General features: G+C 26.0%; 1 protein-coding gene across 3 annotated transcripts; it reads left to right on the top strand.

Annotated features, from left to right (window-relative positions):
* The first annotated feature begins 22,594 nt into the window (after positions 1–22,594).
* LOC145834085 (uncharacterized) lies at positions 22,595–52,598 on the top strand. 3 transcript variants are annotated; one of them, XM_082941421.1, is made up of 14 exons: positions 22,595–22,859; positions 23,329–23,382; positions 25,181–25,262; positions 30,182–30,292; positions 36,348–36,629; positions 38,931–39,056; positions 39,451–39,564; positions 41,320–41,544; positions 49,333–49,523; positions 50,163–50,312; positions 50,623–50,817; positions 50,946–51,047; positions 51,174–51,273; positions 51,580–52,598. In XM_082941421.1, the coding sequence occupies exons 1-14, from the start codon at positions 22,611–22,613 to the stop codon at positions 51,663–51,665; spliced, it is 2,067 nt and encodes a 688-aa protein (XP_082797547.1). In that variant the 5' UTR covers positions 22,595–22,610; the 3' UTR covers positions 51,666–52,598. The 3 variants fall into 3 exon arrangements, with proteins under 3 accessions (XP_082797547.1, XP_082797549.1, XP_082797550.1); XM_082941423.1 differs by having other exon boundaries at positions 50,626–50,817; XM_082941424.1 differs by lacking the exon at positions 41,320–41,544.
* The last annotated feature ends 3,619 nt before the right edge of the window (positions 52,599–56,217 follow it).

The following is a 56,217-nucleotide window of genomic DNA, read 5'->3' on the forward strand; positions in this document are numbered from 1 at the left end:
ATGTGGCTTGAAACAAGCCGAAGTAAACATAAAATTAAGAAACAACTATTACTGTAAATCTTTTATCGTTTGTTCATTAAACGACGAAAAAAAGCACTAAAAAAGTTTGATATATGGACCTGTTGTGCGTAAAATATTTTGGTTATCAAGTCACACTCCACGAATACAGTTAAATGTCTTTATTGTGCTTTTTTTTTGGTGATAAAGTGTAATCTTAACCATCAATGCATGATCTTAATTTCAGAAGAACTCAACTGACAGCGCAAAGTGCGAATTTTAGAAATTTAAAACCAAATTTGTCAAATGCAAACATACTTGATGCAACAAACTGATTAATGTATAAAGTAATTTATATTGCGTGATATTTTACTTAAAAACGGGCAAACATTTTATTAATTATTATTTAATGTAAAATTTAGTTGGCACAGCAACAAAAACATTCTGGAGCCAAGAATTTCTGGTAATACTGGGTGCTAGAATGCTAGAAATAAAACTCTGAATACTGAACAAACGTTTGTTTGCTTCAACTTAAAATGTGGAGATCAATTAAATTTTTTTTTGGGGTCTTATAGTATAATTTTGTCAATCTGAATTCAACCGGCAAACTACGATACTAAAAACCTTGAATATTTTCTAAAACAAAGATAATTTTTTTTTAAAATCCTGCTTTTAATTAGCCAACAAACAAAATCAAAGTTTACATTTAAACATTAGGAAAAGTAGCAATAAAACAGAATCAAAGTTAACAGTTAACTAGTTAAAAAAGTTATTTTGTAAGCTTTAATATTTTGTTTTGAATTAAAACCAAGTAATTATGCGACACGCACGACTTTTTACTTTGTAGCAGTAGTCTAAGTTATACTATCTATTATATTTAAAGGCAGTCTAGTTTAGCTTTAATGCAGCAATATATGTTATATAAAAGTATATATAAAGTTTCAAGTGTTTTTACGATAAAACTGGTGGGAAATTAAAGATCAAAAGCGTCTGAAAATTTTTGTTAACTTTTACTGTGCTTAAAGTAAAAATTTATTTTTTTAGACTCCTTTGATTTAGAAACATTTTATTTATAAAATTTTTATTAAAAAAAAAAAAGCTTAACTTAAATTTGCAGCCAAAAGACTTATACACTTTGGTCTGCTACATTAATTTGCCTGCTATATAGCTTCGCATTTAAAAAACACTCGAGTTTAGCATTTAATTATCTTTTAAAATAAACTTAACGAACCTGTAAAATTGAAAAAAAAATCTTTTCTCGTACTACATATGTTGATCTTTTTTTTTTTTTTGAAATTTTTTATGAAATTGTATGATTTTATTTTATTGATAAACTAAAGTAAAATTTTAGTTAACCAGAATCGCCTAAACTTTGCAGCTGACATATAAACATAAAACTTAGTATTGATTCTGCATTAAGTTCTAAAATTTCAAACACTAAAGAAAATTTTTAAAATATTGTTTTAGAAACACTTTAAACTTAACATAAATAAGTTCTATTATAAACAAAACTCAACATTTATAAACATAAAAGTTTTTGAGATAGAAATTAAGCACTGCATTTCAAGAATTCTCTTTATGTCTGGATCAAAAACAAAAAAATGGTTAGTTTTCGGTTGTCTACCATAAAATGTGTAATTTAATTTACACATATAAGTACTCTATAAGTTTTTAAGCATTCAAAACTTCTTTCATTTGATTACTAAGCTTATCAGTTGACTCTTTATGCACTTAAGTCAAATTCTCAATCAATCTTTTCAACATAGCACTAGTAACTCTCTCACCCATATTCATTTATTAATTCTATTTTACTTATATAACACCTCATTTAAATAGAAGCTTACCAGCTAAGTCCTGTAACTTTTTGGATAAAAAATTGCTTATAAATTTATTGATACACAAATTTTTAAAACAATGTTTTGTTTAATTTATAGATAAAATTAATGAGATCCTCAGTTATAACAAATATATAATAGTATTATAATGTTAATAGAATTTAGTAATTTTTTCCAGGTTGAGATCTTTAATTTTTACTCTTGAGCTAAGGTAAAAGTATACAAAAAAAAGTTAGTTGTAGCAACAGTATTTTTTAAACCTAGGCATCTATCTGTTCAATATAGTGTTCACTTGATTTTTTTTCTTTTTGTATGGTATCTTATATGGTATTACACAAGAGTGTTATAAAATATTGAGAGATAAGTGGTTTGTAGCCAATAATAATGACCATATGTTAATAACCATTACTAAGTTAATTGATATTATTTCAAACTGTAAAACAAATAAGTATGCAATAATTAAAATTGCTGTTTTTATTTGTGATAGTTTTTGAGAAGTTTTTATATAAATTTATACATTCTCTACAAATAGATTTCCTTGGTCTTGAATTTGATGTAGAAAATTATTAAGTTTGTTAAATAAATTTCTATGGACATAACTAGTCAAGCTATTTATACCACAAAGTCATTCTAAACATTGTCATAAGGTACAAGCAAAAAAAAAACTTTGCTTTTATTTTGTTTATTAAATGTTGGTGCATGACAGTATAAACTATGAAATTAAAAAAATAAAAATTAAAATTTTTCAAATTTAAAGTTATTGTCAATTTTCTTTTTTATAAAAATGTTGTAAAGTTTATTTTCTATTTTAAACCTACAATTTATACTTACATTAACACAGGGTTACCACACTCAAGATAACTAGTTTGAAATTTTTGAAAAGCTAAGTATAACTCATTCCATGTCTGTATAGCATGCATTACAAAAAAGAATTAGGCCAACTTATGCTAATTTGTCTCAGGATTATTCAGCCTAGTTTTAATACATTCTAAAAATGCCAGACTAGTTTTGATTATTTAAATTTGTTTTACTCCTATTTTTTTCAAAAATCCTTATGTTATTACTCTTCTTTTTTTAGGTATTTAAACTTAATTAATAGTGTTAGAAAAGAAGTTTATAATTTTTTTTGTTCAATTTTCTTATAAACTCAAGTTAAAGTTAGTTTAATATTTTACTACATAACATTAACTCATATCCACTAACTTGCAAAGAAACCTATTCTGCATTTTTCAAGTTGTGATGAAGAAATAAAAGTTTTTTGCTGGCCTTGGAACAATTGATTTTGCTTTTGTTCATACAAGTTACCAGCTTCAGAAAAAATCCTTTCAGAATATATAGAAGATGGAGGTACCAAAAAATACTTTCTTAAAAACCTGGCAAGATGGCTAAAAATAGGCTAGAGGAATTGACCACTTTGTCCAGTCTCACAACTATGCTTTTTATATTCTAATTTCAGCAGTTTTTAAACCTCCTGTTTGAGATTAGGAGGGAAAAAGTAAATTCAATACTACAGAGATCCACAGCTGTTGTGACTAATAACAAGTTGTTATCATGAAGGTTTAAGTGTAAGCTGTTATTAGTAGTATTCTTCTTTTCAAAAAACCTCTCCTATATTTTCTTCCAAGGTTGCTAAGGTTGTAGAACCACTTTGACCTGGTGGACTATTTGCTTTAAGATTAAAAGATTTCAGTGCTTTCACATGCAGAAATACACTTGACAGTAAAATCAAATATAACTGTTTTAATTACAAATCCCACAAAACCTTTTTTTTTAAGTATGGGTAAGATTTTTTTTGATAAATATAGCGTGAATATTTATATTTGCTATAAGCTATGATTTTAGAATATAGTGGACCATAATGTTTTCTTGCACTTATGTTGTCATACTTCTAGACTTCACAATTTACGATTAAAACGTATAAGTTTTAGAACAGCTAGGGGTCTAGAAAAACTTCATATATAACTGTCTGTTTGTAACAAATTTAAGGAAGACATCTTAATTATTTTTAAATCCCATCTATGTTCTATTAGTATAAATTTTGTTATAAAAAGTAAAGCAGATATAAAAACTATTTCCGTTATATCCAAACTATTTGAAGGTAATTTCATTAACTTTTGAACTACCACTTATATTGATCAAAGTTTTTAATAGCATAACAATAGTTAAAAAAAAGTTTTTCTCTAAATGTGTTAAAGGCGGGAGCCAATCATTTCTAGCATGATTACTTCTAACCCGATCACTTCCAATTTCATTATTTCTAACCCGATCACATCTAACCCAATCACATCTAACCCAATCACATCTAATCCAATCACTTCTAACCCAATCTATTCTAACCTGATCATTTCCAACCTGATTATTTCTAACCCATCATTTCTAACCCAATCAGTAAAACAAATTGTAGTTTTTTAGGTATATTTTAATCAGTAATTTTTTCAAAACAAACTAATCTTAAAAAAAATGTTTTTATATTTTCACTAAATAAACAATAATTTTGTTGAACAATATAATAGTCATTATTATATTGTCTCAACAAAACTTAGTGTCAAAACTTAATTCCGACTAACGGCGTTTCACTGCTCTCAAATAAATTTAAGAACAGATCTACGGAGTCTCAAAAATGCTCTAAGAATAGCTTAATATAAATTTTATTTTAAGTTACTATAGTTTTAATTTATTTACCTTATTTTGAATTTTCTTTTTATCAATATGCTTAAATTGAACTTTTATTTTGATAATATAAGAATTTCTAAATCAAACTCATTATAAAATGAAGGGAAATTATAGACATTTTCTTGATATAAATATTTAATTACACATCAGTTTTTAATTATTTTATTTTACAAAATTTATTAGCTTAGTGATTCAGCAAAAATAAATAATCATTTTTTGAGTTTGCGTTTATTGGGTTGGTGCTATGCTTTAAGAACAAAAAAATTGTAGTGTGTTGAAATTTCTAAGTAAAGGAAAGTGTCTTAAATTTTCCTTTTTTTTAGTATGATTGTTGTTTTTACTAAACTGTTTAACAATTTTTTAAATTCTGTTTCCTAGGATTTTTAAGGTAAGCTGTCATAACTATGTTTAGACTAAATCTACTTTTCATTTATATAACTGGAATGTTTTTAACTTTAAATGTAAAAGGTTTTTAAAAGATAAACCTTTACAAATGTAATATTCAGATTCAAAGATCTTCTTATTACATCTATAAAGCTATGCTGTAAGTCTAGCGCAAACGTTGTATAGTTGTTTACTAATCTATTACTACTTTTAAGTCTATTAGTTTCTAATAAAAGCAAGGAAAAAAAAATTATATTTAAATTAAGTATAATTACAAGCAAAAGTTTGGAAAAACTTTTTTTTATAAAGTAAATTTAATTAAAAAAAAAAGAAATATATTAATTAAAGTACTTATTTAAGTCATAATTTAAAGTTTTGGATATTATACAAACTTAAGTGATTTTTTTAAAGGAGATTAACTAGACAAGATTGGATAACCTTGGACTTACTATATTATTAAACAAGTCTGTTTAAGTGTTTATAACTAAAAGTTATAGTTTTCTACTAAATAAAACATAAGTATTCAAGTTTACTTAATGTTTGTTTAATTTCCACCATCTAAATAAGTCTATGCAAGTTGTAGAGCATTTTGTGCAAGTTTTTAAGCATAAATTAGAAACTGATAGTAATAGATTAGTCAACAACTATACAACGCTTTGGCTAGACTTACAGCATAGCTTTGTAAATATTTAAGCTTACTTCCGTTAAAAATATGTTCTAGTTAAGTTAGGTAATGACAAGAATATAAAGCTTAGTTTAAGAATTCAAAAAAGCAGAAGTATAAAAAATAAAACAATCTAGTAATTCTTATTAATTCTTAAGGTTTGATTTAAGCAAATTGACATGAAGAAAAAAGTTAAGATAAGGAAATAAATTGAAATTATAGTAACTTGAAATAAAAATGTTATTGAAAGGTTTTATGAATTAAATACATTTTTAATATATTATATTATTAATTTAATATATTCCAAAATGAGTGAATTGTGTTTAAAAATTTAGTTACAACCAGTACCAAAACCAAATTATACAAAAACTTAAAGCAGAGGTACAACAAAACGCAACTAAAGTTGCTTGATGAACTCAAAAAGTCTCGTTAAAAGATACACAATTTAAATTTAAGGATTAAGTTTCTTTACAGTTGTTTAAAAAATAAAGTCTGTCCAAAAGTTCTTTTTCATCGTATAGTAAACGCAAAGCTGAAATGCAGCATAATAATAGAGAAAACATTTATCAAGGATGAAATTTGTAGATATTCTTCTACTGTAAGTTCAATTTCAACTAATTAAAGAAATAGTTTTTAGTTTTTCATATGCTTTAGATCAAATTAGTGTTCTAGTACTGTTAGATTTTTAAGGTATTTAAAAAAATTAGATAAATTCAAGTTTGACAAAATCAATAATAAACATGACAGAAATTTAAAGTTTTTAATAAAACGTAGATTTGGCAGTTTAAATGCCAAAACGCACATTCATAATCTTTCTGATTACATACCCAACGATGATGAAAACTTTGTCTTAAAGCATGGTTTAAAGTTTTGCGTTGCTCCCAATAAATTTAAACGAAAACTTATTTTTCTGAACTTGAAATTCTTACGGGACAGTTACAGCACAATAAGCCACTAAATAAAATTAAACTAGAACAATGTTTATCCAAACTAAATGATCTTTCTCAAACGTATTCTACACTTGAAGTTAATCATTCTTATAAACTAATGCGTAATAAGTTTAATAAAGCTTTGAAACGATTAAAAGATAATCCAAATATAGTACTTTGTATAGCAGATAAAGAAAACATCATTATAATTTTAAATAAGGCTGATTATATTGAAAAAAATGATGGTAATTTTAAATGATAGTTCAAAAATTTTAAAACTTGCACAAATCGATAAATTTGACCACACAAATAAAATTGAAAACAGCATTCAGAGAAAACTGAGAAGTTGGTTTGTAAAAGGTCTAACATCAAAAGAAGTGTATGAATCAACCAGACCTATTGGCTCACAGCGCCCTAAGTTGTATGGACTCCCAAAAACATACAAAAAAGAAATTCCACTTAGACCCATCTTATCTATAACTAAATCACCACAATAAAATTTATCTACCTTTTTAATTTCCGTTTTAGAACCAGTATTACAAAAATTCACAATTCACGCAGTACCTGATTCTTTTAGTTTTGTTGATAAACTTAAAAGCTTAAATCTTTCTAAACCAAACAACTTTATGGTTTGGTTAAAATTAAAAGTTTGTTTACAAAAATTCCACTTGATGAAGTAAAAAATATTTATTTAGGTCAGTTGTACAATTCTGACTTACTTCCGCCTCCTTTCCCAAGATCTGTTTGCAATGATATGCTATGTATAGCCACAAAAAATGTACAATTTAGTTTTAATAGTCTCAGGCTTTGTCAAATTGAGGGTGTAGCGATGGGAAGCCCTTTAACCCCTATTCTTGCTAACATTTTTGTCGGTTAATATGAAAATAGTCTTCTTTCATTAGATAACAGTAAGCCACTTGTGTATTATAAGTATGTTGATGATGTTTTTGCTATTTTTCCTCAAAAAACAATGTCAATAACTTTTTTACTTTGCTAAATAAGATGCACAAATGCATAGTTTTTACCGTTAAAGAAGAAGTTTTTGGTAAAATTCACTTCTTAGACATTAACATTACTAGAAACAGCAACAAAGCCTTTTCTACTTCTGTGTACAGAAAAGAAAATTTTAGTCCACACTACATTTCCTGGAATTCGTTTTGTCCCACCAAACAAATATTGAAGATAATACTATGCATAACCAACAGAGCTATAAAAATTTGTACGGCCGACTGTTTGGATCTAAAATTTGACAACAATTACAAAATTTTTCTCTCACTAGGTTACCCCGAAACAGTCATCAAGCAGACAATTAAGGCAACTCAGTCCAAAATGAACCACTTACCCTCTTTTCGGCCCACATCCTTGTCCAGTCTACCTCCGCCTTCGTTATATGGGTGAAAACTCAATAAGACTGACTAAGCAAGCTTCATTAGCTATTGACACCGTTTCGCTACGTGTTGTGTACAACACTAACCGCCCGCTTAACAGAATTGTGAAAGATGCCACACCTACCATGATTTGAGTAATGTAGTATACATTTTTAAATGTCATTGCGGAAATGACTACGTAGGTCAAAAATCTCAACGTTTCCACGTCAGGCGAGAGCAGCATGTCACAAAAAAGATAAAAAGGTTTATTTTTAATGACGACGTGAAGCCTAAAGGTGAAAAGTTATCTTTTCATCAGCACCTCAACAACCCTGTTTGTGCCTAGAACTATCTCGATAATAGGTTCGAAATTCTATCCGAGTTAGAAACACCTACCATCTCTCAGTTCTAAAATCTTTGTTTATTAGAACTCGCGAGCCAAAAAATTGCAAACAAAGAGATTTTTACAATTTAAAACTTTATAAATAGCGTGTTTTTAGTAGTGTTATTGTTGTCGTTTTTGTTGTATTTTGTAATGTGGTTTTTATTTAATTTAGTTTCAGGTAAACATTTCTGCTATTTTTAATGTTTTTGTTTTAGCAATTTTGTCTTATAATTTACTTCAAATTAGCTTAGTACAACTCAATTCTACTTTAAACTTTTTCTAAACAGAATTTTATACTTTATGACGTAACTAATTTTAGCTAGATTTTTTTAAATTCATTGTATATAACTAAAATTACACTAAAATATTAATAGTTTTTAGCAATATTATTCTGAGGATGCGCTAAACGAAATTAATTAATAAACTTTTTTTGAAAATGAGTAATTTTTGAGTAAAATGAGTTATGTTTAAATTTTTGACTTAAAACCAGTACCAAAATCAAGCTATTCAAAAATTAAATATATATAACTTTTAAGTTATTGTAACGACAAAGTAAGCTAAACTTTAATATAAGAACAATTTCGTTAAGACTAGTTTGTTTTTGAAGTAATTACTGATTTAAATATATCTAAAAAACAATTTTTTTACTGATTGGGTTGGAAATGATCGGGTTAGAAAGGATAGTTAACCGTTACAGACTTATTGATTGTTTTTAATGTCGGAAACTTTTTAGAATAACGGCCCTTAAATAAAATTTGTTTTTGTCAAGTTACACGTAGCATAACTTTACTTTAAAAATCGTAAGCCAAAATACGACAAACTTTTTTTCCTTGTCGAATGTTGAGTTTTTCAAATGTTACCATAAAATACTGTTCTAGAGTTGTTCACCTAAATCAGAAAAAAAAAAGCAAATCAAGTTGGAACTATAGTTGAATTGAAAGTACAAAAGTCCTAGCATTAGTTCGAAATTATATGTATAAACGATGAGTGTATGGTAAGAATACTGTAATGTTAGTTTTAAGCATGTAAATTTTTATATGGATCATTTAGGTCATATGATTTTATTGTAAGTATATTAAACTTGAAGTTTTGACTTTAGTTAAGTTACTTTTAATTTCTACAAAAGTTTAGATTAACATTAGTTTGAATTATAGGCTAATGATTTCACTATTTTTTCAGCTTTTTAGTATTACCACTAGTTTTCAAAATAAAGTAAATTAAACTATTTGTGTAATACTTATTTGTAATATAAGCACTTTGTGATAGTCATGTTATAAAAAACAAAGTTTTATTTAACACTAATCTATTAGTTTATGATTTGTGCTTGTTTAAACTAAAAATAAATTAGCATTAGGTTTTTTGTTATGGACGATGCAAATTTTTTGGTATTTGTAGCAGAATTAAATTTGTAAAAGGAAAATATACATATTATCATTATGTACTATTTGATAAGTCAAAGATAAAAATAAATTTAATTCAGTCTTGTAAAAAAACACTATGCCTGGTTTGGCGTAAAACTGCCTTTGCAGTTCATAAGTATCCGAAAGCTATGTTTCCCCAGTACAGTAATGAAACAGGTTGTATTATATTAATGTTGTATATATTTTATTCTTTTTTAAGATTGAATATAATTACATTAATTAAGTTTTCATAAAGCAAATATATTTTATTTAGAATAGTGTAATTGTTTGTATATAAAGTTAATTTTTTAAGTTTTATTTAATCTTTTCATATTTTTACAAAAAGATAAAAAAGATCAGTCAGAAACCATGCTCATTTGAAAAATCTGATTGAATTACTTAGTTCATACGATTTACAAAATTGATTGTAAAGAACATTAGAGTACCCTATAAGGTTTGTACTTTGATCCCAAGCAAAAGTACGACCTTTAAATTTTGAGACAAATTTTGCACTTTCCACTCCAAATAATATCTAACATATAATTGTTTTTAATAAGAACATGATTTAACAATTTTTTTTATAGTATATAGATAAAAAAAAATTATACAAATAAAGAAACCTTATAGTAAAACTTTACTTGCTTACTTAGTTCAGGTTTATTTGAAATATTGAGATTGCTTCTAATTTAACCAAATCATATGAATTTGTACAATTCTTAATGACCTTAAATTTCAATAAATTATAGTTATTTGCATAATTGACATTATTGATCAAATTTTCTGCTATCAAAGATCTTTTTGTTCCATTTAATAGCTTTTGCCTTTTTATTAGTCTTTTCTTTTACAAGTTTAAAATCACATTTAGGTATATGTTCATTCACTCTCGTATTTAAATGTCTAGATTTTGCCCTATATAACTTAATTAGCAAAAGCACTTGAATTTGTAAATAATACAAGTTTTATCAAAGTAGGATATTGGGTCTTTTAGTTCCAATCTAAAAACTGGTTTAGATACAAATATTACTTTAGGCTTTACTAGGTTATAAGTCGACTGTGTTAGTTCTTGCACTTTCTTCTCAAATAAACGTGATATGTTACCAAAAAAAACTACTACCGCAGGAAATTTCTCCGATCCAAACAATTTAGGCTTTTTACGGTTGTCATTGTGTAATTTTATGACTCTTTTTATCAGTTGTAATGAATAACCATTTCCAACTAGAATTTTTAATCATTTTTGTTTCAGGAGAATAAATCATACAAGCCCTATAGTATAAGGTTCTTATAAGATTTATTTTTTTTATTGATACAAAAAGATTGAAAATGCGAATATTAAGAAGAATAAGAAAGAAGGCTTTCTATACACACTGGTAAGGAGTTTCGCTTTACTCTTTGTAATTAATACATCCAAAAAAGGATTTCTATTTCCTTGGTGAATAAAACTTTTTCATATAATGCATTTAACTTACAAAACAAAGTCTCATAACTTTCTCTGTTTGCAAAATAACTAGACAATCGTTCATGTACCTTATGTTTAGAACTTGGGATGATAACTCATCAACCATTTTAGATTCTAAGTATCCTATAAAAATATTAGCAAGAGGAGACTCCATGGCCACTCCGTTTATTTGACTATAAATCTTCTTATCAAAGCTAAACTTAACGTCGCTTGTAGCTCTTTTCATTACCATTATAAAACTCGATTTCTTGATACTTAGTTTTCTTAATTAAGCTGTGTAATACTTCACAAATTTGTATAACCTCATCCAATGGGACATTTGTAAAGAGTTTTTTCACACCAAAGGAGGATAAAAAATTGTTTTCCTGATAAATTTTCATAATCCGCTCAACTACTTCAGAAGAATCTTTGACAACAAAACGTGAATAATGATTTAATACTGGCTAAAGTAATAAGTTAAGAAGCCTTGCTAGCTTGTGTTGGGGAGACTTTGTTATTGACATAATTTGCCTCAAAGGAATTTCCGTTTTATGCAATTTTGGCAAACCATATAATCTTGGTCTTATTAAGCCTATAGGTTGAATCTCATTAAGCGTTTCTTCGCTTATTTCTTTTTTGGATACCAAGTCTTTCAGTATATCAATTATCTCCTTCTCAATTTTATTTTGATTGTCAAAATCACTTGCTGGTCCCATTTAACCGGACGCTCACTTATCAGGACAGTTTTAGTCTAGATTATAACAAAAAAATTCAATATTAAAGACAAACATTTTTGTGTGATACACATTTTTAAGCTTTCATTCTGTAGGAAACTTTCAACTGATTTTGAAATTCTCTAATTTAGTTCATCATAATGACGTAATAATACTACCAATGCTTACATTTAAACTTTTTTCAAACCTAATTTATTTATCAAAAGCCTTTGTATGTAAAGTAAGTAAGTTTTTAAATAGTATTAATGTTATTTAAAATATAACTTTTAGTATAAGTTTTTTAAAAGTTTTTAGTATAAGCTTTTAACGTTTTTTTGATAGATGATAAGTTCTAAGTCTTTTAGAAAATAAATCTATAACAGTTTTAAAAATAGACAAGACATCAAAAAAAAAAAAAGAAAACGAGTTGCACTAGCCATTAGAAGAAAATAGAAGCTTGTAAAATGGTTAAAAAATTTGCCTTAGTCTTTTATAATGGAGCATTTTAGCATAGGTAGGTCGATTTTGTATGAAATTTTGAAAAGTGAAGAAAATTTTAAAAATTTTGAACAGAAAAAGAGGAGCTGAGCCTTAATTATTTGTTATGCATTGCATAATTTACAGCAGTTATACTATGACATAAAAATTTTTTTTGTACTTTTCCGGAAAAAATGCTTATCTTGCCCAACATGTCCGGATAAGTGAATAAGCACTGTATTAGCTATTATGTGATGTATAAATGATAAAGTTTCTCTCTAAACTGTAAAGTACGTATTTCTGCATATTTGCTTGGTTTCAATTTGCGTACTTTATTGGTTTCCCTACTGTATAATTTTGTTCACTACTTGCTGTGCTTATCTTTAATATTAAATAAGTTTGAAATAGTTTGCGGTATTTGCCATTAATGTAAGGTTTTAGAAAAAAAAGTCCTATGTGTTTATGACTCATACAAATTTCAAACTAGTACTTTCTGAACGAGTTAACTGGTTAGTAAAGATTTTACGTTTTATGTTGTCTTTACAGTGCTTTATTTTAAGATATTGCTAAGAATTATTTGATTAACAAGTATAAAAGGAACAATAGTCACCTTAAATTAATTAAGTATTATAAATTTTTAGCAAAAGCTTATAAACTGTTTTTGTTCTATTGTTTTCTAAATTTTTTGTATTTGTAACAACTCTTTTATTGAATTTAGTAGAGATAAGTCTCTAAGTTAAAAAAGCTCTTAGGATTATTTATATTCTGAGATCTTTTTATTTAGTGTGAAGTTGCAATATGCTTTAGAATAATTTTAATACAAGTAGTATATAGTGATTGCTGGGTGCTTTGGAAGGTGCCTCTAATTTAGCTACCATGAGGCTTTAACTAGTAAACACTATGATAGTTAACTGATGTTCAAATAGACTTAAAAATATAGAATCTGATATGCTCTCGATTACTTACCCATAACGGTTAACGTTAAAGGAATAGATAGATGTATGAGAAAAAAGAAAAAAAGTTTTTTCTCCTTTAAAAAGTAGAGATCTCTAATTTTTTCTTCAAACAACCAAATATAAATGATGAAAAAGTATTATAATATTTTGTATTATAGTACTGTGTTAAGTCTTGGTTTTAAATATATAACTTATAAGGTTGTTTTTTTGTTCTAATTAAGTAGTTTTTGTAGTAATTATGACATTTTGAAATACTTTTATTACTTAGCAATAATTATGCTAAATAAATAGGCTTATTTTTAAATTCTACATAATATGGTTTATTACTTAAAAGTAGAAAATCATAAAAACATTGTAATTTTATTATGGTCTTAATAATTAATTATTTTTTTTTTTTCAACAAACCTTCAATTAAAATTTTGAGATAGCAAAAAGAAGTGTTTAATCAATTCGCTGAATCTTGATCACGTGAGTGTAGTTTATATTTTGTAAGAATAATATTTGAAGTTATATTATATGTATTGGTTTTAAGAAAACAAATAGAGAGATCTCAACTACTGGAGGAGAAATAATGAATTTATTCTTTCAAGAATTTGTCTTACAAACTAAGTTTCGGTCAAAGACTTTATTTATAATTTATTCGGTATTTGAAGTTATAATAACTTTTCTAAAAGCTTATAAGTTTTGATAAAACTAGACTTTTTAATAGATTCAATTAGCACTGCTAGGTCAGTTTGAAATTTTAAGATTAAAAGCTATGTTCAAAAAGTAGTTTTTTAAAGTTTTTCTGTTGAAATAACTTGTATACGAAAATAACTCTTAATAATGTTATAAAAAACCTAATTAATAGAATTTTTTTATTACATGTTCTATAACCATATAATTTATTTAATACTTGTTAATAAATTTAAACATTACTATAAGTTTAGCTTCTTCTTAAAAGTATTGTTGAGTTAAGTTAAGCTTTTTATTTTACTGATAATTATTTTAATTTATTTTAGTAAGGAAGTAATATAAAAACTCATTTTTAGTTAAAAATAAAGCTAAGCTAGGTTAAAAATTTAATATTTACTATGTGCAATCTTGTTTGAAATAGAATATATTTATCAAGCAAGCTTTAAGGTAGGTATGTAAAAGTAACTTGCTTAATTTACCAAGATAAAAATTGTTTTTAACTATTAAAGTTTAACTTTAATATTTAAGCAAATTTTATAATGCTTAATTGATCAATAATCAATTTTAAGTTTTAGCTTGTTTCATAAGTTATACATAAAAAGTAGTAAGATACCTTAAAAATTAAATTTTAACCTTCAAAATAAAGTTATGTTTTGAAATAAGAACATTTGAAAAAGAAACTTTACAGAAATTTTCATTATGTACTTTAGAATTAGTTTGGTTAAGAAAGTATTATATTATAGTATTCTAGAAGTAATTTTAGTATAAAAATAACAGTTATTTGAAAGTTAAGTGTTAATTATTTGTGTAGTCTTAAAAAATTATTTAAATAGTTTGGTATTTGTTTAGCCATTAAGTAGAATAAAAATGAAATATTTAGATTTTATTTGTAATGGTATAATTAAGTTAGTTAAAATAGACAAATTGCCATAACAAATATCTTAGTAAACCTGAATATGAATAAAGCCAAAATGTCTTACCTTTTCAAGGGGTCTACCGCATATTTTTACTTATAAATGAATTAAATGTAAAAAGTAAATTGTTTTAATAATTTTTACAATATTTAAGTTGTATAGTTAGCATTTTGTGCTAAAATTTATAATGCAACAATTATAATTTATCTATAAAAGATAATGACGTACATTTTTTTTTCTATAAGTCAAAATTGTATACTTTTGCTGTATTGGAATGTACCCAAGTTTTTCACTTTTGAAAAAAATTAGTTTTCTTATATACACAACATTTAGTAAATTTTGGGAAATAATTAAAAAAAAAGAACAAATAAACTTATTATAAATATTAAGATTCAATTTTCAAAAGCGCTTTCTGCATGCAAAAAACTAGTTAAATATTTGTTAAAACTGGTTTTAATTTAGTTATAACGAAAAGTATTTATTTTTAATAAATTTAAAAATTATTACTTAAAAAAAAATTTCTTTATTAGTGTTACTTAATTGTTTAGTTGTAATCATTGTTTTCTAAAAAAAATAGTTTTGAATGTTTACTTAAATTTTTTTAATTTAAGTAGATATAGTTAATAATAACCAATTTTTATAATAATATTGAACATTTAACGTTTAAACTATTCTCCAGTTGTTCATTTAAAGTAATATTTTAGTTTCTTATTTTATGTTACTTTACAAAAACATAAATGTGTTTATAATATGTTGATGAAAATGTTTTAAAATTTTATCTACTAATTATGCACAAAAATTTTTTTCATTAGAGTTTTTTAAAGATCTTGGTAGTGAAATTTTTACTAACATATGAAAAAAAATACCTATAATAATTTTTCTATCATTAACATGTTAAATGTACTTAACTTAACTAAACAGTTGAGATGTGCTGCAACAAAAATTAAATATGTATCAAATAATTTTTCTACCTAAAAACATATTTATTATCTACTATATAAATAAAGTCGTAAAATTTTTAATTTAAATGTAGTTTGGCATTGCATTCTATATCTACATAATCTACACTGTATTATTTAATAAAGAAATAATTGATAAATTGAAGAATAAAATAGTTTTATAAAAACTTTACATGATAATTTTAGTTATTTTAGTTCAGACCTCTTACTATTATCAAGTGATATAATTTTAAACACCTTTAAGTATTAACTAATATATATTGTTTATTAAACGGTAAAAAATGCGCTTAAAAAGTTTGGTCTAAGGACCTGGTGTACGAAAAAACCTTTCGGTTATCAAGTCGTGCACCACATGCCTTTACAATTTCTTATGAGCTAAAAAATTATTTAGAAATTAATCAACCAATAAAATAAAAGAATAGAAAGGTAAATTAAACGAAAATTAACTAAGTTATGTGTATACTTTAGAAAGTTTTATTTATAAGGTACTTAAAAACTGGTCTAATAAGATAAAAATTAAAATATAGTCTAAGCCTTAAATAAAAAAGAAAAACGTAGAAGTAGAGAACAATTTTAAACTTTAAAAATAACTTAATCTTAATTTATAAGACGAGATAAACAATAATAATAGTAGATAAGAAAATACTTTAAGGATAGGTCACAACTTTTTAAAATAAGGTAAAATAGTTTTTAGCTGAAGTACTTATACGTGAATTTTATCAGTATTTTATGCTAAAAGTTTAGCTTTTTTTTCTAATTGATTAAAGTACTTATTGAATTTTATATTTTAATACGTAAATATAAAAATATTATATATATTTTTTTACTTTATAAAGATGTAAATTTAACCACAGATTAAAATTAACGTACATAAATAATAATATAAAGATAACTACTGTAACATTTATACACTATGCACTTGATGAAAAAAAAACAATAACAATGAATAATAGTAACAACAAACATTTTTCTTCTATTAGATTTTTTTAAATTCTTTTTAAGCCCAAAAGTATAGCTATAAATAAGCAAATAATATTTCCAAACATAACAAAAAAGAAATCTTTTTAGTTTTCCTCAGAAAATTTAATTAATTTATTAAAGTTAACTTAAGACAGTAATCTAAGCTTACCATATATTTATATACCTAACTCTCTGTTGAAAAATACATCTATCACTTAATTATTGCATGGGCATACTAGAGAACTAAATATAAATATATAGATATGTATATATAATAAGGGTATTATTTAAACTTGAACACCTTCTACTGAGCCCACTTGAAGGGCTTTTAAATAGTTTATTAGAAAAATAAGATTTCAAAAATACTGGTATATATCTTTCATAAGACTAGACGCCTTAACCATCAGCCAGTTAAATTTAAAACAAAAAGCACTTTGATAAACATAGATGCAAAAGTTTAACAAAAAAACAAAAAAATCCTCTTAAATTACAATAAATTTTGAAGTATTTTATAGTCACTAAACTGTTGTTTTTGTTAATTTTAGTTGCTTGAAAGTTATATAGTAGATCGAATTTTGTGCTGAATTTTTGTAATGCACAAAATTACGTCATACTGTTTTTTGTTTTTTTGTATAACTTTTGCATCTATGTTTAGTAAAGTGCTTTTTATTTTAAACTTAACTGGCTGATGTTTAAGGCATCTAGTCTTATGAAACATGTGTACCAGTATTTTTTAAAATCTTACTTTTCAAATGAATTATATATATATTTATATTTACCACAGATGTTCTTGTGTTAAAACTTTATTTCAACTAACGGCGTTTCACTGCTCTCAAATAATTTTAAGAACAGATCTACAGAGTCTCAAAAAGCTCTAAGAGTAGGTAGCTCTAAGAGTAGCCCTAAAATAGGTAGCTTTTTGAGACTCCGTAGATCTGTTCTTGAAATTGTCTGAGAGCAGTGAAACGCCGTTAGTTGAAATAAAGTTTTAATACTAAAACATCTGTGGTATATATTCCGATAAGCTTATCTTATCAGGATCTCCAGGATTTAACGCCTTTTAACGTTACATCTTATATTTATATTTATATATTTATATTTATCTAATTATATAAAAACTATAATTTATACAGCTGTTTCACACACGAAATGTAAAATTTCATTAATCCTCAGTAAGTTACAGTTTATTATAATGGTAAACAGAAATTTAGATTTTAAAATTTTTATAATAATTGTGACGTAGTAATTGTACAGTTTATTGTACGATTAGCTAAATTTGAAATAATAAGCTATGATTGTTAATTTATGCTTTTTAGGAAAGTTTAGAAAGGTTATTTTGGAATAATGTTTTAAGCTATTAGAAAAAAAAATTTAGATTGTTGGAAAAATGTTATAAAATATTCGTGTTTGCCCTTTCAATTTTATTTTGTTTTAATATTTAGTTGGTTTTAATTTTGTTAAAAAAGTAATTTTGATAATGGATGCATATGTTTTGTCTTTCGCTTTTCTTGTTTAGTGTTACGTTCTTATCTGGTTTTTCGATTTCTATTTTTTTTTTAAGTTACAAAGTTTGCAGCTGATTTTAGTATTGAATTTTGATTTTGTCCTGTTTAATATTTCCCATTTAATTTTGTTGTCTGTATTGTTATCTTTTAAGTTCCATATGTAGTTTGCTAGTTCTGTTGTGTGTCATTAAAACATGTAAAAAAAAAAAAATAAAACTAAATTTTTTTCAATATTTTTGCATAAATATATTATTATTTTTTAACTTTGTTTATACAGAATTTTCTAAATATGGCAAGGAACATTTCCTAACTGTTTATTCAAAAAACCTAAGAAATAATAAACTTTTAGTGATACAAAATGAAATAATCTTTTTTCCCCCTTTTTAATCATACCAATATAAAACAAAATTTTCAAAAATAATTGGTCCAGCAGGCTTTAAGCTAGGAAGCTTTTTTTTGTGCTGGATATTTATGTGATATCCTACATCTTATTAAGCAAAATTCCAAAGTTTTCATTGATGAGGGGCACCCTAATATGCACTGAAGCGACCGTTTGTGGGTAATATCCAAAAAATTTACGCAGCCATATCCTTCGCAGCCCAACGTCTAAGACATTGTCCGCTTAATGTAAGATTTTAGTCTCTACGCTCGTTTTTATCTAAACTATATGAATTTTTAGCATGTTTTCATAGTATGCTTTTTTAGAACTTGTTATGGTTTTTGTAAGTTTATTTCTTTTTTTTGTATTCTTGTAGTTTTACTGGGTTAATAAAATTGTTTTACAAAGGTTTTTATATAGCTTAGATTTTCTTGTTATAGACTTGAATATTTATTTTTTTATCCAGGGTTTAGATTTTTATTTAAATTTAGCTTTAGAAATTTTTTTAGTTGGAACTTTTTGGTAATTACTCTCTTTGATTTTGTCTATTAAGTAATCAAATTTGGTATTTAAGGATTTTTTATATAATATTATAAAGTAGTGTATTAATGCTGTTATGAAAGTATACAAGAATCCTCTAAATTCTTATTAGTATTTAAGACTTTTAATTGTGATAATTTTTAATAACTTTTTTAGTAATAAATTCTAAGAAGTATAAAACATATTTTAACTTTTCTTGTATTTGTAAACTTAATTAATTAAGCAGCGATAATTGTAAATTTTTTATAACTACTAGTTTGTTATAATTTTAATCTAGGACGGCTTTTTTGCTTTGGAAATGTAGTTTACATGTTCAGTGTTTATTACAGAAACCTAACAATATAAAATAATCATAGTTGTTTTTATTATTATATATAGTTTATTTTGATTATTATAAAGTTACAAAATTAAATTGGCATACTTTGTTACTGTTAAATTTTTATTTTATGTTTATGTTGCTATTATTATGTAGTTATTTGTCTTAACTAAAAAAGATTGCTCAAATTACTGAAATGTAAACAATTTTTAAAAATAAAGATGTGCAAAGGAAATATTTAATTTGCACATCTTTATTTAAATATTATTATTTTGAAAAAAATGATGAATTAAAGTATAACTTGTATAATAAACATGAATATCATTTAAACTTTTTTTTTCGTAACTTTTATTTATTCATTCAGATAGTTTTGCTACATTTTTATCATTTAAATTTTTTTAAACTTAGTTTCTTGTAGGAGCTGTTTTTAGTTTTTTATGTTTCAAAGGAATATGAAAGATACGTGCAAACAGACTGATTTCAAAATGTCTTCTAACTAATTTCCAATCGCTGAATAAAGTTTTGTTTGTTTTATTTTTACCTTAGTGAAATTTATAACTCAAATATTTTTGATCTTGACATAAGTTTTTGGAAGTTGAAAATGTTGTAGCCATAATTGACAGTAAAACAATCAATGAAGGTATGGTAATTAAAGTACTGTTACTTTTATGTTTTCATATTTTTATTTGACAAATTTAAGCATAAACAAAATTTTGATTATTTAAAAACAAAACTACCATTAAGAAATATTTTAACATGTTTTAAATGTTAAGTTGTCAATAAAATAAAGTTGTCATATGTATGTAAGATATTCTTGAATTAAGTAACAACAATGACAAATTTAGTTATTTGTTCCTAAATTCTTAAACATATTTCAAACTTTAACTTAAAAAAAAGTATAAATGTTTTCGGTATTGTTTTAAACAATCAAATCAGTAGTTTTTTATTATAAATTATCAAAAGAATTGAAGTGTAAAAATCTTGTACTATTAATACTTTTACACTTATGTTGGATTTTTTTTTTACTCTTGATGTATTAAAAGTTAAAATAAATTGTTAAATATAACATGATTTAATATTACTGACTAAATTTTAATCAAAGCTTTTGTAATCTTTTGTGACGTTAAACAAAACAAAAACAAGGAAATAAAATGCTTTGTTTTCTTTCTTAGTTTGAATTTAAATTATATCATTGTCTCTATAATCTTTTATGTCAGTTTCAAACAAGAAACAAGGCAATAAAGTATTTTGTTTTCTTTCTATGTTTTTTTGTTTAATGCTAAGTACGTAAGTATTCTTTATACAATATTATTTTAACCTGATCCGATTATCTTTCTTTTTATGTTTAAACTAAAAACATAACAAAGTCTGCTAAACTTAATCTCATTATTTTATGACAAATAAAGTTTTCCAAAGCATAATAACATATTAATAAAGTTATGATTATTTATCATTACACCTTACATTGAAAGATATTTCCAAAGTTCGAAACGAAGTAACCTAAAACATCCTAATACAACTAAATATACAAAAATCCAAATGTTTTAACAGATTTTAAAGTTATCTTTAAACATTTTATACTGTTATTATTACAAATTTCTCTTATTTAAAAATACGACTTAAAAACGTTTGCCTATAAATAAATTTGTTTTCTTCAGTGTAAAAGTTCATATAAAATTCCAATATTTTGATAAAATAAATATGATACTTTATAATTTAGTCATGCTTATTGATTTAAGTTGGATGACTTATTCAATTTTTTATATTGTTATAATCTTAAAATGTTTTATTTATAATAAAGTAGCTCTTGTTAATGTTGCGGTTTATATATGGTCATTTTTGGGAGTAAAACATGTGGTATGCTTAAAAATGCCATAGCAACAATATTTTGCATGCTGTTTGTTTACTTACTCTTAAACTCCACATTCAAACTGACCATTTAGGAAATTTCCATTTCTCAATGTCAGTATAAACATCATACATACCCACCTGTTAATTTTTAAAAGCCACTGTTGTTCTTTTGTATTTTTTATATTTAAATAAACGTGTGTGCAATGTTACTACTTTATTTCTGAACTTATTCAAGTTATTAATTTTCTTCTAAATAGTTTTGTAATAGACTTTTATAACTAAATTTCAAATCATTTGAATTTTAGTTTTGTCTGACATTTATTTTTTAAGTTTCCTTTTTCATTATAAGAAAAAAATAAATAAAATTGAAAGTTTGATTTTTTTTTGCTACACATGGAAAACATATTGTATAATTTAGTGTTGCTTTATGTATGTTAAATTGGAAATTGATTATAAATAATTAAAACAACAGTATTATTACTTTTTAGACAATTTTTTAATAATAAAACCTTGTAATTACGGGATCGAAATTTTGTTAACTATAAGTTTTATGTATTTCTTTTGTTGTTTAAGTTCTTTAAAAAAGTTAAATTTTTAATTCTTTTAACTGTTTGTTCTATTTACAGTTTCATAAGTATTAACTAAGATAAACTTTAGGTTTTGATTAGTTAATACTAGAATTTTTAAATTTTAATTTTTAAAGAGCGATCTTTTATAAAAATTCCTAATTTTGATAATTATGAACTATAACCTAGAATGACAAAATAATTAAGAAATATTTCTCAAATAAAATAACCATAATGTATAGGTTGCCTAAAAACTTTTGCTTTACTTAAGTGATTTTAAACTAACTAGAATCAAAAATAAAAGTTAATTTATAAAGTAAAAATTTAACATTTTGTTATAAAAATTACTACTATAGTACGTGCTATAATAAGCTTATTGTGTACAAGAAATAATGGTTATCATAGTTCAATATACTGTATACTATTCATTCTGTGCGTACTTCAAAGTTTACCATGTGTATTCTTGTTAATAATGTATTCTATTTTTTGTACTAATATAATATATTAAAAATTGAAACTTGTCAAGAAGTTTTTGAAAACTAATTAAGATAAATCTCATACTTATTTTGAACCATTTTGTTGTACATCAGCATTTCTTTGCACAGTAAAATAATTTCCTGCATATAAAAAAGACCAACTTGCATGATTTTTTTTTAATTAAAATATTCAATAGATAGCGAAGTTATTATAATAAAATCTATATTTTTTAGACTTTAAATATAAAAGTAAAATGGCTAGAGAAACAACAACGAGTGAGCAAATCTTCTCATATATTTCTTCAAACAAAATGTTTACTCTGTTCATATTTTTGGTCTGTGTCCTATTTGCCATGTTTTTGCACCAGCAAGGTAGAGTCACAATGGCAAAGAAGCCAGCCTTCGCGCAGCAAAAATATCCTGTTTCAACCAACATTTCCAAGGGAAACAACAAGAATAAGAAAAAGAAAAAGAAAAGCTGTGAAGCAGAGCTTCTAAATAAAGTTAATATTTGTTATAAAAAGCTCTGTAATGTGTTTATAAAGATTTCAAAAATAGTATTTTTTCAGCATAGTAATAAAAATGTTTAATACAACTAATTAAAAATATAAGTTAAAAATTTTCCATTAGTTTTAGATTTCTAAGCAACTTAAGAATTACATGATACATGACTTAACTTTTAGGTTATAGATTTAAACTAGATATTTTGTTACAATATTAATTTTGTATTTGTTAACATTTTAATTAAATCGTTAGATAAATTTTATGTAAATTTATATTTAAATGAAAGTAGTCTACTTTAGTTTATTATATTATGTTTCAATCATAATGTTTTAAAAATTTACATACACTTTTAAAATATGTAGTAATACATTATTTTAAAATTTAGTACTTATATTTTTTTGAATCAAAGTACAAACAAACTATATCATTTTTATTTTTATTTAGTAATAAATAGAGCTTGTTTTGTAGACATCCAAGAAAGTAGAACAAGAGGAGCCATTAAAGAAAAATGAGAAGAAAAGGGTAAATGAGTTATTCATTAATCTTAAAGTAACTTAATACTTGATAAGAAAAATAATACATAAGTTTAAATTTAGATTTATAAATTTATTATTAAAGAGATAACCTTCTTAAAAGTTAAAAGAGAAACTAATGTTTTGTTTTATAATCTTTTTTAAGATCACATCATAATTAAGTAAAACATATTGGGGGCATATGGGGGTAATGCAACTATGTTTTAGTCTTATTTTCAAAATAAATAACTAAGGTACAAGTTACTTTTTATGCTTAAATAAAATTTAAAATAAATGTTTTAATATTAGCAATCAAAGTTTCATAGGCTCCTAATGGAAGACGTAATCTAAAAAGGCGAAAGAAGAGTATTTTACTTATAACTTATCTCTCCCAACAATTTTAAAGCAATTTATTTTAAAGCGATCTTAGTCTAATATTTATAAAGTTTAGAAAACTGTTATAAATCAAATAATTTTTTTTTTCCATTAACAGATAAATTTTTTTTAAATTCTATTTTGATTGCAAATTTGTATTTATATTTTTTAACTTTGTTGTAATAGATTTTGAAAAATATTGCAAGGAACACTTCATAAATTTGAGCCCTCTAGCTGAAAAAAAAAAGAATATTTTATGAAATTGTAAGTTTACGAGATAATTGACAAAAAAAATTGTGGTCTATAGGTTTGTATTTGAAACTTTTTACAAAAAAGACTATATAACAAAAGATAGTTAAATTTTTTTCTTCTTTTAAATTTGACTAGCAGTTTATACTTTATTCTTTTATTTAAAGCCAATGATAGTTTTTGTTAAAAGTTGTTGGACCTTCCCTGTGCCTTTAATTAGAAAATAGCATATTTATCTAGTAATGAATAAAGTTTTAACTAATAATTTAACATCATTAATGTTATTTTTTGTTTAAAAAATAAATGAAATTTATTCTCACAACAAGTATTCCTTTAATTAAGAGTTCAGCTAAAATTTTACAGTATGTGTATTACAAAAGTGTTACTAATTACAAAATTTAAGTTTTACAATGACTACTTTAGTTAATTGGAAATTTATTATTTATTTAAGTCATTGCTCCATTTGTTATGTTGTAAGACGCTATACTAATAATAAGTTTATTAAATGTTTCTGTTTTTATTTTATTTTTTTATTTAACAAATTATTATTTTAACTTAAACTATATGGTATCATTAGTTTAAGATTTTTTCTGAAACTTATTCGTAAGATAAAAAAATATAAACATAAGTTATATTGATTGAAATAAAATACTATTTAAAATTTATATAAAATTGTGGTTTAGTATAGCATGGTTACATAACAATTAAAAATTATTATGAAAATTTTTTAAAGGGTCACATCTCCAAAAGCTACTGGATTAAAAAAAATCTTAAGGTAATTATTTCGATAGTAAAAAACCTATTTTTTAATATATAAGTCAATAATTACTGAAAACATCTGAATTTTAGTAAGTTATGAAACTTCTTTTAGCCACATCTCAAAAAAAAAAACTTAAATTAGATAAAGATTTTAGGTCTAATTAATAAGATTATGGTAGTAAGAAAATTATAAAAAAAATCATTTAAAAGATGTAATTCTAAATTACTCAGAATTATTAGACTTTGAAATGCCGCAATTTGATTTGACTTGCACCCGTAAAGAATAGACTAGTTATTATTATTTAAGTTAAGTATTACAAAAAAATTGAGTGTAGATTTACTACCAGTCTATATTCTATTAAACACATATTTTGATTGTTGCGTTTTACCTTGTTCTTAATTTTTAATTTTTAATTTATTTATAGAAAAAGAACAAAAAGAAGGTGGAGAATGAGGACGATTACAAGCAAATTTCTGATAGAAATTTAGATGGTGATGATGGTTTAGGTGAGTATATTCGTGAAAATTTTCAAGAATTTTATCTCTAAATTCTTATTCATATTTATCTATTTAGTATATAGATTTATTGATAAATAGTTTATTTATTAGGTTTGATGTATTTAAGAAAATAAAAAAATATTTATGACTTTTATCATTATTTAATCTACCAGATATTATGATCAATTTTTTAGTATTGAGATTACAACATATACAACATAAAATGCAATATTAAAACTAACTTTAAGTTGTTTAGTAATTTAAGGGAAATTTAAACGCTGTATTCTCTGATTGATTTTTTTTTGCTTTTATCTAATAAAAATATAATCAAACAAGTTAAAACTTAGTTATAATAATAAAATAACATTATAAATATTATTCTAAAAATAACCATATTATTTGGTAAAAAATATAACTTGTAAAATTACTTTTATTTGGCCCCTTAAACTGCTACAAACTACAGGGTTGCCAATAAACCTAGAATTTGACGCAGAAAAAGCCTGGAAAAATATTGAATTTTAAAAATATTGATAAAAAGACATAGAAAAACCTGGAAGTTTGAACAAAACTCACAAAAAACTTGAAAAACCCTGGAATTTAAAACATGTTATACATGTAAAACAATGAAATTTGGATTAGATACACAAAATCTATCATATACAAATTTTTTTTGTATCTATAGAATTTTATTTACTATAAAACATTTATTAGAAACATAACTTTATCTTTGAAATTTTTTATACTAATTAAGACAGTTTTTTACCTTAAATTTCATTATATACTAAAAGTAGACAAAAGAACATGTACTTTTAAAAACCTAAAAGAAATAGAAACCTGGTAAAAGTTAAAAAAAATCTTTAACAATCATAAAAAACCAGATTTTGTAAAAAAAAATCTTGTCTTTCGAAACAAGTTTTTTAATCGTAAAGTCTACTGATTAAAGTGCACGCTTTATAACTTTTGATTTACAAATGGTTGGTCAGAAGTTTAGCTAAAATGCTGAGGTATTTGAGTGTGTTTCTTGTTTTCAATACTTCTTTTTAAGATAATGATTATAATATTAGAATTTAGGGTTTTAATACAATACTTTATTAAGTGCACGACTATTCAAATTCAGACAATTCAAATTCTTTACAAAAAATTTAAAGGGCCACAACTAAAAAAGTAATGTATATTTTTAATTATAAAAATATATATGTAGATCCTTATAAAAACAAATTATACAGTATCTTTTATTGTACCGACATATTTTTCTGTGTGTTTACGGATTAACGCACTTTAACTGGGTTATGAATGGAAGGAAGAATATGTAGGTCCTATAAATATCTACGAGCCATTTTTCTTTTTTAAAAACATTAAATATCTTTTGAGATATGGCTAAAATAAAGTAAAAAACTTAATTATTTTTAGTAATTTAAAAATATCTTAAAAAAAATTTAAGATTTTGTAAAAAATAAAAATTAGCTTGTAGATTTTAATAAGATCTACAGATGTATTTTCATTTTTTAAAAAATTTATATTACTTTTTGGAAAGAGTCTTTTGAATATCATTTTAAGAATTTGAATAGTCAGAATTTGAGTTGTCAAGTAACCACTTTATTTAATAACTTTTATGCTAAGAAACTTGTTTTACTTTCTAGAAACTTTTTGAAAATTGTTCCGATTGAATTTTTTTTTATAGGCTGAGTTTTTTGTTAAGTTTGTTAACAACTTCTATTTAAACTCCTAAACTTTAAAATATGGTTTAAAAGTTTTTGTTTTCAAGTTAAGGGTTTGATTATAAATATTAAACTTTATATGTATACTCCAGGAAAGACCTTGATAGTTTAGAAAATTTGACTAGAAAAGTACAGAATTTTTATAATAATTATTGGTAATAAAAGGAAAATTAAAATTGGATTGTAATACAGCGGTGAATTGTATTTGTTTACCATCGTTACTGCTGCTCTTTCAATTGTCGTTGCTTTTACCGCCTTGTCTGTTCGTTTGGCTCAAACAAGCCGAACAACTTTGAAAGCTTATTAGATTTTTTTAAAAGCAAATTTCACGTGCTTTAAAAACCTTATTTTTCAAGAGTTTTTCTCGTTTAATCTATTATTTTAGTGCTATAATTAATTTTATCCACTTTAGTTATAATAGCTTCTTTCACTACCAAACTTATAATGGTTGATATTTTAACACTACTACAAATTTTCAGAACATTAATGAAAGTGGAAAATAAGTATGGCAGAGTGTATTTATTAATTTATTACAAATGTTATGTTATTTTTGCTTTTAATGTACGAGATAACAATTAAAATTGCTCTTGTATATGATGGCATCTGCATTCTGCATTCAGTATAAACATTTTTAGTAAAAACAGTTTTTAGTTAGTATATATTTTTTTATCAAGCTAAACTATACGCAAAACTTTCTTTTAAATGTGTATAGTTTTAGTATAGACTAGTGCATAATTAATTAACTATTAAAACTTGAATTGTCATTAATTTATGTTTACTATTTAAACTTAGTTGTAGTTATTTTTAAAATTATATAAGCTAGTGAAACATCTTTTTCTTTTATTAGTGCTTTTTACTTTTACTATATATGTTATTATGTGATTTTTACTAGAACTAATTCAAGCATTTGTTATGTATTTATTTATAAAACAATATTCACTCAGTTAATCAATGAGATTAATTTGAATAGAAATTAAATTTTATTTGACGATCTCATTGGTTTTATTGATTAACTAAAAGAAAAAAATGTAGTATGAATAAATAAGTGAGTTGACAAGTTATTATTTATTTCTTTGGACTCAAGTTTAGTAGTTTATTGTTACACTTATAAGCTAAAAGTATATAAGCACATATTTTAATTGAAAACAACCAAGACTTCAACAGTTTTTGGTATTTATTTAAACATTATACAACTGTTAAATTTTAATAAATGTTAGTGATTCATTGTAGTTTAGCAGTATGAAGTCTTTGTTGAAGTTATATCATTTAATTGCCTTAAGCAATAAGCTTTTTATGCCTTTTTTAGTGCCGGCCGCTATGTAAAGCCTTATTAACTTTCGTTTTCAATCTGCTTTGATAAAACTTTGCTTGAATCAATTATCGATGATTTTATAAAACTAATTAAAACGTTAATGGTTTTGATTTTTCTCCGTACTATTTTTTACTTTTTTTTGTTTTTTCATGAAAACAACTATAAAACTCAACTCTAAGTTAGTATTGTTATTGTTATTATTAAGTAGTTTTAAGCATTACTTTATAATTGTAAGTTCGTTGATAATAAGTTTTAAGCTGTACTTAAAAAAATTCGAAAAAAATAAAAACTTTTCATTATAAAAAAAGAGCTTTATTTGTAAATCATTGTATACACATAAGTTTCTACCCATGTTTTAGAGTGCTTGAAGAGACTTAGAGTTACAAGTGTTTCTCTTCAGTTTGCTGACAGACAGGACTTAATTATTGCTTTGACTGCCGTTTCAAAGACTACACAACCCGCCTTCCCCGTGTTTGCACAACAGAGCGCGTACCTACCACGTTTATTGGTTTTGTCAGCGTTTTACCAGACACGTCGAGAATGTTCGACCATGATTCGACCGAGCGGTTTCAATATCCAAATTTGTTTGCAGTTCTGCTTGAACGGGCAATCGGTTCCGTTCGACCTTTTGCGAGTCTGTAACTTAGCTCTCGAAAAATTTAAGCAACTTTCCAGCCTCTTACCTCTCCGCTCTCTCATTCAGTGAATTTATAATTTGATTAAAAGTCTACTTGAGTGCCTTGCTTTTGCCAAGCAAACGCCAAGTCAATGTGAATTTATACCAGACAAGTCAATGCACTCTTCGCTTAACAGCTGGCAGTTGTATGCGTCTTGCCGGTTCATTTTTCGTTTGTCAGTATAATTTGCATACTTTTGGTTTCATTGGTCATTGAAAAATAAATTAACTAAAATTTCAAAAGAGAGACGTGTGAATTGAACTTTGTTTTGAAACCAGTATTTTATTGATACTGACTGGTAATCATATGTGTACTTGATTAGGTTTTGTAAAAAGTTTGAAAGTAAAGAAGTTTAAATTTAATTTTTAAGTACACATTCTAGTTTCGATACTTATATTTTGGTTGCGAGGCAAACGCGGCAAAAATTAATTTTATCCTGTTTATCAATATGCATAGATCTTTTCATTTCTGTTTTATAAGCATCCTACTGAACTCACCACGTCAAAAGTAATATATAACGCAATTTGCTGATAACATATGATTACGCAATGCCAACGTTATTAGATTTTGTCTTCTGTAGCTTTTGTATTAATAAAAAGGTATGAAGTATGTGTACTCTATTGAGTAAAATTTTTCATGTTGTAGTTTCATATTAAAGAACAAATTTATTTTAATAATGTACGTAAAATCATGTTATTCATTATATAATATTTTTTGAGTTTTAAACTTTATTTTGATGCCTTCACTTATATGATAATATCACCTCTGTTACTTATATTTTAAGCAAAATATAAATTAACTTTTAATTTAATTGGTTTTCACTATTAATATTTTATTAAGATAATAACATATATTGGGCATATAAAAGCTGAAATTCCTAGTAAGACTTATAAATACTTAACTTATGTATGTGTTATATCCGGTTTATTTACAATTATTACTTTACTGAGTAGCAAAAAAAATGTATTAAATCAGTATAACTTAACTCATTTACTTTTCCTATATTCGTAAAAATTAGTAAACATATTTAAGAGTTAAGTAATTTTTAGTGTTTTTAAATTTATTAAAATGTTTTTTAAGCCTTAAATTTTGTTTTAAGTTTTTATTTACGTTACCATATAATAAAAAAAAAAATTAAAATAACGCTATTTTTGCTCTACCACTTTTAAAGTTGAAACAGTTCGTTTTAGCTGAAATAATAGTTACGTTTTTCAACAACAGGAGAGTGGAAAGTGGTGTCAAAGCAGCAACCAAGGAAGAAACGTCAAAGTGGTGACAACCCCAATCATGAAACAAGCACCATGTACTACGCCATGCCTTCTACCGCTAAAGGTATTTTAAATCAACTTGGTATTTTTATCATATTTTATTTTCTTATGGTTGTTAAACTACAGTGAAGACGAACAACTAAATTAAGAGATGTTAAAGTGCCAATCATGGGGTTGGAGAAGTTTGAAATGTAATTTATAATCAAACTAATTTTTGGAGTAGTGTTAATAAAGTTGCAAGTGTAGTGGTCACTAACTCATAATGTTATAGTTGATTATTGTATGTATATAGATACAAATAACTTTTTATGGAAGTTATTGTGTAATTATTTTTATTAATTTTAAGAACTAATAAACATTGAAATAATATTAAGTTATTATTTGATAAAGATTATGCTAGTCATATAGAAATATGAAAACTTTTAGTGTGCATATTACAATGAAAATTATTAAAACTGTTATATAATATTTAAGAAAATTCATTTAGCAGTTTGAGTATTTAAATGAATTTTATCATTGTTACAAGAAACGCTGTTATTAGAATTTTTTTAGATTATAAAAAAGAAATACAGTAGAAAACGATAAATGAAAATATAACTAAATCTTATGTAAACAATTATCGAAATATATCATAAATCAATTGTTTCAATAATAGAGAATCATCTTCTCTCTGTTTAAATTTTTACAGTTTAGTTTATCAAATGATGACATTTTTTATAGAGTAGGTTTTGATATTAGTTGCAAAACAATAGCTATTGGTTTTTATTCGTTGTTGTTTTAAAATCATACCAAATGACAGTTGAAGCTTTATTGGTTATTTACATTTTTACAATACAATATTTGCCGTACAAAAGAATAGCCTATCTTTCCTATTGTGTGTACATAATTCAAGTAAAAGTTGTTGCTTCAGTTTGTTGTTATAACCTGTATGTTTGACAGTTATAAGTTAAATAGCGTTAAACAAAAGCAGCTTTTAAATTGTTAAATTTTTAGCAATGCAAACCGTGTCTTGAATAAGTTTGTATATCATTTTTATGTACAAATATTTCAAAACAAAGTTAATTTGAGTTATTTTTTAAAGGAAATTAGTTAAAAAATATAACTAGTCGCATATTTCTATTCTAAATTATAATAGTAGTTTTATGTAAATAAACTATACCGCTTGCTCGAAAAAAAAACTACTTGAGTAAGAAAAAAAACAGTTTTAAAAATGATTATGATTTTACTAAACTTTTTTAAAGCTTGTGTCACTAAATCCCTTTAAATATGACCCTTTAAAAAGTACTCTGAAACGTTATAACTTAGTTTATTGACAATAAAAGCAAAAAAAAATAACCAGTTCAAACAAAAGACACAGAGTAAGCTAACATTTGCCAACCAAGTTGATTTAAGAGTGGTGTGTTGGTCACGCTTTAATGAGCACATTCATTAGTAACGGGCGACGCTTCACATATCCACAGAGTATTGATACAAATCACTTTTTTTTTTGTTTCTTTTTCCTTAAATACATATCGCTGTCCTGTTATCATTTTGTAATAAAAACTATATTTAATTTTTTTTCAAACAGTTTAATATTCTTTATTTACACGGGGTAAGCGAAGTTGTGAAATTTTAACAAGTTTAATTTGTAGGATTGTTTCAAATTTTGCTATACATTACTGTTTTAATTGTAATCGATGGTGTTGCTCTTAGAAAAATAACTTAGTAATATATTTTGACAATATTAAATTTTATTTAAAGTCCTGAGTTTCACGTTAAAAACCAAAACGTTTGGTTTTTAGTTAGATGTGTGATGTATTTAAAATACATGCATTTTAATATTTTTGCAAAACATCATAAATTTTAATAAATAATTACTGTTTTACAACTTTTATGTTAAGTTGTAAAACAATAAAAATATATTTTTTTTTGAACTTATGTCAACTTATTTTATTGTTCACCTTTTATTTTTATTACAAATGTGCAAAATGTTAGTTGTAAAACTGACGCAAAGCTTGCCTTAAGTCAGAAGCTCATAAGAGTGTTTTGCAAATAAATAATGCACAACATCAATGAAAAAATCAATAAAATGTAGCGAACATGTATCAGGTTTGTATAATAATGTTTATAAATATTTCGTACATTTGTGTTTACTTTTTATTTGTTAGTTCAAAAGAAGTTTTTTGTATTACAATCCATAACACAAAAGTTATAAACGATACTTTTCTTTGTCAAAGTTTTTTGTGATTGTTAAAACAAAAAGTTAAGTATAAATAAGTTATTCCTTTATGTAACTGGCTATGTATATAAGTAATTGTCTTTATACATGTAATAAAGACTATGAAATGAAAAATAATGTTTGAGTTCTTTATACTTTATTAAAGCTATGATGTATGATAAGTTTTTGTTGCTAAATATCAAATATAAGTTGATAGTAAGTTGTAATTCATTTTGTTATAAGCTTCTGTTATATTTGATTATAAGTACAATTTGATAGCTGTTGATTCTCCGTACTGTTCCACAGTCTGTCAGTTATCACATTTTTCTTTTTCGAAATCAATTGAAGTTTCATAAGGCGAACACGTCTTTCGTGATATCCTTAAACTTTTTGCTGCTAAGTCTAAAGGGTTGCTTCTACCTTCTTGCGAAAGCTAGTTTTAACTGTCAAAACTTGAAAAAAATTATATACGTACCTCATTTAGCTCACTTTTATTATCATTTAATAGCTAATTTAACTAAACTATTTTTATCAGATGTATTTGTTAGCGTTTAAGATTTATTTATTCATATAACTTTACATGTGTGGTTGGATTTCTGAACTAAGCAAAATTAGTTGAGAAAACTATTTAAAAATCCAGTAAGAATTTTATCTGTAAACAAAAACAGCAGTATTTCAAAGTTCTTCAGCATTATTTAAGCAAAAAATTGCTAAAAATATTTAAAACTTTTTTTTACCTACGATTTACATAAGTATTTTTTTATTTTTCTATCGTTAAAGCGTATTAAAAAATTAAATCTAATATTTGATAACTAAATCCATAACTTAATGTAAAAAAATAATATTGACTTTAATATTTTTAATTATAAGTTTAGTGAATTAAGTTGTTTAATTTAATTAGTTTACTACATCTGTTGTTCTAAGATACAAAATAACTTCCTTATTTTTTAATGTTTTAGACATTGTTTTAGACTTGTTTTTTAATGTAGACAATTTAATTAATAAACTTTCTAAAAATTATTTACTATAAGCATCATACTTCCGTGAGTGGCTAACATATTTATATATAAAGCGCGATTTGTTTTTAATATATTTTAGATTAATTAGTATTTGTTAAATATAAAATATAGTTTTATAAGCTAGATTAGTATACTTCTTGCTTTTTCAAAAGCTTGTTTGGCAAACTAAATTTTGTTAAAAAGCTCGTCAGTGTTTAAAATAAACAAAAAATTCTAAAAAATATAGTCATTACTCTTTAAAAAAATATTATGCTTTTTCAGTATATTAAATTTATTCTAAGCACTGTTGAGCTCTTTTAGCAAAACTTAGTTTGCCATATAAACCCCTAAAAATATAAAGTATATTTGTTCTTCATTTACAAAGTAGAAACCTCTAATTGTTTTTCAACAATCAAACCTATATAAAATAAAACTAGTTTAGTATTAGGTTTAAAAAAAAAACGGTTTTGTAAAGTTTTTTCATGTTTTTCGCCATAACTTTGAGTTAAAGTAAATGTAAAAAGCTTTAATAAAGTTTCAATATGATATTAAATAGGTTATTCAACTATTTAGATATTCCTTTATTTTTATACTTTATTCTTTTAAAGAATGATCATGTTTAAATTTTTAGTATGAATTACTTTTGATATCATGATTAAATGTTAGTATGTAGTACCTTAAAGTTTTTATTTTATTTTTTTCTCATTTAGAAGTACTTCCTAGTAATTTTAGTTTAGTTTGATGTTTTTAGTTAAACAGCGTTATGTTAACATTCAACAAATAGCTTACTAATTGTTTTTATACTATTTTTTTAACTTAAAAAATTAATTCCCTATGCAAAAATGCAGGGTTTAGAGTGTTGGTGTTTTACTTACACCTTAAAATAAAAGAAGTAACAATATAAATCGATGATCTTTACTTGCCTAGTGCTACTAAATAAAACTAGCCTTCTGATTAATTTTTAATGCATACATATACATGCTACATTGACAAATAAGCAACGTTTCGAACGTTTTATTTAGACTAGCTAAAACCTCTTATATTATTTGTCCATTAGAAAATTTGTCTATACACGTATAAATTGTAATTAAAATTTGTTTTAAACTTGGATAAGTTCATATTTAACAGATGTTTAACTTGCTTTTCTTTCAGAAAATGCCTGCTTTGGCAGTGCTTAAATTATCGAAGTTGTTCTTAAGTTATGTTAGATGCAAGTTACTTAAGAATTCTGGTTGCAGCAACTATACGTGTATTAAATCGATTTAATGTCGGCTTCCCTTGTTTTTTCTAACTTTAGTAATACCTTTGTTGCTAAGCACCTTTTTTGCCCTTAATTTCTCGAGTTTAATTAATACCGTGAGTTATCTTGCTTTCTATCAGTAAATTTTCAGAGACAGCTGTCGTTCTGTTTACTTATCTAGATTTAATGAATATTTTAATAGGGTTTGACACTGTTCGTTTTATTATTTTTAACAACAGTTTTAAATTTTAGAGTCTTTATGCTGCGTTGTGTACTTTATGTGAATAATTAAATATTTTTCTGTTATTAAATGCTGTGTAATAAAATAAAGTTACTAAGCATTAGCTCTAAGGTTATATCACCTATTAAAAATCGATATTTAAAATAACGTTACCACTTAAAGTCTTAAAAGTAATTTTTATGTTGTAAAAATGTTGCTGTATGTTTCCAGTACAAGTAGTAAAGTAAACATGGCCGAGATGACTAAAATAATAACTGAGATACGAAAAGCTGTTAAAGAAAATGTTGGAGTTGAAATTTCCCGCGACGACGTGCAAAACCTTATCAGTGTGCTGAGAAACGTGGACATAATAAAAACTGATGAAAAAGCCCAGAAAAAGAACAAAACTAAAGTATCAAAAAATAAAGTAAACACGGTCAAGGGTAAATCTACAACCGACGTTGCAAACTCAAAATCAGTTGCCAGTGAGACTGCAAAAAGCACAGTGGAATCGTTTGACAGTTGTGACGCGAAATTAGTCGATAACAAGAAACAGTCACTAAAGTCACACACTAGTCTATTGACAAAGATGATAGAGAAGCTACCTACCAAGTTTGACGGTCAAGAACGTTATTTGCTGCAATGCTTCAGTTTAGTGCTGAAGATAGACATCTATCTTTTAAGATATAGCAAGCAGGATATGCACACTGAAAATTACCAGGAAATACTTGATTCCTTCGAAGTTTTCCTTGTAAGCTTGCATAAAGGATTAGTTCACGAAAATAAACATTGGAAGCCTATTAAATCAGAACACGAATAAAACTTAACCGCCAGATGATACTCAGACATTTATATATTAATCACATACATAAAAATGAAACTCTAATCTAATAATTGAAAATAAAACTATATAAGTCATACTTATATTCTTAATATTTAGATAACTTAATTAAAATTATTATTTATAGTTTTTTCTTTGAAATTTTATGCTAACAGGCTACTTACAAATTGTGTTTTTTTATTTATACAAAATTTCGTATTCATGTACATAATAACAAAGTGATTAAATTAAAATATAATGAATCAGCGTAATATTGAAAAAAAAATTTATAAACAAACGTCTCTAAATAGTCTAGCTTTTCATTTAAACTACAGTACAGTTGATAAAATTACTTATAAATAAAATATCTTTGAAATTTTGTTTATGATTTAGTAAAAGTGAAATTTAGCAATGATCTTACACGACTACCCAAAACTTATAATTTTTTTAAGTTTTATTGTACAAAAAAAATGTTCAAAAATGATAAAAATAAAGTTTATCCTAGAAGAAAAATTTCTTCCTACTGGTTAAATCCTCCTCCACGATTTCGTACTGATGATAATAAATGTAAGAAGTTATTTTTGCATTTTACGACCTCAAATATTATGATCATCTTATTAAATGCTCCTTCTTTTTATCCTCAGACGTGGCGCCGAGGTTCGCACGAGCAGCAGGAGAAGAATGGAAGGAGACGCGGACCAACTCGCGCAGGAGGAACACTTCCAACACTCCTCCCCACTCCAAATCAACCAGGTCCACTCCGACGTCGCAGTTGAGCAGGGATGGCTGCATGCAGAGGACCAAGTCGAACCTGTCCATCACCTCGGCTTGCGCGTCGCCGGCACCCGTTCAGAAGTGGAACTTGAATTTCGACGCTCCCAAACACAAAACTTCTGTTTTAAAATCCTCGCTGGTTGACAACTCTGGTGAGTTTTATTGAAAATAGTTGTTAGTGTTTTTATTCTGTTATTGTTATTATTGTTGTTATTATTACTATTATTATTGTTATTTTATTAAATCCATATTAACTTTGTTAGAGACGTAGAAGATTCCAAAATTTTTATTTAATTGACATTGGTTTTTGTTAAAAAAATCAAATTTAAAGAGTATTTTTACTCCTGTTGAAAATGTTTCCTATGTTAGAATTGTTTATTATTAATGGCATAGGGGGATCCCACATTTTTTTTTTACTAAAAATAACATTGGCACTTATATGAAAGCTTAAAGTATAAACTACAAGCCAGTTTTTGTAGAATTTAAAAATCTTGTTTAACGTTTGAGATATTGTAATTTTTGTAAAAAGTTTTCGATACGAACCGCAAATTTATTGGGATCGATTTTCTAGGAAATTTAAAAAATAACTGAAAATCTATCTTCTCCTTCATTTTTTGAGTTTTTGACCTTCATTTTTTGAGTATTGTTTGAGAAAAAAAGACCTCAATTTTTCAGGAAATATTCATTTTATAGTTTAAAGACTTCTAATGTTGCGATTTTGAAAATGTTGAAAAATAAAAATTTAAGATAAAAAAAACCAAAAAAAAGATGGTTTTTTTAATAAAGAAAAATATTTTTCAAAATTAAAAAAAAAATCCCGCATTCAATATTTTTTAAATTTAATAATGGACTTTTTGTGAAAATTTGAAGAAGATTGGTTAAAAAATAAAGGAGAATATAGATTTTAAATGAAATAAACTTTTTTGTCCTGTTTAATTTGCTCGTTCTAAAAGAAGGAACCTATGGAACTCTGAGACTTTGTACACTTATATCTAAAAAACTTATTTAAGTTTAAAAAAACGGTAAAAAGAAACTGCTAACTAAGTTAAAGTTCTTTAAAATAATATAAATGCGTAAAAAAAATATGCATTACTACCCCCTATGACCATAATTTAAATATATAACTTTTAGTATAAATTTTTCGAAACTGTAAAGTATATTTAGTTTATTTTAATTTTTTAATGTATATCAAGTAGATAAAAAGTAAGTTACGTTGTCAAAATTCATAGTTTTATATTCAAAAAAAAAAAAAAGAAGTAATTTATAGATTTAGGTATGGTTGGTTACCTACAATTTTGTTTTATTTTTTGCATCTGTTTGTGACTTGTAAGTTATTTTACATCAAATACCATACTTAGAGCGCTGAAAAAAAAAATCAATTTAAACAAAGCTTCAGTATTTTAAACTAGTAATACAACTTCAAGCTTATTTATTTCTTTTATACTACCACACAAGTTAAATTGTCTAAACATATGACTAAATAAAGTTATATAATTTATGAAAGTAAGTTTGCCTCACAGTTACCCTGAGGGTTAACTTTTACGATACAAATGTTTTATTAAGCTTAAGTTACTTATATTTTTAATAACGTGTGTAAATTTAAAGTTATATATTCCTATGGCAGCTATCAAAAAAAAAGAATAAAATAATAAATAATAACCAGTAGTTTTATTTTAGTTTTATTTGAATTAAAAAATAACTGTTTTTTTAATTACATGAGTAATAAAACTAATTTTCAGAAGTGTCAAGTAAATAACGATTTAGTTATTTTAAACTTTTGTTTATTTATTCTAAAAATTTTAGTATATTTATTTATCATTTCTCTAATTTTTAATTGAATTGGTATAAATAGATGAACACAACATTAGTATAAATAACTGTATAAATAAAAGACTAAAAGAATAAAACGTTAACTAAGTGAACTAAACCTCATTTATTAGTTTTATAGAAACATTTCTATTTATTTACATTAAACGTATAAATCATAATCTTACAATTTTTAACTTAGCATTTAGGTATCTTTTATAGATAAAAAGCCTTGTAAGTAGTTTGTTGATTTTATATATGTTTTGTTACAGTGTTTAAAATATGGTATTACAATCTTGTCTTCTTTTATTTTTTAACCTAATTTTCCGAAAATTTAGCTTTTTGTTATTATGATCTAAAAATGTTATGTATCAATTGATACTTGAAAAACTTTAACTTAAAAAATTATTGAAAAATACATCACAAGTTTTTTTTATAGCATATTAAACTATAAAGTTTTAGTAATTGATCATAAAGTCTTTCATTAAAAAAACTAGAAATAAATAATGCAACATTTTAGATATATCTGAAAACAGCAAATAAAAAATAGTATATATATCTTTATGTATACTATTAAGGACGCTCTTAATTTAAAGTCGACCTTTATATAAATGTATTTATACGAGTTTACAGTATTTATTTAATAGAAAACAAAAAATGGTCGCTTACCAACACGGAAAACCGATCACTGCATCGAGAACCTCAATCGGCATTCAAATCGTTTTTCGATGGCACCTCCATTACTAGCGATCCTTGGAACAATAATACTTCAAGTAAGAGATTCAAGTTTATAGTTACCTATGTGATTTATTTTTTTATGTGTTAAAAAGCTTTTTGTAAGTATGTACCTTTAAAGAGTCATAGCTAAATTTTAAATTGAAAACTTTATTTTAAAACTTGATTACATTTAATTGTAATATTTCCTGTGCACACTAAAAAAGTTTAATGAAAACTACTTTAATTATCTTCTTTTGTATTTCGTATCTTTAATACTGCTGGTAAATATTTTGATAAAAAACTGATTTACGGAAAAACTTTAAAATGTCGAACTTGTTTTTTCCTTTATTTTTTCTTACTGATTTGAGTTTCACCCATTATGTGCACACTTGTACTATGCAAAAATAAGATAACAGTTGTAATGGAAACTAACGACTCTGAACATTGCAGCATCATCAACGAGTTGGAGCACCAGTAACAAGCCGAGCACGGTGTGGCCGGCAAGCAGCTGCCAAGCCGACGCGAGCTCACGCGGTTTGAAGTGGACTTCCAACAGCAACATCGGTTTGTCTTGGCATGTTTTGAAATTGACATTTTTAAGTTGGTAACCATCACAGCTATTCTTGTGTTTTGATACTTCATGAACTTGATGGTATGTAGCAGTAAAAGTTCTACGATTAAAGCTTTCACAATGTAAACACAAGCTGAAATTAACGGTTACATAAATATCATTTTCGAGACACACTCCCATGAAAATGCGCTGATAATTACTACTTTTTGGTATGAAAATGTCAGATAGAACAACTTATTTTATGTTTGCATTATAAGCTTTAGTATTTAAATGTTGGTTGGTGTAAATCGCACATTTAAAGTGCAATCTGATATCCATGGTTACTATCAGGTATGTTTTAAATGTACCACAACTATTTAAAGGTTATTGCAAATTTTAATACGCTGTTCAGGTAAATTTTTTATACTTAATGAAGGCTTCTTAAAAAAATTTTTTTTTTTTTTCAAATGATATTAGCGAAATAAATTGTGCATTTTTGAGATTAAAAAAAAAAAAAACACTGCCATCTAATAAAAAATTAAGCAGAATAACTACTTGGCTATAAAGCCTCAAGTAAAAATTTAGCCTTAGTTAGCAAAATGATAGATGAACGTAAATAGCTGACTGTTACTTTTTGACGGCTGAAAATGTTGCTTATAAAGATTTTCGATCGTCTTGTTATAAAAACATTGTTAGTGTTTCTGTTTTGCTTTGTGTGGTTAAGAAAGCGAAGTACCACGACACTTAAGGCTGCATTCTAGGTATTTGTTACGCAACTGTATGTTAAGCTCACTGAGTTTGTTAAATAATTTATGAATTTAAAAGCGTTAATAGTGAAATATACTTATAGGAACTATTGTATTATAGGTGTAATTATTGGTTTACATTTCAGATTTTTATAAGTTTCAATAATTTTAAATAGTAATTAATGTCTAATTATATTTGTATAAGAATATCACAAAGTAAATAGTAGAAAAAAAAAGCTTTTCAAAAAGTATGAATTTAAAATATAATTTATTCAATATTTTATTATTAGTATTCCCATAGAAATTTAACTGTATTTTAGTTATATTTTTATAAAGGGTTTGTACTAGTACAGTGTTTAATGACATGAAATTAATAATGATAAGTAGGATATTTACGGAATGCTGTGCTTTTCATGAGAATATTTTTACACATAACTCTTAAACTATTATTGTTTAATTTTAAGGCAACTAAAATAAGCAAAAAGAGCAAAAGTTTTAAAAATATTTATTTTTCTTACACTCATAGATTGTTATTTTGTAATGAAACCAAACATTAAGTAAAAAGTCAGTTAAAATATTTTCAATATCTTAATAATATTTCATTTGTTATTATAATAATATTTGATTATTTTAAAAATATGTTTTAAAATTGTTGTTTTATACATAAACGTTTAAACTTGGTATAGTTTTGTTATTAAATGTGTTTTTAGTTGCCTTTTTTATTGTTATTTTCTTTTTATGAAGTTAATTGTAAACTTAAACAGTTATTGTATAAAATTCAAGTTAGGAAATGTCATAATTGAAAAACAATACACTTCCAAAACTTAACCTTAAATGGAAGAAAGTTAAATTAGCCAATGCTGCAATATTTTTACTTTAAGACTTTATATTAATAAAACTGGTGTTTTCTTATGTTGTTATACAAAATGATATATTTCGTCCATAAGATGTCTCTAGCTTCCTTAGAAATTACAACAGAACATTCATTGAAAAATTACTAAACTTCAAATATTTAATCGCTAGGGGCTGCAAAAGAGCAGCTTTCTTCAATGTCTAAAGAGTTCTTATCAACGTCTCCGCCCGCTTCCGTGGCCACCAGTGCCGCGGAGAAAAGCTTCTTCCTTCCCTGCGGCCTGCTAGGGGGTTCAGAGTCGGATCTTAACGGCAGAAAAGATGCGGATCGTGGGAGCAACTTCACTTTGTCTTCGCTCGGTTCAACGTTTTCTCAATTCAAAGCAGTCCCTCACAGTACGTTTTTTAAGAGTGGTGCTGAACTTACCTGCCTGATTAGGTGCTTAATATTATCACGATTACTAACACCTCTGGTCGCCTTGTTTTTTTGTTTTTTTTTTCAAACAGCTCACGAAAATGTTCTTGCTATGTAAGGGTGATAAAAGCATGTTTTAGTTATGACACTAATATTACTTATATTTCAAAATCGAAGATTTAAGTTGTATAAAGTACTAGTTTACAAAAGCTTCAAAAATTACTAACAATCGTCTAGTCTAAGAAAAGTAATATGTAATAGTTTTGTTTGTGATTTTGTTTTTTAGTTATTCATTTAAAGACTAATCTTAAATGAATAATTCAAGTGTACAAGCTCAACAGTACGTGTTATTACTTTTTATTAGAAAAAAAAAGAAATAATTGTACAACTTAATATACATTTATTTAAATAATGAACATAATTTAAAAATTATCAAAATAGCGATTTACAATATTCGCAAACAGGATATTTAAAACTACCAAAGATAAATCATAAGTAAATATTTCTTTATATTAAATGCTTACATACTTTTAATTTGAAGTCCTATAAATAGCTTAAACTGTGTAAGTAAGAAAATATTAGACCATTAAAATTTTGAAGAATTAAAACATATTATTTGCATAATTGATAATTAATAGCTTCTATCTGTATTATAAAAACTTGATTTAGATAATAAAACCTAAGTTGTTAAAAACTGTTGTAAAATATCACTAAAAAAGACTTACTTTTCAAATACACATATTTTTATTAGTTGCATGTATAAAGTTATATTTAGCTTAAATTAAAGCTTTCGTTTGTTAACTGAGTTTTAAGTAAGCAATTTTTCTTGGCTACTTATACCACATCTTTATATAGTATACTTTTTATTAGCTTCTGTTACATTTATGCACGATTTTAAAAATATTGTTCAACTGTTGCATGCTTTTATAATAGATATTCACGTTAATAGTTATCTGAGTTTTTTATTAAAAGCCGTTATTTTTAAACATTACTTTGAAGTTTCAATAACACTGTATACATACATATATATATATATATATATTAAAGGTTTTATACAAAGTTCTGATCGATAGTGCTCGACAAATCAAATTGGAGCTTAATATTTATTTTACTATTATAATATCTGTTTATTTCTGTTTACTATTATAATAAACTACAACTCACTGAAGATCACATGAAATTTTACATTTCAATGTGTGAAACAGCTGTTTGAATTATAGTTTTTATATAATTAAATAAATAAATATATATATATATATATATGCATTAAAGATTTTATAAAAAGTTCTGGTCGATAGTGCTCGACAAATTGAATTGGAGCTAAATATTTATTTGATTCAGCTGCATACTGTTGAAGTAACTCGGCTGCAAACTTTGTAACTTAAAAAAATAGAAATTGATAAATCAGACAAGAACATAACACTAAACAAGAAAAGCGAAAAAACTAAATATATGCATTCATTACCGAAATTACTTTTTTAGCAAAATTAAAACTAACTAAACATAAAATCAAAGTAAAATTAAACCCCAAACACGAATAGTTTAAAACATTTTCCGATATAGTTAAAAAAATTTTTCTAATACAGTTTAAAACGTTTTTCTAATACAACCTTTTTCAAACTTTTCAAAATGCAGATTTATCAAGATCAGCGTATTTTTTCAAACTCAGCTTACTTTACAATAAACCTCATTATTGCTACGTCATAATAATTATAAAATTTTCAAGTTCTAAATTTCTGTTTAACATTGTAAATAAACTTTAGCTTACTGATGAGTATATGAGGTTATTTATCTCACATACGAAACGGTCGTAAAAACCTATTGTTTTTTGTATAATCAAATAAACAAATATATTAATTTACCTAGTTAATTGATTAAGGTAATTGATTATGTACCTAAATATTTTATTAAGTTCAGTTGACTTCTAGACTACATTTTTCTAACTGTAAAACAATATACATACATAAATATAAAACTTTTCTTAACTAATACTGTGTTGATCTTATAAAACATCTAGTTGTGGTGCTTTCTTGTGTCTTTAATAGTAAAAAAAGTTTAAAAAAAATATTTATATGTTACAGATATATTCAAGCAATTCTTTTTATATTATATTATTTGAAATGGTAAAGGTCTTTGTTGCCCAAAATCTTGTATGGTTATACGTATTCCTGAAATGTTTCTATTCTCATGTTTTGCTAAGGTGTTATAAACTTTTATTTTATGTTTTACTTTACAGCACCGTTTCCCAATAAGTGTAAATTTTTTGAGTAATGAAAATATTTAAAAAAAGATTTTATTTATTTGTCTCTTTTGTAACTTATGTGTGTTAAAAGTATGCTTTTCGCTATCTTTTAATAAGCGTTCAATCAGTATGAACTATTTTAGACAAATGAACTATAAATAGAGTCTTTTTTTTTGGAAAACAAATACACTTTTATGATTTGTTTTTTCTTTAGCTATTTACATGTATGGTTTCTAATAAGATTTAAAACTACTGATTATTGGCTACTTTCTAAACTGTTATAAAACTTTATGTTCGCTTTCCTACGTTATAAATTAAGCTTTGTTTTTTTTTTCTTCTACTGATTCGGTTAAGTTAAAGAGTGTTGTTATTTTAAATATTCAATATATGCTACTTCGTTAAAAAAGTAGCCTAGACTTTCATAACCAAAGTTTTGCGCCATAAAGAGAATTTTTGTGCGCACGAAAACTGGATCAAGTTTCATCGGAAACTGCGCACAACCGCATTCCCAGCTCAGCAAAAGAACTCAACTGCGCTTAACCAGCCTTTCGTTGCTTAAGTAATTCAATCAAACGCTCGCAGCCAGCATGTTCGGCCGTGTAAGGAAACTGGATCAAATGACATCAGTTTGATTGGTTATATTCCGTGAGCTTGGTGTTAAGAATGAGATTTGTATTCGCTTTGCAGCGAAACAGCAGTGCGCTATGAACATTGAACACCGCTGCTTCTTACTGTAGTTCTCGTATTTTTTTTTCCCACGTGACACAGCGGACTTGCTTTTAAAATAAAAAAGCTAAAAGCAGCCACCAGCACACACAGCTCTATTGCTCAGTCTCACACAGGGAAATCCGGTGTTGAATTCCATTAATAGTTTATAGCCGCGCTTATTTCTGCTTGATGCTGACTTTGTTCTTTCTTTTTAATTTTACCGCCTTTACTTCTTGTTCTTACCTCTGTGTTGCTGTTTAGAGAATTATTCTATTTTTTTGTCACGACTTCTGAGAAGCCCTTTGTCCTTCTGTGAATTGAAATTTCGTCCATTTTACAACATGCTCAAAAATCTTTGTTTGAAAATTGAGCAAAGTTTCAAGTTTGAAATGCATGTTTATTTTCTTAATTCTAAAGGGATGTTGGGTGGTGCTGTTGTATGTTGGTACATGTAACTTGCTTTATTTGTGTTTTCTGTATATTTTTTCAATTTTGATTTTTGTTTTTTTGTTTTATTTTTGAGCTAAATTTGTTTGAACATTTTAAGGCCTACTTTAGTGTCAAAACAAAGTTATTAAAATCTTTATGAATAGCTTGTAACTACAAATACCTAATGTAATTTAGCTTAATAAGGCTTTACCTTTGGTTACTACCAATCTAAAAGTTTAAGGTTTTATGTATTTGACAAGCTCTTTATACTTTTTTCAATCTGTTTTCTTAACCAAGTAAAATTAATTATCTATGTTTAGTTATTACAAACTTATTTTTGTATTCTTTTATGAAATTGATAGATAAGTAGATTTTTTTTTTTTTTTAATTTTAATTTGTCTTTAAATAGTTTATTAAAATTTTATCAACATAATCTAAATATAAAATAATATTTTTCCCTGTTGGTCTCGTCAGAAGTTAATCAAATAAAAAATTATGGTAACTGATAATCACTGAGTGTATTACCACTGTGAAACTGTAGTTTTTAAATAAACTTAAATCACTAGTAAATCATTTGTATTGAAGTGTAACAAAAAATTAAATAAAATATTTCAAAAAAAGTAAATATAGTTTTTTTTAAATCATATCTTCCATTTATTTGTTAAATTTACATTTTTCAGATTTGAATTATAACTGAAGAGCCCAACAGGGCGAAACATTGTTTTAAATTTTAAAAACTAAATATAATCTTAATAATCTGTCTCCTTATACCTGAATAAGTTGAGAACTTTTTTTGTTCACTTGAGAACTTAAAGTAAAGTATTAAGTGTTTTACTTTTAAAACACTGTTGTTTAAAGGTATTATTGTAAACTAAAACTTAATTTAGTAGTATATATGAATAAAATTTTTGTAACATAAATATTCAAAAAAAATTCTTGTAAAATACTGTTGTCATATAAAAGCCTAAGAATGTTAAAATTTTAAATGACTTTTAAAATATATTTTAATGAAACTGGTCAATATACTTTTGTGTAAGTTTTTTTTACAAAAGGGTTTTACATGTTATTTAACTTAAAATATTTCAATCAAGTTAATTAAACATAAACTAAGGAAAAAAAAAATTGCTAAAATAAAAGTTTCCCAGGTGAAAATAATGTAAACTTTTAATGTGATATAAATAAAGCATTTTGTAAAAATTAACTTAATGAAGATCAACCTTAGGTAAAGCAATTTAGGATTATAAAATATTTATCTAAGCGTGAGGTAGTTATCGATTTTCGAACTGTTGTAAATTTAAACTAGTGCGCTAACAAAGCATTCTTTCAACTTCTTGTATGTATTTACATATGGTTTGATGATTCAACGCTATTGTATATTATAGTACATAATTTGCTTCCTAACAAGAATAGTTAAACCTATTTTGCAGAGTTCTGTCTTAGCGTTTTATCTTAATTTTCCTTTTTGATTTCTCATTATATGACTAAGCATTTTTTTCAAAGTTAATACAATTGTGCTGTTAGAATAAGGCTCGATGTAAAACTTTTAATACTTAAGTTTTAGTGTTCCAGTAATGATTAAATATAAAAGCTTCAACCATGTTTTTTGTATCTTTAAAAATATCATTAAAGGTATAATTCAGTGTATTTTAACCTGGCTTAAGTAAATATTTGTTTATTTTAAATTAGTTTTTATTATGAAAGTAACTAGTCTTTTTAAATAGTAAATTAGTCTGTGTAAACAACTTATAGTTTTCGAACAAAGTTATTTGTATTTGTACAAATCATTTTTACTTGTTTTAATACGCAAAATGTTGAAGTTTACTTCCTTGTTAAAACTTATTAAGCTTATTAAGTGTAGTTGTTTGTTAATTGTCAAATAGTCTACAAAATAATAAAGTTTAAAAACATCACTTCAGTAATTACAGTAAAATGTTAAACATAATTCATATATTAAAGTAAGTGTTTGTTTCCATTGTGTTACTTAGTTGTGCTCATCTATTTTGCTAAAGTTACATTATAAATACTTTATATCTATTGCGTTTTAAAAGATGAAAACTATAAGTTTCTTTAGCATTGCTGTATGCATCATTATAAGTTTATTCCAATACTTTAAAGATTTTTTGAGAAAAATATTGTGAAGTTTCAAATACTTAATTTTGGATACTTTAATGGTCAGTTTTAGATTTTATACATGTAGTTTAATTGTCTATAACTGAAAAAATACTGTATTTAAATTATGTTTCAGCTTAATTTGAATAAAATATTAGATTTAAATGTTGTTATTTTGTTCATTCAGTATTTAGTCTGTGAAAAACGTTGGTGAAAGTTGGCTTGTTTGTTGTAAGTGATAATTTCGAGTGTTTTGCATTTTCACAGCAAAGCAAATACCCTCCTTCGGCGTGCACAAGCTTATCGTAGGTGCGTGTGTGCTTCAGCCGTTCGGCGTTTCTCGCTTCGCTACACATCTACAAAAAGTGTTGAGTGGGCTGTTTCAAGTGTTGCATTCGCCCCATGCTACCAGTAAATTGCAAGGGTCACTCGCAAGTGTTTGAAAGTAAAAGAGTTAAATCATCTTTGTTTATTTTTGATAAAAATCTGTTTTGCTTTATAAACTTCGCGCAGTCAGAACCAGCATTATACTTGAGTCTTACAGCGTACAAGCGTTTTCCCGCCAATTATGACGTGTTTCCCGTAAGAGATGCTCTTTCTACAGCTCTCTCGTAATTGCGTCATTCTCTCTCGTTTTCGGATGGATATAAGCGCAGATACTTGCTTGCTCTGCCTATTTCGTTCAGTGGCTTTGTGAGAAACACTTGCGGGTGTTATGCTGTGGTTGTTGTTTTTTAACAAACTGAAATATTTGTCTGCGCAACCTGCTTTCAAAGATTTTCAACAAGTTTCTTGATGGCTATTTTTACAAGGTAAGATATTAGTTAATTTTTGAACTTGCTAGTCTTTCACTGTGAAAAGCCCTCTTTCTAGTTTTTAAATTCCTCAAACAGCAGGGGGTCTCTTATTTTGAAGTACTATTTAAATAAAATAAATTATTTTGCTTATTGTAGTTTAATTTTTATTTATTAATTTTTGGATAAATTTCAGTTTACATAAAAATAGTTCTTGTTCGTAATGTTGATATTTAATAGTTATTAATTGGTTTTATGTTGGTATTCAACTAAATTAAGCAAATAAAATAAGTAAGTTTTACTAAACAATGTTCTTGTATAAACAAAAAGTAAATGAAATAGAGTTCCATATTTTTTTATTGCTTTTAGAACAATTTCAAGTAGTCAAAAAGTATTTTATCTTGTTACTTTTCGTATTCTAGATTAAATTAAGTATGCTTTTTTATATGATTGTAACACTTGATTTTGCATTATAATATTTATATATCTATTAGCAAAAAGTTCCGGATTTAAAAATAAGGCGAATTCAAGGCTTTTCTATCTTTATAAAGTCATCAAACGCTACTGATCATTCTAATCGCTCGCAACTTGTTATGTCGACGGTTTAAAGTTAATAAAATTACAAACAATGGTGGCGCATATTTCTCAAGGGAGCGACAAAACAGCTAGCTACAAGCCACAGTCCTCTGGGGCTGTTGTTAGCTGATAGCGCAAGTTATATTTGTTTCAACAACGCGAGATGTACCGCTGCGAAATTGATTGTTTCTTTCATTTGCGTTTGTATCCCAGCTTTTTCAGATTTATGTTTGTTAAGGCTATAATGTAGCTAGCTTTGTTCTACGTAAAGGTAATCGTTTTGTTATAGAGAATGATATTTTTAAGTACATAGTATTAAAAGTTCATTAGTTTTTATCATGTAATCTTGGGTGTTGTTCAAAGACTGATATATAAAAGTTTGTTATGTAAAACATACTTTTACTTAATACAGTTAAGTTGGTTCAATAAATAAGAAACTTTTGCTACTATATAAGTAGTTTGAAAGGAGAATATTTTTAAGTTAAAAATAATTTAACTTAAAAGAAACATTTGTGTATTCACTTCCGTTATGATGTGTTTCACGCCAACTTAAGTTATTTGCAACTTTAACTTGCTTTATTTTTGCTTGCGCTTCAAGGTGACCTTTTTGATGAAATTCAATAATATTAATACAATATTATTGCTGCTTAACTTAATAACACTTTTTTTTTCTTTTATGTTTACCAATTTAAATAAAAAGTATAGCAAGTGAGTTAATTTATTTTTTTAACGAAATGTAGCAGAAAACAGCTGCTCATTTATAAATTGTGTTTACCTCTAAATTTTGCATGCGTAGCAAAGTTTGTCGAGTTACGAGCTTTAAAAAGTCTACGGCAGCAATACTGACGTTTAAAAAAATACAAAAAAGTACAAAAAGCAAACTTTCGCTGACTTTAACGTTTGTTTTGCAGCCAGCAATGTTGGGTCAGCGAGTTTTATGCCACGTCACAATGACGAACGCGGTCATCAGCTGTGGAGGGGCAACGACCCACTGACGAGCCGCGATTTCGGCCGAAGCCACCAGAACTTCGGAGGTTACGGCGGTTGGGGAAATTACGACTTCAGCTATTCCAACACCAGTCTTTTCAGCCACTCTACCAAGGTAAAAAGTTTTGCAAAAATTATTTTTTAAGATTAGCCCAATGAGCTCATGCATTATTTAGTTTTGTTGAAATGGTTTTAAAGGCTGCTCCAACACACACACGGCTGAAGCGACTCGTATATGAAGATGTAAGCTATTCGTGCGTAGTTCCACTCGGTAGAATAGCTTTCACCTTCATAACGAGTAGCCGGCCACTTATCCGCTGACGAAACAACAATCCATGCTGCTTTGCACATATCGGGTAGGTGACGTGGTCAATTGCATTCGTCTGTACCGCCGGTCGAGTTGCGTGAAAACGGCGGTTCAGAAATGCGGTTGGCCACGTCGCTGCCACACGCGTTCCGCATGAATGCGCACTAGCCGTCAACAGGTTCGCGTTTCAAGCTAGCCCATTGGTTATTTTCGAGCTCACTTGAAACCCAGGACCTGTTGATGCGGTTGCCGCACATACCGTCTTTTGCATCCAACCAGAAAAGCAAGAAAGTTTACCTATTCAAAATATTGTTTCAATTTGTGTTTTAAAGTTTGAACGATGTCATATTTTTAAAAATAAAAATCGTTTTTTATTAAAATCTCTGATTGCTTGTATATAACGTATTTACTTTATAAAGTTTTTATCTATTGATATTTGTGTTTTAGTCGCTGTGGTCAACTGGTAGAGATGAGTTGAACTCTTACACGAGCAGCATAACGCCAACTTTTTTTCAACCGCAGCCTGATCTCTTGTTTCAACTGCCCTTAGCTGATAATCGAGCTAAGAAAGAAGAAATTAAACAAGAAAAGACTGAGGTATTTTGTGCTTGTTAATAGTTTTAAGGTTATTCCTAAAATTCAATGCAACAACAAACAACTTAGTGGCTGAAAAGTTATTAATTGAAATAAAGTTTTTCAATGAGTCGATACTTTAGAAAAACTTATCAGAATGAGCATATTTAAAGCACACATTTATTATTAAACTTAAAATTTATTATCAAAATTATTTGAAAAATACTTCCACAGTTTTGAAAACTATTTTGATAAAGTCTTTCATTGTTGAAAAAGTTATTTCTTCTTTCAATAACTAAAATATCACGCCATTTAAAAACTAAGTATTTTTTAGCAGAAGCAAGTTAAGATGGAAGTCTGTCCACCACCAGTAGAAGTAAATCCGTGGAACAAGGACCCAAATATGCAGTGCTTCGACGACGACGGTCAGGTCAACGATGACTGGGCCGCGCCCGAAGAGAGCTGGTCCAATGTCAACGAAGAATGGGAGCTGCCCGTCATCAAACAGAAGCCAGAACCCAAATACTTCGTAAGTTGCGCTTTGGTGTACTTTTTTAATGGCTCTTTTTATCAGTGACTTCAAATAATATTGTTGCAAAATGTTTTATGTTTAAAAGTCAAAGCAGCGTTAACTTGAAAGTTTGCATTTTTTTTCAGAACTCTTCTTCTGATGAAAACGCAAAACTTCGTAGTTTAAATTTTGAGTTTTCGTCGAAGAAAACAAAGCGCAGGCGCAAGAAAAAAAACCAAAACAACAATGTGAGTTTACTCTCAATAAATACTTGGTAAAAATTTTCAACCTTATGTAAAAGTTAATCAAATAAATGTTTTTTCTTTTACAATATGTATATAATTTTAACTTATTAAGCAGCAAAAATTTTTCAGCATACCACCACAGTCGTAGGCTGTTCTCCCAACCCGCCTTTTGCTGCTACCTCTTTCCATCACCAACCACCAGCTGTTACGTCACAATCGAATGACTGCTGTAAGTTTCCACTTCCTTTTTTTGCACTTCCTAGTATTTAAAGTTTTTGCGTTGGCTCTTTCACATTTTGTTTTGTGCTTTTACTTGAAAAAATCAACACGCGTGATCTGCCTGCCTCTTGCAAGTCACGTTTGCGAACTTTCTTTGAAGCTTAAGCTAAAAAAAACTACTAAGTTGTGTAAGTGTGTGTAAAGATTAAGCTGTTTTTTAAATGTCATTTTAAAGTTATTACTATTCGCTTTTTTATAAGTATTCAAGTTGATCTGTACCCTAACGGTATATTGATTGTATGTTTTTTTTTTACAGCATTTTCCCATTTTGGAAGCGGTGATTCTGACGGGTCGACTGGGTTGAAGAAGAGGAAAAACGTTTTGAAAACGACCTCTCAGTAGCTGTGTAGCACCTTTTTCTTTTATCATTTCTTTTCATTTCTTTGTTTAATTTTTTTAAGCTGGGCAAAAATTATTCGGTTAGTGCATGCAGTTTTATTTGTGTTTCGTCCGCCCAATATAGACATTTCTCTAGTTTAAGACAAGCCCTACCATATATTAATCTTATACTCTAAAAATATGTGATGGGGGTTAAAAATCGTATTAGTGTAGGAGCTTTTAAGAACTAAAATTTCGACCTTAAAATGCTGCAACCGAGTTCAATTAAATTAGATGTTCAAAATTCGACTCAAAAAAAGCTTCGTTCGACTGAAGTGTGAAAGATAAGTTTTTATAGGTTTGTAAGCAGACATGCTGCTTGTGTTCAGTACAGAATCTTTCTCTTTTTTTATCACTAAAAAATTTACACACATATACTAGATTTTTTTTGATTACTTTGTGACTTTGACGTGTGTTTTAGATGAATGAACAACTTATCACACTACCTCGCTATCATAGTCCAGCAGTACAAAATAACAACAAACTACTGGTGGTAAATGGTACTTTTCAGATCAACATTTTGAAATTATTTTTTGTTATTAAACTGATGTTTTACCTTTTCTTTTAAATAGTTCGAGAAATCTAATTGATTTTAAGTTGCAGTTTTTTTTCTGAAACATCAAGCCAGGTGTCCTTAAAAGTTTAAATATTTGTTGCAACTGTTTCTTTTGTTCAAAAAAGTGTTTCATGTTTTAAGTCAAACTCGTTCGGGGGAGCGTTTTTGTGTATGTGTCTTCTTCCCGCTTTCTTGCGCTGTTGTGTGACGTTGAAAAGACTGTTTATTTTTTCACGTGATATAGTTAGATGTTCAAAGCTGTGCATTAGTCGATTGTTCTTGACTCGTGGCTGGTTGAAATCGGCTTACTACCACTAGTGTGTAAATAAAATCCCCATGCATTCAAACCGTTGTGTTCTTAGTTAAATAATATTAAAGCTGTTAGTTTTAGCAATATTAAAAGTGTTAATTTTTATGGTTTTTATATTTATAAAAGCATAAAATTTTATTAATAAATTAATTTAAATAAAAGCAGTTCCAGGAGTATTTATATACTTCAGTTAACCAATTTAATAAAAATTTACTGTTCCTCACTAAAATTAAGAAAAGACTAAAAAATTTACTACTAATTTATAAGGGAGATAATAATTTAATCAAAGTTCTAACTAAATAATAATTTTTTTTAAAGAGAGTATAAAACATCAAGTAGTTTGAACTCAATAAAAATATTTTCTTAACACTACACTAAATTGATCATAGGGCATTCTAGCCAAAAAAAACAAAGCTATAGTTTTAAGAATGTCTTGATTTCAGACGAAAAAGTTTAAAGTTTTTTAAATTAACTATGTCTAAGAACCCAAAATTTATATCAAAAACGAGGATTTTAGTTATAAAAGTTAATCAATTAAGCCTTGTACAAAACTGATGTTTAAAATATACGTTTAAATTTATGAAAAGAACTTTATACTTAAAATGTTTTTTTAAAGAGTAGCGTGCGCAATAAACTTTTTAATGTGCATAGATACTTAGATGAGTAGCGAAATTGTTTCCACAGTATGTGTAAAATCTATTTTTAAATTAATGTATAAGCTTTTTCTGTTAGTACTTAACCGGTTTTAATGCAACATTTAATAAAAAAAATGAATTAAATTTACTAAGGTCGCATTAGTAGTAAAAAAGTACATACATACTAACCTATCTGCAAAGCAATCAATTTCAAAGCATGTAAAAGTTTTAAGAACCACTGGAACATTGAACAACTGAAGTCTTCGTTTTAACTACGATAAGTTAATAATGATCTATAATCTCACCAAAAAGAATCTACTTCCTAATTTTGTAATGTTGTAACCTTATTTTAAGATTTATTTCGTATAAGTTTTTCTTATACCACACTCGTTTTTTTTTTCATTAAAAGTATTTTGAGACTGTTTTTACTTCAAAGTTTACCAAAATAATCTCTTAAAAGGACCTAATATGTTTCAGAACATATTTGGTGTTAAAAGTCTTAAAAAAATCTTGATAATGTTAATTTTTTTTCTAACTTTGATATTTATTTAATTTTAAAATAACTATCAGATATAATAAACGGTAAGAACATCGAAATAAGTAAATATATCGTTAAAAAAATTAAAGACCATAACAGCTCCTCAATTAGATTTCGATTTTTACAAAGTTTACGTTCACATTTTTCATGCTGTCCTTTCTACAAGAGCAACCGCAAACAATAGAACAAAAAATTAATATAAAAGGTAATGTCACTGTAAATAACATGTTAAATTTTGTTTTAAAATTATTATATTAAGTAAGTAGATGAAAATAAAAAGTATTAAATTTCTGGTTAGCTTTTTATTAGTATGCAAATATTTCAGTTTTAAAGGGTAAAAACTAAGATTTGTAATTGTAAAACTAATTTAAAAGTAAATAAAATAAAATCATACATAATAATGTACATCTAAACTGAAGTATAACCTTATCAAATACTTTAAATAAGAAATATAAGTTAGTTGAGAATAAGTTTATAACGTATTTTTCTATTATAAAATAGTAAAAGACAAATTAAACAAAACAAAAAACTATGATGTTTTCACACCTCTATTCAGGTTCTCAATCTTTTAAAATAGATGTAACTTATAAAACAACCATAGTCTTTGATCATTTAAACTATGGGCACCAAACCGTCTATTCCCTTAGATTTCGAATTTTATGATCATATACATTGACATGTTTCTTATTGCCTTTTCTACAACAGCAAACGCGAAAAATGCAACAAATAACTCGAAAATAAACAAGAAGGGAGAGTTAGTAATTTCACCATAATCAATATGTTTAATATAAAATAAAACTGTCAAAGCACAATGTACTGTATATTGATAACTGCTTAGATTATTTGTTAATAATTAAGCAATTTAGTTTTAATCAGTATAATTATAAAAAGTCCAATGCTAGTGATTGTTAAAAGTTGTTTAAACTTATGAATTAAAATCACACCTACTTACTAGCAACTAAACTTTTAGAAACTTTAAAAATACTTAAGAAAAAAAAGTGAAATAAGCGAGCTTTACAAACTCACATGACTAAACAACTATAAAATAATAAACAAAAAATCTTAAACATATGATGTCTTCACACCTTTATTTAGAATATATATCTTAAGAAGAAATAAGATAACAACAACAACTTATTAAACACTATGAAAAAAGATTCAAAAAATAATATCATCCGACAAATTATTTACTTTCTCTGACAAGTAAACTAACATTTACGAAATAGACAAAAACACTTACAAAAAACTTTTAAAAGAAAACATCACATCAGAATACAAAAAAATCAGACCCGGGCATAATCGAAAAATTAAATGAAGACACTTACTAATCTATTAATAAATACAATATAAAAGGTAAAGTTAAAAAAATAGAACAGTATCCCGCATTTATCATAATCAAAGACCACAAAAAATATTTTATAAACAAACTAAGCTGTAGAGTTTTGAAGCCCTCTAAATCCCCTTTAAACAAATTCACCAAAGCTAAACTAGACACGATAAATAAAAGAGCAACAATAGGCTCAAACTAAACCAATGGAAAAACACAGACAACGTTATAAACTGGTTCAATAAACTGAAAATAATTGCTTAAACCCGATTCATAAAAGTCGATATAACTAAGTTTTACCCATCCATGACAAAAACAACAATTTTAAAAATTAGTAACATAATAATTAACTCATTGAAATTTGCTGAAAGATTACACCAATCACAGACAACGAACAAAAATTACAGTTGTTCTGATGAAATAGAAATAAAACATGGGAAAAAACTAACACAACTAACCTTTTTAACATTAGCATGGGATCCTACAATGAAGCCGAAGTGTGCGACATGGTAGGACTCTTTATGCTAAGCGAAATTAAAGAACTTAAAATATTCAACAACGAAGAATTTGGGATTTATAAAGAGTATGGCCTGGCGGTCATATAATCAAAATCGTCGAGAACCGCAGAAAATACGAAAAAAAAACGCTACCAAGATTTTTGATAAATAGAGTTTTAAAATAACTACAGACGCAGGTCAATTCCAACAGACTTAAACCTAATCAACAAAACATACATCACATTTAGAAAACCGAATTCGAATATCCTATATGTGAGTAACCAATCAAACCACCCTAATCAAATATTAAAACATTTACCTATAACTATTAACGAAAGACTAAACAGTTTATTAAGTAACCAAGAATGTTTTAAACGTATAAAACATTTAATACCATTCAGCCCTCGAATTCGCAAGCTACAAATTTAATTTAAAATACCGAAAAGCAAATAAAACAACAAAAAAGCAAAGAAAAAGAAAAAATAAGTATTTCAACCCACCTTTTTCCCTAACTGTAGCCACTAAAATATGCAAGGAATTCTTAAATTTATTATACAAACACTTTGACGCAAACCACCCATATCAAAGAATTTTTAACAGAAATACACTAAAAATTTCTTATAACTGCATTGAAAATATCAAAACGAAATTCT

The sequence above is a fragment of the Thalia democratica genome, chromosome 4, assembly GCF_965202585.1.
Source record: "Thalia democratica chromosome 4, ktThaDemo2.hap1.1, whole genome shotgun sequence".
In the NCBI taxonomy this organism is placed as follows: Eukaryota; Metazoa; Chordata; class Thaliacea; order Salpida; family Salpidae; genus Thalia; species Thalia democratica.

Bases quoted from the DNA above. Each gene is read 5' to 3' on its own strand.
- LOC145834085 (XM_082941421.1), top strand. From the start codon at position 22,611: ATGGCTAGAGAAACAACAACGAGTGAGCAAATCTTCTCATATATTTCT. The intron at 41,545-49,332 runs GTACGTTTTTTA...TTTGTTTTGCAG, and splicing joins ATTCAAAGCAGTCCCTCACA to CCAGCAATGTTGGGTCAGCG. The intron at 50,818-50,945 runs GTAAGTTGCGCT...ATTTTTTTTCAG, and splicing joins AGCCAGAACCCAAATACTTC to AACTCTTCTTCTGATGAAAA.